The sequence below is a fragment of the Anolis sagrei genome, chromosome 4 (genome assembly GCF_037176765.1).
Source record: "Anolis sagrei isolate rAnoSag1 chromosome 4, rAnoSag1.mat, whole genome shotgun sequence".
In the NCBI taxonomy this organism is placed as follows: domain Eukaryota; kingdom Metazoa; phylum Chordata; class Lepidosauria; order Squamata; family Dactyloidae; genus Anolis; species Anolis sagrei.
Genome location: NC_090024.1, coordinates 137,828,906 through 137,891,259, shown reverse-complemented (window position 1 = coordinate 137,891,259; position 62,354 = coordinate 137,828,906). Strand labels below are relative to the sequence as shown.

General features: G+C 40.2%; 2 protein-coding genes and 1 long non-coding RNA gene across 4 annotated transcripts; 2 read left to right on the top strand and 1 right to left on the bottom strand.

Moving 5' to 3' along the window:
• Positions 1-2,224: 2,224 nt before the first annotated feature.
• Positions 2,225-10,511, top strand: LOC132774233 (uncharacterized). Its single transcript, XR_009631384.2, has 2 exons — positions 2,225-2,520; positions 8,293-10,511. It is a non-coding gene; the product is annotated as an uncharacterized lncRNA (long non-coding RNA).
• A 1,444-nt stretch (positions 10,512-11,955) lies between these two features.
• Positions 11,956-28,377, bottom strand: STING1 (stimulator of interferon response cGAMP interactor 1). Of its 2 annotated transcripts, XM_067467753.1 has the most exons (8): positions 28,173-28,377; positions 22,256-22,500; positions 20,967-21,150; positions 19,795-19,875; positions 17,916-18,024; positions 14,246-14,499; positions 13,536-13,722; positions 11,956-12,363 (listed from the first exon to the last, which is right to left on the bottom strand). In XM_067467753.1, exons 2-8 carry the CDS (start codon positions 22,498-22,500, stop codon positions 12,155-12,157), a joined length of 1,269 nt encoding a protein of 422 aa, XP_067323854.1. In that variant the 5' UTR covers positions 28,173-28,377; the 3' UTR covers positions 11,956-12,154. The 2 variants fall into 2 exon arrangements, with proteins under 2 accessions (XP_067323854.1, XP_060630107.2); XM_060774124.2 differs by lacking the exon at positions 19,795-19,875.
• A 13,986-nt stretch (positions 28,378-42,363) lies between these two features.
• On the top strand, positions 42,364-60,771 carry UBE2D2 (ubiquitin conjugating enzyme E2 D2). The gene is made up of 7 exons (XM_060774125.2): positions 42,364-42,585; positions 52,524-52,587; positions 53,813-53,844; positions 54,411-54,488; positions 54,586-54,691; positions 57,080-57,173; positions 59,884-60,771. The coding sequence occupies exons 1-7, from the start codon at positions 42,562-42,564 to the stop codon at positions 59,927-59,929; spliced, it is 444 nt and encodes a 147-aa protein (XP_060630108.1). The 5' UTR covers positions 42,364-42,561; the 3' UTR covers positions 59,930-60,771.
• The last annotated feature ends 1,583 nt before the right edge of the window (positions 60,772-62,354 follow it).

Here is a 62,354-nt window from a genome sequence, read left to right as displayed (position 1 = left end):
AGAAGTCCCAGAACTAGACACTCTGTGCCAGAGTTCTGTCGTTTTGACCTCCAGACCTCCAGCACAGGGTGTCTACACAACACTACAGCAAATGTTTCATCCTCGGCTACTGCACTTGGCCATCCAGGAGCCAAGGATGAAATGTCCTTCTCAGCATGCAGCCCCATACTTCTCTGTATGCAGGCGCGTGCGGCCACGTGTCATCAAAAATGGCTACATGTGTCAGTGCTGACACGTGTGTCATAGGTTCACCATCATGGGTCTAGGACTATGTGATGTATCGGCAAATAATGCCAGTAGGGTGGCCTTTTTCAGCTGACAGACAGCAGTTTTGTTAGCGCCGATTGTGTTTAAGTGCAGGCCAAGGTCTTTAGGCACTGCACCCAGTGTGCTGATCACCACTGGGGCCACCATGACTGGCTTGTGCCAGATACTTTGCAGTTCAGTCTTTAAATCTTTATATCATGTCAGCTTTTCCAGTTGTTTCTCTTCAATCCTGCTGTCACCTGGGATTGCAACGATAATCCACACTTTGATGATGATGATGATTATTATTATTTGAAACACAACAAGATGAGTCCACAGCAAACACTCTGCTGGCTGTTGTATTGGATCACACGTCGGACACTTCCCAAGTTTCTGGGACTGTGTGATGTGTCAGCGAAGAAGGCATGCAGATTCCAGTAAGGTGGCCTTCTGCAGCTGGCATATGGTAATTTTGTCTGCGCTGATTGTGTTTAAGTGCAGGCCAAGGTCTTTAGGCACTGCACCCAGTGTGCCGATCATCGCTGGGACCACCTTTACTAGCTTGTGCCAAAATCTTTGCAGTTTGATCTTTAAATCCTCATATTAAAGCCTGGGATTGCAACATTGACAACATTGACCAAGATTATGGCAACCAGACTGATCAATAACTGGCAAATAGAGGGAGAAAATGTAGAGGCAGTGACAGACTTTGTATTTCTAGGTGAAAAGATCACTGCAGACCCAGACTGCAGCCAGGAAATCAGAAGATGTTTACTTCTTGGGAGGAGAGCAATGACCAATCTCCATAAGATAGTGAAGAGTAGAGACATCACACTGGCAACAAATATCTGCATAGTTAAAGCAATGGTATTCCCCATAGTAACCTACAGATGTGAGAGCTGGACCTTAAGGAAGGCTGAGCGAAGGAAGATAGATGCTGTTGAACTGTGACGTTGGAGGAAAATTCTCAGAGTGCCTCAGTCCACAAGATCAAAAGATGATCAAACCAATCCATCCTCCAGGAAATAAAGCCCGATTGCTCATTGGAGGAAAGGCTATTAAAAGCAAAGATGAAGAACTTTGGCCACATCATGAGAAGACAGGAAAGCTTGGAAAAGACAATAATGCTGGGGGAAATGGAAGGAAAAAGGAAGAGGGGCCAACCAAGGGCAACATGGATGGATGGTATCCTTGAAGAGACTGGCTTGACTCTGAAGGAGCAGGGGGTGGCCACGGCCAATAGGAAGCTCTGGTGTGGGCTGGTTCATGAGGTCACGAAGAGTCGGAAGCAACTGAACAAATAAACAACAACATGAGACTGACTAGGCATAAAATGATATGGATGATTATACCATAGATGGAGCCACTGGTGGCGCAGTAGGTTAAAATACTGAGCTGCTGAGCTTGTTGATCGAAAGGTCGCAGGTTCGATTCCAGGGAGTGGCATGAGCTTCCGCTGTCAGCCCCAGCTTCTGCCAACCTAGCAGTTCAAAAACATGCAAATGTGAGTAGATAAATAGATACTGCTCTGGCGGGAAGGTAACGGCGCTTCATGTAGTCATGCTGGCCACATGACCTTGGAGGTGTCTACGGACAATGCTGGCTCCTTGGCTTAGAAATGGAGATGAGCACCACACCCCAGAGTTGGACACGACTGGACTTCATGTCAAGGGAAAACTTTTACCTTTTACCATGGAAGATAATATGGATGCTTCATTTGGAGACACCCTATTACTCAAACTGTAGAAAACAATTTTCTCTAATAAAACTGTGAAGTTCACTATGAATTCTATCAACAACTATTGTGTAGGATGCAAGGCTGTGTCCACCATATGCAATGAAGGATTAATCGTATCTTCCTCATCTGTAAAGCTGCTCAAAAATGTTACGTACAGAGTGCTTAATGTCTACTAATTAGACAATAGTGTAAATTTTAATTCAGAGTGTTGCATTGATAAGCCTGTCAGAATGTCCTGAACTGCAAGACCAGGACATTGCCACACATTCTGGAGTTTACAGATGGTATAATGTTGAGTTTTCCTCTACAGATGGAAAGTTAATCTCTAGCTTTCAAGATTAAGGTTTTACTCTGATTGAAAGAGAAATTTCCAGTCATTGCTGGACACAAATACAGCCAAATCTCTTCATTAAGCCTTTTGAGCGCAAGACGACCGGATATTCTTTGAACTGCAGCTTTCTCATATGTATGAAAATATCAGCGATATTTGCCAACAATCATTCGAACTGCCAATCACCTTGGAAGCCAACCTCAAGGTAAGGAATGAAGCACCTAAATGGAATGGATGTGACTGGCAGGCTGGGTGTTGTTGTATGCTATAGAATATATTGATTGTTGCTTTATACTCCAGAAGCAAATTCTCATTGATTTGTATTATATTTTATTTTAAAATCCGTTCTGATGTGCACAGAAACAAAGACACTATATGCATTTTAAAAAAATATTGCATCTGAGCATCAATTTTTTATATATATTTTAGATTCTTAGTTTAAACTCCAGGAAAATAAGGCAATCATTTTTAGATTTTTAAAGACAGCCAAGATTGGGAAAGTTTTGAGGGATACCTTCACATTTTAAGAGTTGTTTCTCAAGCAAGTCATGCTTTACAGGCTTCCATTATCTTCAGGATATGTCCTGGGATGCGTCTACACTGTAAAATTAATGCAGTTTGACATGACATTAACAGCCATGTCTCAATGCTATGGACTCATGGGAGTTATAGTTTTACAAGACCTTGAGCCTTACCTTCTAAAGGGTGCTGGTGCCTCACCAAACTACTAGGATTCCATAGCATCGATTCAATGTCAAACTACATTAATTCTATGGTAGTGTAGATGCACCCTTGGAGACCCACATAGTCCTGTGCATGACAACTTAAGGAAAGTCCCATTGTATCCATTTGGGATTATAATTAAACAATTATATTTAAGACTACATCTTGATCTATGGATTTGTGGACCCAAAGTAAACAAGATGCAAAGCAGAAAGTATTTTCAAATGTGAAGCCAACTGTGTCACCAGGTTCGGCACTTATTTTATGTGCCGAAAAATGGCAAGGGATCCAGTTGGGTGTGATGAGCACTGACAGGTTGGGATGTCTCAAAGTCACTTTCCTTTCAACACGTGTTGCTCATTTATATTTTTCACACCTGTTGCACGTAAGTTTGGACCAAGTCACAGCCCAACCTTCAGTGTGGAGCCAAAATAAAATCCGGTCTCAGGTATACTACACTGAGCCCCTTGGAGGCAACAACAGGTAGGAACCAATGGATTACTATCAGTTAAGGGTACTGTTCCATTATCTGGGTGGAGGCCACTAGAGGGTGCTAGAGAGAGAAGGCTAGTCCATTTTGGGGGGGGGGGGGGAGTTGAAGGAGGAGAACCATTTTCCCATTTTCACTGGTTATTTCCCCTCCCCACTTCCCATTTCATAAACTAGGGTTGTTTCCACAATGGGGACATGGATGGGAGGAATAACAGGAAAACACAGGGAAATAATTTTATTCTTTCAACCCACCCTCAACTCCCATAAGATGGATTATCCTTCTCTCTCTAGTGCTCCTCTAGTAACCTCTGCCCAGATAATGGAACAGCATCCAGTTAAGTAATGAATGAAATTAAGACGCAATTTGATTTGAATTATTTAACTGAAGCAACAAGCTTAAGGTAGAATTTGAGCATTAAACATTTTCCAGAGTTAACTTTTAATTGAATGCTTCATTAATCAGAAGGACCCATCATGGTGAAGATACGCCACTTAGAGTCTCTTTTGGGAGAGATAAATCAGGGTATTAAAAATAAATATAATAATAATAGTAATAATAAGTCACCAACTGCCGCTCTGGGCCAGAGTGAAGGCGGGGGGAGCAGGGGACAGTTCCACCTTGTCTCCTGTGCTATGCTAATAATGTACTATACTATAATATATTGTATATAATATAATATTTATAATATTATAATGTAATGCAATATGATACTAAGAATAATATGATATTATAATTATATATTTATATTACATGTAATATTACTAATAATATTACAATATAATGGTATAGTGCGATATAGTAACATTTAATACTGATATTGTACTATGCTAATAATATATTGTATGTGTGTGTGTATGTATGTGTGTGTGTGTGTATAGTAAGCTGCTCTGAGTCCCCTTCCGGGTGGGAAGGGTGGCATATAAATGACATAAAATAAATAAATAAATAAATAAATATTTTATATTACTTTTATCCAAATCCAGTTAGTCTGAATTTGTGCAAAACTAATTCTTGATTTTTGTTAGTTCTTCGGTGTTGTTAAATTAAAATGTTGAGGTCACAAGACCAAACAGGATAATACTCATGTTAGAGAAAACTACCCTAAAATATAGCAGAGCATCCAAAAACATAAACAGGATACAAAAGTTGAGTTAACTGCATGCAGAGCATGAAGTGCCATGTGATGTGGCTGCAAAGAATTCAGAGCTTAGGCAGGGAAAGGTGCAGTGTCCAATCTTAAAAATCACAAAAGGTTTATTTACAATAATAAGAAATAATTGCATTTCTTAATAATCAAGAACTGGGTGTGAGCTACTCTAACAACCATCTTGTACAAGGTTTCAAAGAGAGGGAAAAAACACGAATCACTACATCTCTTTGACACACGCAGAGAGAGAGATCTCAAAGCACACAGCACACACAAAGAAACAGAAGTCAAAGGCTTGAAGTAGAAAAGTGTCCATTCTACACAACCAATCAGAATGAGATCAGGAACAGAGAGGAGAGTAGAAATAGATACATTCCCAACTGTCATACAGGACATGCGGGGGAAGGGAAGCCCTTAGTCTATACTAAACTAACTTCTCCTCATTGAGGACTTGAGACTTGGGCAGTGTGAGGTTGAATTCCAACAGTTCCTTCTCAATTTCAGCTGAAGAAAACATGGAACTGCATGTATGTGGGTGTGTGTCTTTAAGTCACCTGTTGATTTATTTATTTATTTATGACATTTATATGTCGCCCTTCTCACCCCGAAGGAGACTCAGAGTGGCTTACAAGTTAAAAGTAAATACAATATATTATATTATTACCACAGCACAACATTAATATTATATATTACATTGTACAATAACATTATACTGCAATATTATTAGTAATATTACATTCAATATAAAATATATAATTATAATATCATATTATTAGTAGTAGTATTATAGTGTATTACATTACAATATTTACAATATTATATGCCTATACGTATAGTAATACCATTAATTTCATAGAGAATTTTCAACTAAAGTGGAAAAACTGGATCAAGTTTTGGATAGTAGGGACCTATCTGAATCCTGTGGGGGTTGTTAAATGTGAATAAACATAAGCAGAAGCTTTACCACAGCATTTAAACCAAGATATACCCTGCAATATAACAAAATGTCACTCAAACTTGTGAAACAAAGTAACTGTATCTTTACTTTAGTTCAAAAGTTCAAACAGGGCAACAATATATATACATCAGTCTCTTTGGATTCAGGCAGAGAACAGAGGGATGATAGTCCTTTTAAAATATGCCTCAAGCCTCAAAATGATCAGACTTCAAGATAGTTGGCAGCCAGCAATCTCTTCACTGTCCAAAGTGAGAATGGCAGTTAGAACTGTTGGTCTCAGCAGCAAGCCAGAAGCAGCAGCCAATCAGAACTCTGGCTCTTGGCACGCTCAGCCAATCAGCTGCTGCAACATGTCTCTCCAGTTAACCCACCATATCGTGGCGTCCTTTTTCAAATCTTCACAAATCCTACTGGTTCTGCTCTAGTTGTGAGATAGGATCTAAGCTATTGTATCTGAATGTAAATGCTTATGTAGGAAAAATAGGTGCCCCATACAAAACAGGAAGATAATTAGTCCTATCGCTTTTGGACGTACAAGTAACTTTAGCAAAATAAAACCCTGGGGTTGATGGTGGTATCGAAAGAGTCAGGAGAAGACTGATCATACTCAGTCGGCATGGTGTGAGATGGAAAACTAAAGTGGAAAGTATGGAATGGTTGGGAAGCTGAAGTGGAAATACTTCATGTGGCAAGACATAGTTGCAGGATTGATTATTTCTTGCAATATTTATTTTCATTCATTTTTAAACATACAAACCTGAACTGTACTTTTTTGAAATGTATGAAAAACTGATCTTATATATAAATACAAATGAACTGCTATAACTTGCCAGGTATTGATATCCATTTTTAGATTTGCATCCTGGTTTTGTAGCTCTACCTAAGATCCTAATACACAGTTGTAGAAACATTTGATTACTAAGAATTGTGTTACATTATCTGAAAACTTCCAGAAGATGTGCTTCAGGGCTAAGATTCCTTTCGGAGGAGAGATTTATGTTAACTTTTCCTTGTTGGCTTGTTTAAAAATTTATAGAGTGTAAGGGAAGCAAACAGGCACTCCTATAAGCAAATAGCTCATCTAGCAACCATCTGTCCGATTTCCAGGAAGCAACTACACTGTCATTCACTTCAAAGCAGGAAAGGTAGCAAGGAATTACATCAAAACTCTAGCAAACACTGTACATCAGTGACGTGAGATATTCAGCGCTTTCTCTGTGCTTTCCCGGTATTCACTTCTTGCTGGGGATTTCCTTGACCTGATGGAGGCTAGAGGTGCCAGCCAGGCACTGACATTCCCAGGCAGATATCAGTCTCCGACCTCTTAGATGCTATGAGAAAGACTATGTCCTACCTTTCACCTTTACTAAAGGCATGTCAAACAGACCTGTAGTACAAGAAATCAAGCTAAAGGAAATTCCTTCGACAACAGTGAGTGCAGACTTTGGTGGGGCTGGGAATAACCTCTTTTTCCAACCACTTCCAAAAACATTTGTTCATCTTCCTTATGGGCTATGATATTACCACTCAGGACTGTAGCCAGAAAATAATTTTGGTGTGTGTGTGTGTGCGTGAATATTTTAAGCGAATCATGAAAAGTAGTTCCATAACACAAAATTATTTAAATAGTACGGTTCATTCAATATTTTATATAGACTTAATTAAATCAATTTTCTCATCTCCATCATGAGGGACTTCAAGTCCCATCCATGCCTTAGGCTTTGCCTACCAGTTGTGGGTGGGCCAACTTGGTTGCTTCCACTATATCAGCTATTGCTGCAAGTAATGACTGTGAATAAATTGTCAAAATTTGCTTGAGATAGCGCTTGCAGTTCTGGAGATACTCGTTTAATTTTTGCTTCTCATAGACTTAGTTTGGGGATTTGGTTAACCAGTTTAAATTCATGAGTAAACCAGGTTTTTTTTTACCTGACAATTTGGGGAGGGGAGATGAACCCCTAACCCCCCCTCCCCCGCTACAGCCCTGTCACCACTATTTTCACAACATTCTGTATATCTGATTACACTATGTAACAACATTTGAAAAAGTTTATGCTCCTAATTTGAAAGTGTTATTTCCTGTTTAATTGTGCGGTACTTACTTCAAAAGTAGTTGTTATACACCAGAAACTTTGGAATGACTGGGGTGGGGCAAAAAGCCATTCCACAGATATATAAACCCATTTTCCTATTTCCAACAGACCTCACTACCTCTGAGGATGCTTGCCATAGATGCAGGCGAAACGTCAGGAGAAATGCCTCTAGAACATGGCCCTATAGCCCGAAAAAACCTACAAGAACGTAGTGATTCCAGCCATGAAAGCCTTCGACAATAGTATTTGACTAATTCTGCAGATCAGGGTTCAAATCGAACCTGTGACCTGTCAGTCTTCAGTCCTGCTGGCACAAGAGTTTAACCCACTGCACCACCGGGGGCTCCTATGCTAATAGCTATCTGCACTTTAAAAGTTCCCAAGGATACAAAAATATCATGGCACAAATATGGTCTCAATCTCTGCACAGTAGGGAAAAAAATCCTGTTTTATCATATCTGAGTCCCTCTGGGGAGATAAAGTGGAATATAAATAAAGTGTATGATGATGATGATGTCTTCACTATGATGAATACATTTTAAAACTATTTTAATTTTTCACAGGTGTATACTTTTCCAAGCTATGAATTCCTCTCTTGCAAGCAGCCACCTGAGACAATATGAAGTCCCGAGTTTGATTGATGTCACTCCAGGCTATGCCACAACAAAGAGAGGAGATGGTCTTGCCATGATCTTCATCATTGTAGCCATTTTTGTTCTCTTGGCTGTGATTATTATTGTGACAGTTCATTATGGTCCACAGCTACACAAAGCCCAGATCACTCTGTACCACGAACCTCTGCCCCAAGACATGGACAATGGGGTCCGTTTAACAAACTGGAAGAAACTTGGTTCCCAGAAATCATGCAGTGTGCAATCTGCTTTGACACTGGAGAATAATGCTACTGGACTTAATGTTAAATATGGGACTGCAAAGCCAACCATCATAGAAATCACTTCTTTGTGAAAAACCTTTGGAGAGCTTATAAGATTCCCATGGAAGCTTTTCTGATATGGCTGATGCGCATGTTAATACTCTACTTGACATCTGATACCCACAAATGGTTCAACATTTGATATGATCATTCATCTCTTTACCAAATTTGCGTCCAGTTGACTCCCTGATGACCCAGCAGCGACTGAAACTGTGTTATGAAAAATTCAAGAGTGAACATGATCAAATATGGACAACACTTCAGATCCAACTTGTTGCAGTGGTGACACTGAAGAAAAACTATTTCCATTAACACTGTGTCAATGCAATTTGTATTGATTGTCTTTTCCACCAGCATTCCCAATGTGCTTTCTAGAATATTTGATTAGTCTGCCAAGACTTATTTGTGAAGCATTTGAAAGATAAAATAATCTACATTGACTCCATGATGAACACGTATAACATGTTCTGTGAGCGAACAGGGTGTTTGTAAAGGTGTGGCCTAGCATGTATATGCCCAACTAGTAGCTAACTCAATCTAACTCATTGTACATGTGACCAATTGACTCCATAAAGTAGGTACTGCATCCTTGCCCTTGAGAGACAAGGGTCACAATGTTTTGTCAAACTGGAAGTTTTGAATAACACTTTGAATAGTGTTTTCTGCATCTAACTTGTTTTTCTCTAAGAACTGATCAACAATCTCCCCGTTTGAGGCATGATGTTCAAACCATGGTTATCCAGGTTTACTGAGAAAAAAATTATTGATCAGACTGATTGTATTATTTTTCACAATTGGTTTGTATTAGACTGGATGCAGATAACTAAAGTTCAATCCAGGGAGATAAAAAAAGGAAAGTTACAGTATTTTCTCAAAGGCAAAATTGACCAGGTAGATGAGGTCCAGACAGTTTTGGATGGGATTACATTATTTCAAATGAAGAGTTGTCAAATCCAACCCTGCAGTATGTGTTTCTACATGTCCATGACTCAAAGTGCCTTGTGCCAGCCTCTCTGTAAAAGTAGCAAGGCAAAGTTCCAGTGCAATAAAATGGATGTGTTCTTGGAAGTGCATTGTACAAACCTCAGTAGCCTGAGGTTTAGGGAATTTTAATGATTTACACTTTAATTTATTAATTGGCTTTATATATGGTGCGTTATTTGTTTATTTGGTTTATGATATTTTTGTAGTATTTAATGTTGTTTATTTTACTCTTTTAACTTCTACACCGCTTTGAATGCCACCCATGGAAGAAAAGCAGGATAAAATAATAATAATAGTAATAGCAATTTAAATGAAATTCCTTTTTGAACACTAATTCTGATAGCTTTTAGAGATTTATTAGATATGTCCCAAGAAACATCTATTATAATGTGTTTAACTATCAACCCAGGGATTTTCACAACCACCTGTCAAAACGTTTACAGGAAGTTGTTGTTGTTTATTCGTTCAGTTGCTTCCGACTCTTCATGGCCTTATGGAACAGCCCACGCCAGAGCTCCCTGTCGGCCATCGCCACCCCCAGCTCCTTCAAGGTCAAGCCAGTCACTTCAAGGATAGCATCCATCCATCTTGCTCTTGGTTGGCCCCTCTTCCTTTTTCCTTCCTTTCCCCCCAGCATCATTGTCTTCTCTAAGCTTTACAGGAGGTTACTCATAGTCAAATAAAATAATGAGATTCAAATAAGGATCCTAGAAAGGTGTCTGAGAACTGCATGTGTTTTGTTTTTTTCTCTCTCAGTAGACATAAAAGAAATCCTTCTTATTTGACCAATCTACCTGTTGTTGTAATATGATTTTTATCACTATGCATATTTAACTACCCAATATACGAGTTCAACATCCAGTACACTGATTGTCTTCTTGGTATTTGTTGTCATAGATCAGTAGTTCCCAACCTGTGGTCCATGGACCACCAGTGGTCCCCAATAACTAAAATATGGTCCATAGACTTATTGTTATTACACTGTTGCAACGAGAGCAGCTGGTCTTGTGAAACCCTCTTAAATTGCCGAGGCGACTGGGATGTCAAGAGGGGAGAGGCTGACTACCCACAAAAGGTGTGACAACATGCCTCCTGACTGCTGCTTCTCCTCCTCCTCCCTCCCCCCCCCTCCCCGCTCAAGTGGAGCCATTCCATGTGGCGCTTGGAAACGGGGGGGGGGGGGTGCCTTGGTATCTTCTTTTTTTTAGGCCTGTTCTTGGGGTTATTTGGGGTACTGACTCAGAAAATTGCATTGGATAGACCACATTTGCTCTAGATTATTAAATATGGTTTTCTGTGGACGAGCAGATGGCGATTACTGGATGGCATATGTTCTGTATCAGAAACTAGAGCTGATGTGGTCTATCCAATGCAATTTTCTGAATCAGCATCCCAAATAACAAACTAATTCTAAGATTGACAAAAAACTGATTTGTAACCCTTTTGGTACTAATGTTGGAGAGTGGTCCCTGGTCAAAGCGGTCCCTGGTAAAAAAATAAAAGGTTGGGAACAACTGTCATAGATGAGTAAGATAGAATAGCATCATGTTTAATGTTATTAAAAACCAGACGTATCTGGTTTCTTTTTACTGGTTTCCAGACTGAAACCGTTTTGCAGCTATTAGTATGCTAGTCAGTAGTGTATAACTTCTTGAGATCTATGAGAAAATTACCGAGTGGGATAAATTTTATTTATTTTGCTTTTTCTGTCCATTCTCCTCTACACCTGTGGTTCTCAACCTGTGGGTCCCCGGGTGTTTTGGCCTACAACTCCCAGAAATCCCAGCCAGTTTACCAGCTGTTAGAATTTCTGGGAGTTGAAGGCCAAAACATCTGGGGACTCACAGGTCGAGAACCATTGCTCTACACCATACATGTATGTACAGACCATGCTCTCTCTCCAAATGTTTATTTTTAAGAGTTTCTTTCCCTATAGATAGCACTTTTTGTTCACTCACTTTTAGGAAATCTGTGGGTGATGTCAGTGTTAGTCCTTTTTTTTTAAAGCATCTCTGTTCAGTTTCAGACTGGATTTGTATGTTTTTGGTGTAATAAAATACAGCAAGAATGCTAATGGAGTTTTATATCAAAGCCGTCTTCCTTATAAAGATGAGCCATTGTAGTACTTTTAATTGTACTCAGCCAAATATTAATTATGATTATTTGATTCTTGAATAGTTCTACTGAAATGTCTCAAATGAATTTCTACTCTCCTAGGATAAGAAAAGACTTAAAGGAACATTAAAAAAAAACCTATCTCCCCCCCCCCCCCCCCACAATTTGTTAAGAAAAGAAAAACTTGAGATAATTTTGCTGAATGAGATTTCCTTATGAAAAATAGTACAAATTGCTGGAAAAGTTACAAGGGGATATGAGAGGAGTGCAGAAAGACCTCACTTATTTATTTATTTATTTACTTTGCTTGTATACCGCTCTTCTCAGCCCTTAGGCGACTCAGAGCGGTTAACAACAATTCCAATATACACAGTACAAAATCACTGAACATCTCAGTAGCCACCACTATGCAAAGGCAGTGGCTGATCTGAACCACTTATCAGGAGCTCAGTCCCACCAGACGGAAAGGTTGGGGGCTGGGGGCAGTTTTGTTCTGTTTCACACACACTGCTGTTCTGTTTCACACACACCTCCTCACACTGCTGTCTTATATCTTGTATAATTGTCTTGGATAGAAAATGCTTGTCGCTTTCTTCTGAATCTGGAACAAGAAAACCAGATATGGATATATTAGTCTGCCAGAAGAGTCATAAACATTGCATCAAGACACAGATACTGGTGGCTGGAACATGTTTTCACCACTATCCTCATTTTAAGGTTTTCTGTGAAAAGGTTAGACAACATCCAAACTGAAGCAAATAGAAGCTTGGGAGTTTTGGATCTTTGTGGGATGTGGCAGAAATCATGTGGCTCTGTACATGAGTGTTGGACTATAGTTCCCACAGTAGCCCTTCAATAGTTGCCATATAATCCAGTTCAATGTGGATTTTATACTCCGGCGTTGAAGGAGCCTAAGTTTCTATTCAGGATACATCTTATATGGAATTCCCAATGGCAAAAATTGTGGGGAACTGCAATCCAACAACATCTGGAGAACTTCCCAATTCCAATCTCTGCCATCCTGTGATTTTATTATCACCATAAGACATTACAATTCATTTTTGTTCTAGATTACTTCTCTCCTCTCCTTGTTTCTTTATTTTAAAGTGTACATCGGTTGACTGTTTTTCCAGGGCCCCAGCTCACCCTGCGGAGATCCACTATACCCTGTGGGCACCTCTTCCAGATCTTTGAGCAGTCCTCCTTGAGGGAAGACATCTTTTCGAAAATTGGGTTAGTGCTCTATGGGTTTTGCTATCTGTCCGATCTTGATCCATCGAAGAGAGGGAACTATGCACTCTATTCAATCTCCTGGCAGGGCTGGCACCTCTGAGACCTCTCAGGGTGCCCTATCAGTCACCATAACACCACACCAGAAGTCTCCAAAGGAGGAACTTTAAATGTCAACACAAATGTAATTCCATTGCCATTCTTGGCTCCCAAACTAGTACAGGTATCTGAAATAGTCCAAAATTGTCCACATGCGTGACTGAGATAGTGACATATTTGCTTTTTGATGATTCAATGAATATAAATTTTGTTTCATGGACATTTTTGAAAGACATGTATGAAATTACATTCAGGCTATATCTATGAGGAGCACATGAAGTATAAATGAATTTTGTATTAAGACTTGTGTCCCATCTTCAAGATATTTCATAATGTACACATATGTAAATACAGATATTCCAAAATATAAAACCCCCAAACACCTCTGTTCCAAAGCATTTCTGACACTGGATATACAACCTCTTACTGAGCTCTATTTCTTACCATCGTACACAATGAGTCGGTAGCAGCCAGAACAGTCTTTACTTCTCTGTAGAATTTCTTCCAATGCTCTGCAGAAAAGTTTGGCTTGCTCGATACGATCTTGCCGGCTAAAGGCAGCATTTTCATCTTGGGACATGGCATAAAGGGATTGCAAAGGAGTGGCATACTCTAGGACACAATACTCAATCTAGAGGAGGGTGAAAAGGAGACAACATTGTCAGATTAACCCAGAGAATGGACTATAAAGCATCCAGAGGATCTAAAAAATCAAATATCTGAAAGATCACAACTTCCTATAAGAAGCTAACCAAGCTATATGATCCCGAGGGAAGGACTTCCTGTTGGTCCCACAACCATCAGAAGAACTTCTATGAAGACACAAGAGAGGGCCTGTATCTGCCCATCCATATTTTTCTAGCTTCCTCTCAACCAGGGATCTCCACAATATCTGCTTTGACCTGGAATATATGTCAGTGTGGACTCAGATAATCCAGTTCAAAGCAGATATTGTGGGATTTTCTGCCTTGATATTCTGGGATATATGGCTGTATGGAAGGGCCCTACGTTTCTATTCAGGATACATCTTATATGGAATCCTGAGAAATTCAGCTTTCATTTTCACAAAAGGAAGTATTTTAGGAATCTTGCTTAAGGTCGAAATGAATTTCAATAAACAGACTAAAGAAAGAGGATGATACGGAAAAACATACCTTTTGGTCTATTCCCTGTACCCCATAAACACTATTTTTAAAGCTTCTTTTTTTAATGCCAGCTCGATCCACTGTCATTTCCGGGAGGTTATTTATGAACTGAATACGGCTGTCAGCTTTGTGCAGGTCATCATACACATCAGAGTTTAGGGGAATCAGGATATGCAGTTTCCAAGTCTTCTCACATTTCAGCAATTCACTGCCAATTGTCTTTAACTGATTAGAGTTGAATTCTCTAACTGAATTTTCAAGATCTTTAAAGAAAAAAAATACACAAAGAAGAGACGACAAGGATGTCTTATCAGCATAAAACACCACCAGGGTACACATGTATGTGTAATCAGAATTAAAACAAAGCAAAGCTTGTTCTGGATGAGGTTGCACTCTCTCTCAAAGATCAGGTTATAGTTTCGGGGAGCTCTTGGATCCAGCACTGCTTCTGAAAGGCCAGCTTGCTGTGGTGGCCAGGAGTGTCTTTTCGCAGCCATGGCTGGTGCTCCACCTGTGTGCTTTCCTAGGGACGGTAAATCTGGCCAAAACCATTTATGCTGCAGTTACATCCTGATTAGATTACTGTCCTGTACTCTGTGTGGCTGCCCTTGAAACATGCTCAGAAGCTGCAGTTAGTATTTATTTATTGTATCAGAAGCAAACCAAGGATACAGTTGTAATGTGTTTAAAAACACCAAGTTTAAAAACCTGGCATTATATTAAATGTCCTTTGACCAGTAACAGGCCACTTGAAGTGCCTCTGGTATTGCTATAAGAAGGTCCTCCATTGTGCATGTGGCAGAACTCAGGCTGCATTGTAATAGGTGGTCTGTGGTTTGCTCTTCTCCACATTCACATGTTGTGCCAGAGCGCAGTTTGGGGGACATGAGAGAAGCCTCCCCATAGGACATCTCCTGGGCAATGTCTTTGTAGATGGCTGATTCTCTCACACCAGAAGCAACCAGAAGCAACTTGCAACAGGCTGCAGTTAGTGCATGTTAGAGATCATATATCACCAGTTTTTAAATAACTGCACTAGCTTCCAGTTCACATCTGGTCTCAATTCATGGTGCTGATATAAGTCTACAAATACCTAAAGGGCTTGGGGTCAGGGTATCTGAAAAATCGCTTCCTCGCATATGAGGGTGCCCAAAATTTGAGATCCTCTGAGGTGTTCCTGTTGTGCATTCCAACACCATGTGTAGTTAGATTGGTATGTACATGTAACAAGACCTTCTTTTTAAAAATATAAATAAAGTATCAAAGAAAGAGAGAGATTAACATGAAGTTTATTATTATTGCGGATATTATTATTATTATTATTATTATTATTATTATTATTATTATTATTTCAGAAGACAGCTGCACTTGGGCTTTGCTACTCTGCTGCTCAGTATGCATGGCCAGTGGGGAACACATCTCACCATGCTAAAATAGTGGACGTGACTCTTAATGAGACATGCCGCATTATCACAGGATGGAGCTCCCGGTGGCGCGGTGGGTTAAACCCCTGTGCTGGCAGGACTGAAGACCGACAGGTCACAGGTTCAAATCTGGGGAGAGGCGGATGAGCTCCCTCTATCAGCTCCAGCTCCTCATGCGGGGACATGAGAGAAGCCTCCCACAAGGATGATAAAAACATCAAATAATCCAGGCGTCCCCTGGGCAACGTCCTTGCAGATGTCCAATTCTCTCACACAAGAAGCGACTTGCAGTTTCTCAAGTCACTCCTGACATGACAATCACAGGATGTCTGTGCCCTACACCACTGGAGAAATTACATTGTTTAGCTGGGATTGCACCACCTGACAGCTGCTGGGAAGTAGCAGCCAATAATGAAAGGACCAAGGTAGTAACTTCTCCAGCCCATCCCCTGTTTGGATATCAGCCAGCAAGCTAACACCTTAAATCAAGAAAGAGCTTCCTAAGATCTATAGTGATACTTGCAGGAACACTTCAGCAAGCGAGAGTCCAAAAGTAGCAGACTAAAACCCAGAACCTCCACTCATGGCTCATACCCAAACCCTGGTTACACAGAAGACTGGACAACTTGGAAGGCGCTGAACAGACTGCGCTCTGGCACTATGAGATGCAAAGCCAACCTTTAAAAATGGGGCCACAAAGTGGAGTCCATGACATGCGAGTGTGAAAAAGAGCAAACCACAGACACCTAAAACAATATAGTCCAGGCCCTGCCATATGCACAATGGAGAACCTTCTTATAGCAACACCAGTGGCCAGCTACTGATTAAAGGACATATAATATAATTGCCAAGTTTTAAAACTTTGTGTTTTTTTTAAAAAACATTACAACTGTAGCCTTGGTTCACTTCTGATATGATAAAGAAATAAAATAAATTAATATTTATTTATACCTAACTTTAGGCATATAAGTCATGAAACATATATCCACATCACTAATTTTCTCCCATGCTATGGATAAATACGGGAAATACATCCATTACACTCTGTTGTATTGCTCAGGTGTAGCTAGGTACACCTGATCATTTAGCTCTGATCATTTAGCTCTGGAAAGTAAAGACTTTCTGTATATATTTCAATTTCAATATTAATGTCAAAAATACGTAGTATGATTTTACATAGGATTTGTGCTGCATTAGAACAGTAAAGACAAATATCACTTAAGTAAAATAAACATTAAATATTACCCATATATACTCGAATATAAGCCAACCCGAATATAAGCCGAGGCACTAATTTTACCATAAAAAACTGGGAAAACGTATTGACTCGAGTATAAGCCGAGGGTAGGAAATGCAGCAGCTACTGGTCAATTTCAAAATAAACACAGATACCAGTACAATTACATTAATTGAGGCATCAGTAGATTAAATGTTTTTGAATATTTACATAGAATTGTAATATAAGATAAGACTGTCCAAACCATTATTCTCATCATCTTCTTCAATGTAAATGTGCTTACATATCCTTCCAATAATAGAGTAAAATAATAAATGCAATAATAACAATAATAGAGTAAAACAATAAATGTAATAATAAAAACAATAATAATGTAAAATAATAAATGTAATAATAGTAATAGAGTAAAATGATAAATATAGTAATAATGAATGGAGTAAAATAATAAACGTAATGATAATAATAATAATAATAATAATAACAACAGCAGAATAAAATAATAAATAACCTTGACTCGAGTATAAGCTGAGGGGGACTTTTTCAGCCTAAAAAAAGGGCTGAAAAACTAGGCTTATACTCGAGTATATACAGTAAACAGCCAGAAAAATAAAATAAGGTGTAAAAAATAAACTAATCTGGGAATCTGCTATTGCAACACATCCAATGAAGTGGTTTAAAACCAGTATAAAAAAAAAGATTAGGACTAAGTACGTTCCAGTATGTTTGGAATACAATTGTGCAAACTAGATTAAAATATTCATGAAATTAGGGAATCTGGGAGAACGTTAGCACCAAGGCCAGCTTTTCTTTGCTATTTGTTTGTTTGTTTGTTTGCTGCTTTTCTCCCAAAGTGGGGACCAAGGCAGCTCACAAATGATGCTGCAACATTATTGGGGGAATCTCAATTGCTTTTCCTCCACAGTTGAAATACCACCTGGTACCCCCCCCCCCCCTACTGCCATCATCCCAATTTTATATTATTAGCTAATAAAGGACATTGCTACACAGTAATACTTACGTGGCAAAACTAGCTTCAAATACCCAATGTAGTATGACCAAGCAAGTCCTTGTGCTACATTGCAGTTGCTTTGCTCGTGTATTTGAGAAATCTCTGCAGCCGAGGGCCGCTGAAAATAGAAAGGGGAAAAAAGTCAAATTTCCTCTGGCTCCAGGCACACAAACTGAACCGGATTGTTGGAGTCTATGTTGCCGTATGGTCCAGCTCAGACAATCTGGATTCAGAAACTGGATTATAGGGCAGTGTAGATGGGACCAGTGAGAGTTGAATAGGCAAGTGGCTGGGTAGCACGTCAACATCTTTTGAGATTGTAGATTAACTGCGTTGGACTGGATTATATGGCAGTGTAGATGAGGCCTGAGTGTCCCTTTTTTTTTCTATCAAATACAGTTACCCTTTGCTTTGAGAAACAAAAACCCATTTCTTCTCATTTCCTTTCTTCTTCTGGCTTTGGGTTTTGGAAGGCGGGGTCGCCTTGCCCAAATCTCACTCCTGCTGTTTTCCGGTGTAGATAATCTGTGCTGATAATCATCAGGAAGCGCACACACAAACAAGCTGTTTCACAAACTCCTTCCGGAAGATGACTGAGTCTCTTTCACTAGAGATGTTTAGACAGCTTTCTTTTGGGAGCTAGACTCAAGGCGCATCCACACTGTGGATTTAAAGCAGTTTGACATTATTTTAATTTCCTTGGCTCAATGATCAGGGAACCTGGGAACTGCAATTTGGTAAGGCACCCGCACCCGTAAATTGAAAGACCTTGTCAAACTACAACTCCCAAGGTTCTACACCAATGAGCCAAGGCAATTAAATTGGCTTCAGGCCACTTCTATACTCCCATATAATGCAGATTGTCAAAGCAGAAAATTCACATTATCTGCTCTAAATGGGGCCCTCCTACACTGCCATATCAAATCTAGATTATCTGCTTTGATGATCTGGATTATATGGCAGGGTAGAAGCCCCCCCCCCCCCATAAAGTAATAGCCATATAACCATAATGGATAATAGTCAGAATTTTCAGGTTGGCTTGGGCAATTGATTATATGCGTTACAGCATTGGGAAGCTGGTCGTAGTATATTGTTGTTGTTGTTGTTGTTGTTGTTGTTATTCTGACACAAAAACACAGTATGTCACAGCAAAAAAGATATATATGCTGGGTTTCATATCGCAAAATCACAAGTCAAACACTTCTCAAGTGTTTTGATGTCTCTGGCACAAGCCAGTAAAGGTGGTACCCAGTGGTGATAGACACACTGGATGCAGTGCCTAAAGACCTTGGCCTGCACTTAAACACAATTGGCGCTGACAAAATTACCATCTACCAGCTGCAAAAGGCCACCTTATTGGGATCTGCATGCATTATTCACCGATACATCACACAGTCCTAGACACTTGGGAAGTGTCCGACGTGTGATCAAATACAACAACCAGCAGAGTGATCTTGTTTGCTGTGGATTCATCTTGTTGTGTTTCAAATGATGATGATGATGATGATAATAATAATAATAATAGTGTTCGACTTGTGATTTTGTGATACGAAATCCAACGTATAGATCTCGTTTGCTGTGACATATTGTGTTTTTGTGTCAGTAAAATAATAATAATAATAACTTATGTTAACTCCCTTCCCCTTTTCCTTTCACTTTTCCCCATTCTCTTTTTTAATGTATATAACTGCTAAAGCTTCAATAAAATATTAAATAATAATATAATATTATAATAATATTAATATTTAATGTATAATTTATTATTATTATTATTATTAGTAGTAGTAGTAGTATTGAGTTGTTCTGCCAGGACTTCACTCTAAAGAGCAAGGTGGGGGAGGAGGGTGCAGTAACAGAATTGGCCTGTAGGTGAAGCGACATCCCTTACTGGCCAGGGAGGGAGTGTGCTGGGTCCCGCGCATGTGTTGTCACTCCTGCGGGGCAGCCCGGCTCGGCTTCCCTGTAGGCCCTGCGAGGGAAGGAAAAAGCAAAAAAAGAACGAGATGGAGAGAGAGGGGGGGGGGAAGAAAACTCAATAAATCAGCGAGAGCGTAGAGAGAGGCCAGAAATGAAGAGAAGCAGGGAGACAAGAGAGGGGCATTCCTCCTTCCTCTTCTACTTCCCTTTCTTCCTCTTCCTGCTCCTCCACTTGGGGCCTCTCTCTCTCTCTCTTTCCAAAGTGGGAGCCAAATAAAAGCTGGCAAGCCTTCGATTTCGAATCATTCGCAGCCAAGGGTGCCTCAAGAGCGCCCCTCGGGGATTTGCGCTATACGCAAATGCGTATCTTGCCTATTGCTTCAGCTGCCCCTGGGGAGCAGGAAAATTTGAATGTGCTCTGTATAAAAATGCCTGTTTTTCACTATAATGTATCTCATCTTATTTTCGTGGATTACCACATTGCTGACATCACTTTCAGCTGATTGAATAAAGTACCTTGGTGGCTTCGCCTGCAACTTGATGAGATTTATTCTGAAACATTGGCTTCCTTGCTTGCCAAGGACATGGACTCTCAGACTGGCTGAGTACTTTTGCCGATTGCCGCTTAACGGACTAGGTATCCGCGCCTTGGATTCCAGTATCTGCAGCCTGGATCTCGCTGTCCCTGGCCACCCTAAATTGTTCCATTTCATTGTTGCCATATGGTTTCAAGGCACCACTGTATTAATGGTGAGGATATAATAATTTTTGAGGCAACGGTGTAGTAATGGAGCATATTTTTGTTCTTGCGGACCACTGATGATCCATGGACCACAGGTTGGGAACCACTGCTTTATACCATGGTATCATGTCTGGCCTAGATAGGAAAACTGTAGTAGTGGTGATAAGGGGCAACTGCCTTCCTAAGCTGGAGCTTGTGCTTTCCACTCTCTCTTCCCAACTTATCCACAAATCATATCAAAATCCATAATCCCAAACCCGTACTCGACTTACACATGAGGCTGACTTATACATGAGTACATATAGCATGTCTTGTTAAAGTATTTTCACAGTACTTTCCATAAAGCCTAAGCAGAAGGTTAGCAGTAGTCAAAACATTGTGTAATTTGTTGGCTACTTTACCCGAAAGCCAAAGATGATGGTCAAAAGCTGGCAAAGGCACATAAGGCTCAGGTTCAAACATGGTGGCAGCTGACTTTCCTTGAGAAGCCAAAGATAGACTGCCCCACACAACAGCAGAAAGAGGAGAGCATGCCGTTGCAAGTCCAGGCATGCACCGAGGGCCCTGAAATAGTTTCCATTATATCTATAGGAAAGAGAGAGTGGTGTCATGATAGAAGAAAATACTGAGTACCCTACCATCACACCATTGTGCTCAGCAGAGATTAGATCATCCACTTTGTCTACCATGACCAGATGCCAAACTCCTGGCTCTAAACACCTGTGTGCTTACTCACCACATCTGTGTCTGAACAAGCTACCACAATATGGCAAACAGTTTTGTTGCTGAGTTGTTGTGAGCTTTTTGGGCTGTATGGCCATGTACCAGCAGCATTCTCTTCTGATGTTTCACCTGCACCTGTGGCTGGCATCACCATCCTCTGAAGATGCCAGTCACAGATGCAGGTGAAACGTCAGGAGAGAATGCTATTGGTACATGGCCATACAGCCCAAAAAAACTCACAGTAACTTAGTGATTCTGGCCATGAAAGTCTTTGACAGTTTTGTAGCTGCATACCTTTAAACCATTTCGGACTTAAAGTGACCCTATTGTTGGGGGGGGGGGGGGGTTTGGGCAGAATTGGTTCAGAGAGGGATTGCTTGGTTCAGAATTGGTTCAGAGAGAGTCACACTTCCTCTGAGAAAATGTGACTTGCTAAGCATCATCCAGTGGATTTTTATGGCCAAGCAGAAATTTGAACCCTGGACTCTTGACATCCTAGTCAAATCATTATGCCAGATTCTGACAGTGTTCTGGTAATTCCAAGATATTTTATGCTTTCCTTCCTTCTTCCCTGAGTCTTTTTGTTTCTACCAGTAGACTGTAAAAGGGAAGGAAAAGGTCCATCTCTCCCTGTTGTTTTGCAAAATGGTTCTATATGTGGGGAGGAGACAATGTAAAGTGATTCGGGGGAAATAAATTGGCAGATGTCTCTGTTTAGTGTGCTGTGATCTCACTTGCACAATAATTAATAATGAAAAGTAAACTACAATTTTAAAAAAAGATTATGTAGACACGGAATAAGGAAGTGAAACTAAATGTAGCTGATCAAATTGGCCTCAGTTGCTGGTCTGAATTAATTCTAAATCCCTGGGCTATGATACTACTAATCAGCCAGCCTTATATATAGCAAAACACAATCTGTCGTCATCCATCAGTATTATTTCTTGCCTTCTGGCAGCCTGGTTACCTGGATGTCACATGCTGCATCTCTTCTGTGAAGTTGCAGATACCCTGCAAAAGTGTTCCAACTTGCAACGTTGTGAAATGAATGATAAGACACTGGAGAACAAGGTCAAGATTTTGTCCGGTGAGGTATAGGATGAAGGCACACAGAAGAAGCAAGAAGCAGCTCATCAGCTCAGCATAATTTTTCCGAGGCTTTGGGATAATAGACTGCCTGTTTTCATTTAACAGATTCTTCTTGAAAGACATCTGCAACAGATAAACAAAATCAAAAGATTTAAATGCACAGTGATACCTTAAGAGTTTACTTTGTTCCATGATAGCACTCTTAATTTAAAACACTCTTATCTCAAACACTCTTATCGCAAATTTCCCATTGAAATGCTATTAAATTATTCCTCCTTACATCCTTCTTTTTTGTTGAAATGCTATTAAATTTCCCATTGAGATGCTATTAAATTATTCCCGCCCCCTTACACCCCTCTTTTTTGTTGGAATGCTATTAAATTATTGATTTTAAATAAGAAAATGTATTTTATAAATAACAAATAATGTATAAATGCACATTTCCTTGGAACAACAAAAAAAGAAAGATTGACTTTTAAATGGTAGACGCACAACGTTGTGTCAAGGAAGCACATTTGAGGCAACAAATGATGTGTTGGCCAGTGTAACAGCAAGGCAAAGCCTGCACAGTCACATGGAACAGTAAAAAAGAAAGATCAACTTTAAAATGGTAGAAGCACAAAGTTGTGGTAAGGAAGCACAAAGCACAAAATGAAGAGGCAGAAATATTAATTTCTTAATACCATACACATTAATAATAATAATAATAATAATAATAATAATAACAACAACACTTTATTTATACCCCGCTACCATCTCCCCAGGGGACTCGATGTGGCTTACATGAGGCCGAGCCCGAATACAACAGTACAAGCAATAATAACAACAACAACAGTACAAGCAATTAAAACATAGACAATAAAATATACAACATTATCAATAAGACAACACACAGTTAAAACAGTGGGAAGGCCAAATGTAAAGTTAAAATTGGAAGTAATGCTGGGACATGGACGAAAAGGTGATAGTGGCGTTTGTGGAAGGGCATATGAGCAGATCTAAAAATGTAAAGTGCTTGGAGGACAAAGTGCTATGGGATCATTATTCCGGGAAGGCACACTGGAACGACCACGTCTTCAAGCTCCTCCTAAAGACTGCCAGAGTTGGGGCCTGTCTGATGTCTTTAGGGAGAGAGTTCCAAAGTCGAGGGGCCACCACCGAAAAGGCCCTCTCTCTCGTCCCCACCAATCGTGCCTGTGATGCTGGTGGGATCGAGAGCAGGGCCTCTCCGGATGATCGAGGGGATCGTGTGGGTTCGTATACAGAGATGCGGTCATGCAGGTAGGCGGGTCCCAAACTGTTCAGGGCTTTGTAGGTAAGAACCTGCACCTTGAATTGGGTCCGGTAAATGAATGGCAGCCAGTGGAGCTCCTTGAACATTGTAGCCTCCCTCCCTCTCTTGCTCTCTCCCCCTCTTCATGAAGCCAAACATACCAGGAATAAAAACCACACAAAATCAACTAACCCCAAATTCCTCAAAGTGGGAAGAGCAATCTCCCAAAGTGCAGACGAGCACAAAGCATGAAGACACAAGGTATAAAAGCTGCTCCCTTGAGGCCCTAAAGCCCTGCACTCTTGTGTTAGTGTTCCCTCTGGTGCTAGCCGCTAGTTCTTAACTCAAAATGCTGCTCTTACGTCAAAGTGAGAGTCTTAACTCAAAATGCTCTTAAGTTGGGGTGCTCTTAAGTAGAGGTTCCACTGTATATTCCTGCCCAGAAGGTGTTTTTCCTTACAATTTAGGATATATCAGAATAACATTCCCTACAATTTCAGGAGATATCAGAATAACATTTTCCCAGAGGAATATTTGGACTTTATAGTGGGTTCCTTAGCTCGTTGTGAACTCTGCACTGCTACCATGTACTGGGAGAGGGTGAGTGAGGTGGTTTTAGGTTACTTTCATTTTAAAAAAAGGCATAGCCACCAGCTCTGTGCTGCATCTCACAACATTCAAAACCTATAGTGAACAGAAGCACTGAAAGGATCTGCATGGTCATAGGCCAAATTGCTGACAATATCAGCACACTTTCTCTCACTTTCTTTAGTGGTTAACTAGGACCGTGGTTAAACACAATCCATGCCTGGCAAGCATATGCTAAACCAGGACAGAGAAACCAACTCGCCAGGTTGAAGACAGGTCACAAAGGTTTACAACAGTTTGGTAAAAAAGATGCAAGTACAGCAATTTGCTTCAAAGGTACAAGCATAAGCATACAGAGAAATACAAGACATCTTATACAGTTCTGACAGCTATTCAGACTTCCCGTTCCCTCCCCTAACTGGTCAGAAAAGAGGCTGGCTAGGATCCATGCTAGCATTAGCTGGGAGAATGGCAGCCAGAGATTGGTCAGAGCAAAGAATCAATCAGCTACTGGGACACCCCCCCCCCTACCCAGGAGGGCACAGTTTTAGGAAAACAAATGGTAAATATATGTTGATGGGCTTTGCCAAACAAAGATAGGAGCTTCAGAACACAAAGGCGTTCCTGGAACAAACAGTGATGATCTTGAGCTTGGCTGTCAATAAAGATGGTTAACAAATGCACTTTAAGTTTCTGTTTCTGTGGGCAGCAATCTCTCAGCTTCAAGTGAACCATATAATTAAACAAACAGGTTTGGGTTTATCTGTGCTGACAGGGAAGCCACATATCTTTGGATATACATGAAGAATGGCTTATGATGATTGCCTGTCTGGGGAACAGCCAAAGGGTTTGGCCAACTTTCTCGTTTTCAGGAAATTCTTCATCAGGGTTAGGAAGAGGTGACTGCCTCTGGGCTCATCTGGTTACATTTTGGTAAAAAAGTTTATACATATTATAGATAAGAAAAATACACAGTATACAGAAAGATATAAGTTATGAAGTCATGAAGAATAGATGCTATTTATTAAACCGTTAGATATGATTGAGTTTAGGGTTTACAGCTGCTGGTGGTCTGGTCTCGATCTTCTGATGTTTTGAACTTGTGCAAGTCTAGAAAGGGTCTTTTAAAAAAGGAAAAATCATATATTTCTTTCTGAGCCTTTGGTGAACTGTACATCTTGGGGGGGGGGGGGTGGTTACTGTGGCTCAATTACATTCTCACCCCTGCTACACTTTACAGGGCCCTTCAAAAAGTTGGAGATCTCTGAGTGGAGATGGAGGTGCTACTAAAAGGCACCAACCAGATCAGGCAAGGAGCCTTACTACAGCATCAGGTCTCACTTCTTTGCACTTCTTTCCTGCTCAACCCACCAGTATTCAAATTTGGGCGTATTGGGGATTTTTGCCAAATTTGGTCCAGTGAATGAAAATACATCCTGCATATCAGATATTTACATCACCATAACAGTAGCAAAATTACAGCTATAAAGTAGTAACGAAAATAATTTTATGTTTGTGGGTCACCACAACATAAGGAACTGTGTTAAGGGGTCATAACATTAAGAAGGTTGAGAAATACTGCTCTAGCAAATTATTTTCACAGAACAGTATCGTTTTTGTTTCTGTTTGCAATAGTATTTTCTCCTGTGAAAGTGCACACTTGTATGAATTTTCTTAACACATTCAAAGTGCATATATGTAGGCAGGGCACCACTTATAACTTGCTTGATCCTAACCAGGATCTCACACTAATTTCTCATCAACCACAATGGGTTTTTTTTGTTTGTTTTTAGAAATGTTCAGTTAGGTGCACTGATATTTGTTTTCATCCACTAAATTATTAATGGTCTTAATCTTTTATTTTTACAGTGTTGAAGTAGCTGTTCTTTCCTAGAAGGAAAAAAAAGCATATCCAAATACATATTTAAAGAAAGGCATAGGGGGAAAACATATGTTAAACATTGATGTCAAATAGAAGTCTTGGTTTCACAGAGGATTGCAGCTTGGATTACAGCACCAAAGCAAGAAATTAGTATTACAATTGTGTAAATACCAAACAATTTCTCTTCTGCACCCCAATAATGAGAAATGAGCAAAATAATGATATAGTTTTACAGACAACTCTTTGTAGACTTTTTTGCAATAGAAATTAAGGTTCCATTATCCGTATGGAGGACAAAAGGGGGTGATAGACAGAGAACGAAAGTCCATTTTACAGGGGGAGGAGGAGGAGGGGGGTGAGTGAGTAAAACCATTTCCCCATTTTCCTGTTATTCCCCCCACCCATGTCTCCATCGTGGAAACAACCCTTGTTTATGATATGGGAAAAGGGGAAGGAGGAATAACCCGCGAAAACTGGGGAAATGGTTTTCCTCCTTCAACTCCTGCCCCCTAAAATGGACTATTCTTCTCTGTCTAGTGCCCCCTTTTGGCCTCTGCCTGGATAAGGAAACAGTACCAAAATGAATCCAAAAGGTGATTCTATTACATGATTTTATTACAGACAGCTATAGTATGTATATACAGTATATCTTGTAAGCCGCTCTGACTCTCCTTCGGGGTGAAATGGGCAGCATATAAATGTCGTAAATAAATAAATAAATAAACAGGTGGTAACTCCTTTATAGAACAAATTTTTACTAAAAAAATTCTGTAACTATTGCTACCACCTGAATGTCCCGAGGAATTCTTTGGGGCTTACATTTCAGAAAGCAGGTATAGGATGTTACTATAGTTATGTCTATGCTATATTCTCCAAACCCTTTCTATCCTGATTTTATTCCACTTTGTGTCGCATTGGTTTGAGTAACCATTTACTTCTAGCCTTGACTTTTTTCTAATCTACATCACGTCTTTCCCTCTGTTTGTGTGAGGGTTCTGATTTTTTCATGCTACTCACTCTGCCCGCAATGTTCCTCTCATCATGCAAAACATTTATCTTACAAATAGCTTGGAAATTACAAACTCAGGTACATCCAACCACTAGTAACTCACATCAACCTGCTAATTTATATGTTATGATAATGTATAGTTTCTTTGACTGTGGATCTCTTTGAAAAGGAGGACATGGTCATAGTATGATAGCTGGGTCCAGAAGCTTGGAGCATTATGGAGATGCCATATCGCTCCTTCGGGAGCGCTGTTTGCGCGACACAGAATAGAACACCTGATCGAAACAGGGGTCCGGAGTGAGAGACGTAGCTAATGTAAGCCAGGCCAGAGACAGATAATATAGAAGAAATGTAAGAGTTCTTTAATGGTGAAACCCTAACCCTTACCCTAACCCTAAACGGTACCATAAGCCTATGCCTAACTCCTTACCCTAACCCTTACCCTAAACCTTGCCCTAACCCTTACCCTAAGCGTCCCCTCCTTTCTATCCTTCCTTCGCTCTCCTCACTCTCACTCTGCCCCCTCTCTTGACCACGCCATCCCTTCCTTTATTCACAACCATCTTTGTGGCATCTCCGTAACGCTCGGAGCTTCCGGATCCGGCTATTATACTATCACCGAGGACATCTCCAAGCAACCAGCAATTTCTATCCCAATTCTTCCTCCTTGCCCCAGCCTCTCAAAGTAGCTTCTGCTAAAATACTGAGGTATAGTTATCTTGGCTGTACAGCAAAATAAGGCAAAGCCCACAAAGATCAATACTTTTATTGGCCAACCAACATTCCCCAAATACTTCATGCGAGTTTTTGAAACTTTTTCCCCAGGCAAAAATCATATAGGGGAAAAAGAAAAGTTGGAGTCACAGCTCTACATTTTGCATCAGATCTTGTTTCTATTGTTTAGTAAGCCCCGAGTAATTTCTGGTTTGCTCAGTTTCACTTCTGAAGGAAATGCTGAGCCCAAAATGAACGAATCCTTAAAAATGATAATGGATGACCATTCTATCTTTATTTAAAAAGTGACAACATGATCCAACACTCACCTCAATCTGTTGACGGCAATGTGTTAAAGAATTCCCGCTTCTTGGAATTTTAATCTGTTTTCTTTCCTCTAGACTGAGCACAGCCTGCTAAAGAAAACTGAAATGGCTGGTTGTCTTTGAAACATAAACACAGCTCTGATTTGCCAGCTGAAAAGTGCAAGATTGAACAAAAAGATGGGTTGGGCTTATTTTAATACATAGTCTTGCAAGGCTTTGGATGTGATAATGAAAGTAAAACTAGCACGTTTCCTGTTCTATTTCCAGAAGACTCATCTATAAAAAATATGCCACACTTATATATTCATGAACTTAATTATTGTGCAGATCTTCACATGTCTATCAGCAACCTGGGCATCTGTGTCACTCAGTTCCAAGGGTTGAGTGAGCTCATGCTTTTATGATTCCTCCCTTGATTGGGATCAGTTCTAGCTTGCGAATGCACAAGACTTGACATCTTCACGAGTAACCAAGTGCAACTAGGATAATTTATTCACATTTAGCTCACTCCAGTCCATGAGTCTTCTAATTGCTGTCAAAGAAGATGTTTGCAATATATCTCCCTTGATGGTGATTGAAAGAACCAACCCTTTTCCCAGTAGGGATACAATGAAAAACAGAAAACACAGTGCAACATAAATAATCCCATCCAGGCAATCACCTCTTACCTCCACCTCTGGCTTGTCTGTCTCTTAGGACTTCTGATGGTCCTTTTTTTCTAACAAGACTTTTTCTTCCTTCTTTATATTATCTTCTCTCTTGCTTCCTGCTTGTATTTTGTGCCTTCATCATCCTTCCATCAGCTTTGTCTTCCCATCTCTTCTGTTGCATAGCCCAGATTTTTTTTTATAACACCCTACTCATAAAATTATGACTGATCTGTTACAAGCTCTTTGGGAAACCTACTCTTAAAAATTGTAATTATTCTTGTACTAGGTGAGTGGCATTTGTTGCTCTTAGATTAACTACATCTGGATACGGAGGGGCAGAATCCACTCCAAACAAAACATATGAATGTCCCATTGCAGTTGTCTTTAGAGGGCTGATGATGTACTTGAAAGGGTCAGTCATGTGGGCATGGGGATTAAGGGGCACCAGGGAGGTCACTGGCGTAGGGTTTCATTGGGAACACGAGGCACAATATTGCAATATTGTCTATGTATGTCTGACCAAAACCCTGTTGTCTTATGCATTCTAAAGTTTTGTCTACCACTAGGTAACCAGAGCAGAAATATCACGGGCAACACATACTTCCAGATACAAAGGCATGGATAAGGAACTATGATTTCTCCTTTCCTGAGAGAGGCTGGAGGCTGACTCTATACATCAGACCTTTTATCCTCTCAAAATAGCTCTACTGCTATGTTCTTCCATATCTTTTGCAATGTAAGGTACAGTGTTCCCTCACTTATTGCGGGTGTTACGTTCCAGGACCACCCGTGAAAAGTGAAAATCTGTGAAATAGGGACTCTATATTTATTTTAATATTTATACATTTTTTGAGTAGTTATACACAATTTTAAGTCTTTATAAACCCTTCCCACACACTTATACACTATATAACCCCCCTTGAATGTGTTGTTCACGTAATCTAGGCTCCGGCTTTATCCGAAGAGGTAGCCTCTCTATACAGACAAACGCTCTTAAGTCCATAGCGCTTCTGAAATTTATCAAACCAGCCCTTGCTGGCAGTGAATGTGCCTGATTTGGTGGGAGAACCAGTCGATGTCGATGGTTGTTCTTCATAATAGTTGTTTATTGAAAAACCGCAAAACAGCGAGTCCGCGAAAAGCGAATCGCAAAGTAGCGAGGGATTATTGTATATGATAGGCTATCCTCCTGCTACAAGACCACCTTTGATCTGATAATGTGTTGTAATTCAGCAGGGGACCATTTTTTGTTTTTCTCATTCAACACTAATTCATATGTCAATAATGACTTTAAATGGAAGCAACCCCTTCCTACCAGTGCTTTATGACAGGAGACTGTCATCCCTACCTATAAATTCTTTGTGTTCTATACTAATATGAATTTAGGTAGTTCCATGTGGCTTGATGTCCTATGAATGCACTGAACTAGTACCATATGTCAAGTAGGTTGGCCAAGGATTTCATTACTAGGGTTTACTGAGGTCATTACTTTCTTACTATTCACCTTAATGGGTAATACCCACCCCTCTTACCATAGCTGCTCCCCACACATTGGACCAAAAGCACTGCATAACAGGGCAGCCCTTCCACAAATGTTCTTCAAGGCCATGGATAAAACAGATCAAAGACATTTGTGATGTTGCTTTGGTCCTGGTGTTTAATTTCTGCTTGCTGTGTTGGGTGCCTGGGTTTTGGCACCATTGTTGTTTGTGCAGAGTGGACCATGAACATTTTAATTCCTTTGATCGATTTACATTGTGTCTGAATGTATTCCACCATTTGTTCTATAGTTACTCTCATAAACATGAGTTTAAGTCTACAGCTAATCATGTCTTCGGTTTACTACAAGAGCCAGTGTGGTATAACATTGTGAATGCTGGATAAGGAGTCTGGACACTGAGCCAAGGGAATCCGCTGGATTGCTGTTGGACAAGTTACATGAGCTCAGATTCATATGAAGATGATGGCAAACCTTTGAAGAAATATTGTCAGGGAAAGCATTTGGTTTGATAAACTGGAACCAACTTGAAAACACATAACAACAACCTTGGTTTGCCATTCCTTTTCATACAAACTCTGCAAGCAATCATAGTCATAGTATGTGTGGCAATTTCTACACGCACATGGGTTCTCTTGTGTACATAGAAACAAATCGGCTTATGAATGAAAACAAAAAGGTGTTTCGAAAAAGCCCGCAAAGGTTCATTGCACAAATTGGCAGAAATTACGTGTGCACCAGCTGCGCCCGTACCTTGGGAAGCCTGACTTGGCCACAGTAGTCCACGCTCTGGTTACAGCCCGCATAGACTACTGCAACGCGCTCTACGTGGGGTTGCCTTTGAAGATGGTTCGGAAGCTTCAACTACTCCAACGAACACCAGCCTGGTTGCTACCAGGAGCGACTCTCAGGGAGTATACAACCCCCTTGTTGCGCCATCTCCACTGGCGGCCGGTTTGCTACTGGGCCCAATTCAAAGTGCTGGCTTTGGCCTTTAAAGCCCTAAACGGTTCTGGCCTAACTTACCTGTCCGAACGCAACTCCTTCTACAAACCACCAAGGACCCTGAGATCATCTGGGGAGGCCCTCCTCTCGGTCTCACCTTCGACGCAAGTACTTCTAGCGGGGATGAGAGACAGGGCCTTCTCAGTGGTGGCCCCTTGGCTATGGAACACCCTCTCTAGGGAGATCAGATCGGCTCCCTCCCTACTAAAGTTTCAGAGGCAAGTTAAAACGTGGTTGTTTGAGCAAGTGTTCACAAATGCAGAGTAAACGACATAGGAAATTGAATAACTTGACGATGGCACTGGACAATGCTTGATAATAAGGAGACGCCAATGCTGTTGTTATCATTACTGTTGTTTTTACTGTTTTAATGTTTTAACTTGTTTTATGATATGTGTACTGTTTTGTTGGAAACCACATTGAGTCACCAATTGGCTGAGAAAGGTGGTATACAAATACAGTAAATAAATAAATAAATAAATAAATAACAGAATGTTGTTGTTAGTTGAGCCTAGACAGATAATTGAGCCTAAACAGATAACACACAGAATAGAAATTGGCAATTTGTGGCCCTTGAAATGATTTTGAACTGCAATTCTCATCGAAACAAGTGTTTTAGTTACATAATTTCAGCTGAAAGAGATTCTGTTTTTTTGAGGTTTCATGACTCATTTTCCTCATTTCAGGGAAAATTTGCTTATTCAGTGACTTGAAGTAAGGAAGATTTTTAGTTTGTATTTTCCTCGAAATGCTTCTTGCAGTACTCATCTTCAGTCACATGTTCTTCCCCTTTTTTTCTCACTTAACTTGGGTTGTTCTCCATTAGGATTTGAAAAGGGTCTTCTCAGAAATGATGCTTTAATACTCCTTTTTTTGGGAGCCCAATGCTAACACTGGCTTATTTTGAGCACCAATTAAAAACATGGCTTTTAGGAGGAGGAGGAGGAGGAGCAGAATCAAATTATTTAATGTAATTCATGCATGTATATTACTTTTCTTCTGCCAACCTAGCAGTTTGAAAACATGCAAAAGTGAGTAGATCAATAGGTACCGCTTTGGTGGGAAGGTAATGGTGCTCCATGCAGCCAAGCCGGCCACATGATGTTGGAGGTGTCTACGGACAACGCCGGCTCTTCGGCTTAGAAATGGAGATGAGCACCAACCCCGAGTCGGACACAATTAGACTTAGCATCAGGGGGAAATCTTTACCTTTATATTACTTTTACTTGTGTAAGTTAATGAGTTATAGACTGTAGTTTATTCTTTACTGTTTTGATTTTGAAATTGTTTTAAATTAATTTGATTGTTGTTGTTTTTTAATTCTCTTACCTGTCCGAGCGTATCTCTTCCTATGAACCAGCTAGGACATTAAGATCATCCCTGCTCTCAGTCCCGCCTGCATCACAGGCACGCCTGGTATGGACGAGAGACAGGGCCTTCTCAGTGGTGGCCCCTCAGTTGTGGAACGTCCTTCCTACAGATATAAGATCGGCCCCCTCCTTATTGGCATTTCGGAGGAAAGTGAAGACCTGGTTATTCGAACAGGCATTCGATTAAGCAGTATAATTGAACATAGGAACACGGAATAACGGATGATGAGATTGGATTCTGATTCTACTGATGAGACGTGAATGATTTGTTATATTGATGTTTACTTGTTATTATGCTATTGTTTAATTGCCCCAATTGTTTTGTAATGTTTAGCATTAAATTTTTCCTGTTGTTAACTGCTTTGAGTCGCCTAAGGGCTGAGAAAAGCGGTATATAAATGAAGTAAATAAATAAATAAATAAATGTTCCATTTAAATCCAAGGAAACTCAATAGATCCTGGACCAGTGCCTGGCAGCTGTGATGGACGGATGAGAGCTAACAAGCTGAACCTAAATCCAGACAAGACAGAGGTCCTCCTGGTTAGTTGTGAGACAGATAAGGCTATAAGGTGGCACCCTGTGCTTGACGGGGTTACACTCCCCCAGGGCACAGGTCCACAGTTTGTAAGTCCTCCTGGACTCAGCGTTGACCCTGGAGGCCCAGGTGTCGATGGTAGCCAGGAGGGCTTTTGCACAACTAAAACTTGTGTGCCAACTGTGATCGTGCCTTGAAAAACCGGATCTGGCCATGGTGATCCATGCTTTAGTTACATCTGTACTGCAATGCATTCTACATGGGGCTGCCTTTGAACACGGCCCAGAAATTGCAACTAGTACAACGAAAGGCAGCCAGGTTACTGACTGGGACCAGCTATAGGGAATACACCACGCCCCTATTAAAGTAGCCCCACTGGCTGCCTATAAGTTTCTGGTCCCAATTCTAAGTGGAGGTTAATTACCTACAAAGTCCCACACCAGTGGTTCTCAACCTGTGGGTCCCCAGGTGTTTTGGCTTACAATTTACCAGCGGTTGGGATTTCTGGGAGTTGAGGGCCAAAACATCTGGAGACCCACAGGCTGAGAACCAGTGCCCTACATGGTCCGGGTCCAACCTATCTACATGGTCACATCCCCCCCCCCCCCCAATGAACCTGTGCGGACTCCTATGAATCTGCTGGGGAGGCCCTCCTCTCGGTACCACCAGTCCCAAGCACAGGTGGTAGGGATGACGGAGACGACCTTCTCAGTTGTGGGCCCCGGCTTTGGAACGCCCTTCCCAAGGAAATCAGGTAATCCCCCACAATTAAATCCTTTCGAAGGAAGCTGAGGACATAGCTATTCAAGCAGGTCTTTGATAATGGCTAAAGTATCATCTAAATTGGCCTTAAATACAATAGAGTCTTGCTTATCTTAACATAAATGGGCCGGCAGAACGTTGGATAAGCGAAAATGTTGGATAATAAGGAAGGATTAAAGAAAGGCCTATTGAACACATCAAATTACAAATTAAGCACCAGAACATCATGTTTTACAACAAATCGACAAAAAAAGCAGTTCAATACAAGGTAACGTTATGTAGTATTTACTAATTTAGCACCAAAACATTGCAATGTATTGAAAAAGTTGTAGATCCAGGCCGAAGGCAGACTACGTTAGATAATACAGAACATTGGATGAGTGAAGGCTGGATAAACTAGACTCTACTGTAAAATGAAGTTGACCCTGACATTTTAATGCTGATATTTTAAATCTGTTTTGCGGCTGGGACGTTAAACTTGGTTTGTATAGCTCGTTAACTACAATTTTATTGTTGGGTTTCATTGGTAATTTTTTTTATCGAGGTGTTATTTGGTGTTTATTGATTTTGGTTAATTTCTGTTGTATTTGATATGTTCTATGTTGCACTATTGTTGCCTTTTAAGTCATCTCCCAAAAGGGACTCAGGACGGGGTATAAATAAAGTTGTTGTTGTTATTTTATGCTGCTCTGAGCTCTATGACTATAGGGGAAGCTGGAAATATTTTTTAAAATAGGCAAGAAATCAATGCTAGAGATGGTGACACAAAGCTTGAAATTAGTATCCCAAGACCTCCCTTGGGGAGATCTCTCCTTACACTGAGATTTCGTAAGGTATGTTTCAAAACCATTTAATTGTAGACTGTCATGTTCCCAGGTTTGTTGCTACTAGGGGTTTACAACAAGCTTTTTCTAAGTAACAGGGAGGATCAGAACCTTTTCTGTTACAGTTGCCACAAGTTAATTAGGTGTGTTATCAGTTCCTGCACATAACAAGGCACTAAGGCTTGCAAGCTTTGAGCTTTGCATTTTGGCTTAGCTTGATAGCTCGTTTTGAGGTGAAGAAACATTTGACTGTTGCTGGGAGAGGTTATGCAGTGTCCTGAAGCTGAAGCAGTTTGGAATGCCAGAGAAACTGCTTGTTTATGGCAAGATAAGGACATTCTACTGATAACTAAGTAGAGAGACTGTATTATTTTGCTATATGTTTGCATATTGTCGTGTAAAGAAGATGACTTACCGGATATATTGTTTGTTGTATATTGGTGAGAACAATTCTTCTGTTTTGCTTTGCGTTTTTGATCTACAGTGAATAGAACTGTATTTTTGTATTTTTAAAAAGTTTTTATCACACTGAAAGTAAAAGGGGCTGAGACATTCTGCAGGCTACTAATGCTACTCTGAGAGTCTCTTGTAGAAAGATTGTGTTATATCTTCCAATTAAATCAAAGAAAGGATGGTCAGCATTTTTACTGAGCCAGCTTGCAATGCTCCAGGATAATAGTGATAGCTGACAAGTGTGGTGTGAGTCAGCTGTGGAGATCTTCTAGTGCATGGCCTTGACTTCCCTTTTATACAAAACCTACTTGGTTAATAGAAAAAAAAGGGTCTTGAGAAGAGTTACTAGGTACTTGACTGACTGCTGCATTTTTTAAAGTGGTACTGCATTTTCCTTGGTGATACTCAATTTCTTTTGGCTTCTTCGTAGCATCGACTAGACATTCAGCAGACATTCAACAGTCTGCTCACATTGGAGATTACTGGATTGATGGTACTGCTTAAAGCTGTTGATGCAACAGTTTTATGTGGAGCATCGTTCCCACTCTTTTGAATTCTCTTATTTCATGCCAGACAAAAGTTGTAGTTATCACAATTTGATCCCAAACTCTTCTAGCATTGCTCTTCCCTTCTGTTCTGTTTATTTTAAATCAATGTTTAAAAGCTTTATTTCTCTCCTAACCTCCTCTGGTCCTTTCCCAATCAGAGGGCATAGATCCTCTTCTCACCTCTCCCCAACTTCTCTCTCAGCTTCTTTTGCTCACTCCGCACTACTTCCTGCCCCCAATCTGTAGGTACACACATATACTGGCTCTTTATTACTGCTCAAAGCTTGTGAAGCAGAAAATGTTATTGCCACTGCAGCCAGAAAATATAGCATCAGACCCTAATGTTCAGTTTATTTGTACATTTATTTTTAAAAATATGTGTATGCTGCCTTTGGGTAGCAGTTTACAATTTAAAAGCAATTGTACATAAAATATTACAAAATAGCAGTGAATATTTTGCCTCCCTTCTTGCTATTCTCTTCCTTCCTACCCTAGGAATCACCATTCAACCATTAGCATCCTCTTTCTGTTCTCTGTCCTTTTCTCCACTTTTACACACTAGAATTGTGCTTTTACTTGCTTTGGATGTAACCTTAGCACCCGCTTGTCCTGTATTATTTGTATATATTTCCATTTGTCCAGTCTGCAGATATGGACAAGATCTTTGGTAAGAGGAGATCCGCCACCACAGCAAAATAAATGATGTAAATTGAGAATAAAACAGAATATGGATCTCAACAGAATATGCTATGTCACCTATAGCCTGCACATTTAAGTCTCCCAATGCCCCACATCAGAGAGGTGCCCTGCTGTTATCTGGCTCTTCCATTTTTCATCCAGTAATAATTTTATTATTTGGTTTGTGCTTTTTCTCTCAACATAAGCAACAAATATTCAGAAGTTGCATATTTAAAAACAGAGAAAGAAAACAGTTTGCTTTCAAAATGATTGTTGCCATAGAACATATTATGCACGTCTCCCAGCACTGGAAGCCTAACACTGCAGCAGTGTTGTAAATGTTCATGGTTTATACTGCCATCTTGTGGATTTAAATCAAATATATGCAGTAGGTCCATGGGACCCATGGGGTTTGGTTCCTAGATCCCTCCTGGATACCAAAATACTCAATTAGAATGATCTAGTAAACTGACATCCCTTATACAAAATGTCAAAATCAAGGTTTCCTTTTTGGGCTTTCAAAATATATGTATTTTGGCTTTTAAAATGTATTTTCAAGCTGTGGCTTTTGGAATCAGTGAATGGTGATGTATGTAGATACAGAGGGCTAACCATATAACTCAAGAACGGAAAACGGAATGTTGGTGGACAGGAAGAGATTTAAAAATGGGCTCAAAGCCAACCTCAAAAACTCTGGTATAGACACTGAGAACTGGGAAGCCCTGGCCCTTGAGCGCTCCAGCTGGAGGTCAGCTGTGACCAGCAATGCTGCAGAATTTGAAGAGGCACGAATGGAGGGTGAAAGAGAGAAACGTGTCAAGAGGAAGGCGCGTCAAGCTAACCCTGACGGAGACCGCCTTCCACCTGGAAACCAATGCCCTCACTGCGGAAGAAGATGCAGATCAAGAATAGGGCTCCAGAGTCACCTACGGACCCACCACCAGGACACTGAACTTGGAGGACCATCATCCTTGGACTATGAGGGATCGCCTAAGTAAGTAAGTAACTAACCATATATTTTAAGTTATAAGGTGGGAATTGTGCAATCCTGTTTGTTGTTGATTACAACATTCTGCACTCCTACCCAGCTTAGCCAATAGCAGAATGCCTGGAGATACAGTCCAGCAACATCTGGAGAGCTGCACAATTCCCACCTGTTTGTAAGTCTATATTTTATAATTGATCACATTTTGTACATGAGTTTTGATTGATAAATATCTTAAATAAGCAACAATATAAATTAGTAAGACAGAGCCAGTGTGGTGTGTTGATCTGAGTGACTATGGCTCTTACATGAGGATTCAAATTCCAATTAAGCTATGGAAGCCCACTTGGTAATCTTGGCCAAATAGAGGAAAGCAAAGGCAAACCACCCTCTGAACAAATCTTGGCAAGAAAGCCCATGTTAAGATGACTTTGGGTAAACTTAAGTTAGAAACAACTTGAAGTATTACATGTTATGATGCTGAAACGTGCTTCAAAATGTCGGTAATTTTTGCTAAAAATGAAGAAATGTTATATAGGTGTTGTGCAACTTAACATTTAAACAAATAATAATTGGAATATTACAACTGCAATGTAATGTAGCTATTATTGTCAGTAGCTCCTACAGATAATTCTACATACAGGTATATTTAACAAAGTAAATGTGTTGCTGGGCTCTACTTTCACAAAAACCTTGGTATCAGAGGTTGAAACATAGAATCTGTTAGGGATAGGTTTGTATAACACACACAAAGAGCAACAGTTCAGCATGTTTCAGGAATGTTTTAATTCAAAATTGACATGCACATATGAAACGAAACAACCAGGTCAGGTAAAGCTAGAATATGTAAGCATAAACATTATGCGCCTTGAAAGTTTCTTCCAAAATGCATTCCAGGATAATTTTTTGTTTCATAGCTTACACTTTGCTTTTGGTTTCCATTTTGGTAGTGAACTTTTGAGAAATCCACACTTTTAAAAATATGCTTGGGTAGTTGGTGAGGTAGGCCAATCTGCTTCTCTAGTCCTACCTACACTGCCATATAATGCGTTGTCAGAATGCAGTTTAACTACATTGAACTGCATTATACGGCGATGCAGACTCATATAATCCAGTTCAATGCAGTTAAACTGCATTCTGGAATTGCCTTATATGACAGTGTGGGTGGGGCTTCTGTTTTGCTCCTCATACACACTCAGTGATTCTGGAGGAGTAAGTGCACATAACTGCGGGAGGATCACCTAGAGTGGAACACATTCTTTCCTAGGTCAAGCTTCAATATTTTTTACCCAACACTGACAAGGTTTTGTTTTCCAATCCTCCTTTATCGAAGTCTATACTACATCTCCTGCCCCTCAAATTAGAAGGAAGACTGCATAAAAGAGTTATTTTTCAGGGACTTGTTAACTTCGCGTGCCTGTGATGTAAAATTAAAAGTAGAGCTGAATTTATTTTAAAGAGAATAAGCATTTCAATGGCATTCAAACATAAACCGAACCAATATAATTATTACACAATTTGAAGATTTCTTAATATTTAACACAAAACCAGACCACCAATAGCATATGTAATTTATGCTATTTTTGTACCTCATTTGGCTGTTTTTTGTGCTTGTGTGTCATCTGAGCTAGTTTCATTATATCTATTAAAGTGAGCTGCAATCTATAAAAGTCTGCACCAGAATAAATTTGTTAGCATTTAAGGTGCCATGGAAGAATATATGTTGACCAGGTAACTAGAAAGCCTGCCTGTTTGACCTGTCTGGGATGACAGCAGGGACAGTATTATCTCCTGCATGGATTGCTATAGAAGCAACAAAACATCTACAATCCTGGCACCATATAGAATCCACCAAAATATTAAAACATAAATAAATATACATTGCAACCCCTCTGTGTTATCTACCTACTGACTGAGATATCAAATACACTGACCACTTAAGTATGTTTTAAACCAGTTCAGCAGAAACTGGTTTTTCTGTATGGATGGTAAGATTGCTATTTCTGGAACAGATTTCAGACCAGGATGGTGATTACATTAACCACAAAAGTGATCTGGAACTGGTTCCAAAATCCACAGTATCCATGGCTTGCACATTTACATTGTGGACGCAAGAGGTGGAAAAAAGAAGGGAAAGTGAGAACTAGCAGTAGAGATAATCAATTATCTATCCCAAGGGGTCAACTGACCACCTGTTCCCCAGTCATGCCCTCGGCATTTTCTCATCAGTCAGCCCCATTCTGAGTTTTACAATACACATCAGTGCATCGGATGTCCACAATGAACTTTGTATGCTATGGAGCTGATTTTGCCATGTTGTGTGATTTACTTTGGGACTGTCATGCATTCAGGGGCTTGTTTTGGACTTTCCCCAACTTATGTTAAAAACCCTTAAAGTGTGTGGTAGTGTTCTTCAGTGGTGTGTGTTATTTAGCCACTAAGAGAAGTCCAAAACAAGCTGCTGAATGCACAGCAGCAGTCAGTGTAAATAAGCACAATTATTACCCATTTTTACAGATTGTAAGTCATCCTGATACCTTAGGAATATAGAGTACATTTGGAATGGCATGTTTTGGAGGGAAAAAATCAAGTTGGATATATTAAAAGTTTCAGGTATCCAAATAGAAACTGACATGTGGATATACCACATCATTATACTTTTTTTAAAAAAAGTTTAAATTTGATTTTTACAAAAGAAAAAAGTGATGCACAGTGTAACCCAATAGCATCCACGAGTCCATTTCATTTGTTTTACATAGAAAGGAACATAGCTCTAAATACGACTAGAGTTACTGGGTCATCAAAAAACAAAAATGCAAGTCTCAAAATGGTTTTACCAAACAAAGGTATTGATTTCAGCTAATGTAGCTATGGATTTCTCTATATTTTTTCACATTAACATATACTGGCAAATAAAATGATACACATGTCCACTTCTAAGGAAGACTCAAATCCTCAAAAAAAAAAAAAAAAAAAAAAAGGGTTTTTGAGCCGAGCTGTTGAGCCTCTACATAAAAAGAAAAGCTTTCTAGTGCACAAATAAAGGACAGACTTTGGCCCCTTCCCCACAGTTGTATGGAAGGAAAGGAAGGAAATGGAAGAGGGGCTGACCAAGGGCAAGATGGATGGATAGTATCCTTGAAGTGACTGGCTTGAACTTGAAGGAACTGGAGTGGTGACGGCTGACAGGGAGCTCTGGCGTGGGCTGGTCCATAAGGTCATGAAGAGTCAGATGCAACTGAACAACACACAGTTGTATAAAATCCACATTGAAATGGATAATATGGTAGTGTGGACTCAGATCACACAGTTCAAAGCAGATACTGTGACTGTGGATTGTCTGCTTTGATATTCTGGATTATATGGCATTGTGGAAGGGCCCTTTATAATAATAAGGGGTTCATGGCAAACCTCGTCCTGACTATAGACCCACTGAGGCTCCTTCCACACATCTAAATAAAATCCCATATTATCTGCTTTGAATATATGGCAGGGTTATCTGAGGGCCCTTCCAGAAAGGCCCTATATCCCAGGAGCTGATCCCAGGTTTTCTGTTTATCCCAGTTTATCTGGCAGTGGGGACTTCTACAATCCAGGTTACAGCAGGAAAATATGGAATCAGATATGGGTTATAGGGCCTGTCCGGAAGGGCCCTCAGATAACCCAGTTCAAAGCAGATATTGTGGCTTACCTATCTTGAAATTATGTGGGCCCTTCCACACAGTCCAATATCCCAGAGTATCAAGGCAAAAATCCCACAATATCTGCTTTGGATTGGGATATATGGCAATATGGACTCAGGGCTCATCCACACAGCCCAATATCCTAGAGTATCAAGGCAAAAATCCCACAATATCTGCTTTGGACTGGGATATATGGCAATATGGACTCAGGGCTCATCCACACAGCCCTATATCCCAGAATATCAAGGCAAAACATCCCACAATATCTGCTTTGAACTGGGTTATCTGAGGGCCCTTCCACACAGCCCTATAGCCCAGATTAGCAAGGCAGAAAATCCTACAACATCTGCTTTGAACTGGGATATATGGCGGTATGGATTCAGGGTCCTTCCACACAGCCCTATAACCCAGAATATCAAGGCAAAAATTACACAATATCTGCTTTGAACTGGGATATATGGCAGTGTGGACTCGGGGCCCTTCACACAGCCCTATATCCCAAAATACCAACGCAAAAAATCCCACAATATCTGCTTTGAACTGGGATATATGGCAGTATGGACTCATGGCTCTTTCACACAGCCCTATATCCCAGAATATCAAGGCAAAAAATCCCACAATATCTCAGATAGTGTGGGATTTCCACCTTGATATTCTGGGATAAAGGGCTGTGTAGAAGGGCCCTGGTTTCCATTAAACCCCTTTGTTCCCAAGTGAAAAGTTTTTCCTGTCCTGTTCCTCCCTCTTCGAGTCTGACAGTTGTTGGGCCTTCATCCGCCATGTCTCTTCTCGCGAGAAGAGAGCGAACCCTCGCCTTGCGCGGCCCTCACCGATGAAGGGGACGCCTTCGTGCTCTGTCCTTTTCCGAGGGGTTCCCTGCCGCGGGCCACACTTGCTCGTTCAGCGCCTTCCTAAGCGTCCGCGTAAGGTCACGCAGCGCTTCCCCACTCAGTCCGCGAGCCTGCCGCGACGGCCGCGAGGCGCATGCGCCAACGCCGATGGCGGAGGAATCTCATTAACCTCGCGCCGCCGTCGCGTCATAAAAGAACTTCGCTGAAGGGTGATGCGGCTGGAGGAGCCGCAGCGCCGAGAACGTCAGTGAAGGGAGAGCCGGGGGAAATAGTAAGGAGGGAGAGAAGCAGGAGGAGGAGGAGGGGGCGGCGGAAGGGGACGACGGAGCGGCGTGCAGGGGCGGGGCGGGGGCGCCGACGAGGGACTTGAAAGGGGAGCGCCCAGGAGGCCCGCGCGCGCCCCCTCCCTCCCTTCCAGCCTGCCTCTTCCGCCGAGCAGCCCCCGCGCTCCCTCCGCCGCCGGAAAAGTAGTCCCGCTCCTTCCTCTTCGCCTCCTTCCTGCCTCCTCGCGCGCCGCCCTCCACAGGCTCCGCCGCCGCCGCCGCCGCGATGGCGCTGAAGAGAATCCACAAGGTAAGGAAGGCAGGCTGGGAAAGAGGGAGGGAGGCGCCGCTCCAGGGGATGCCCGGCCCTTCCCTCCCTCCCTCCCTCTCGTGGGGGTCTTAGCTGTGGAGGAGGAGGAGGGAGGAGGCCTCCTTGGTGGCCTTTCGCGCCGTGTCAGCTGGGCCTCCCCGCCCCGAAGCGAGGCCCCGCGCTTGGGCCCCAAACCCTCGGCAGGCGGCGCCTCTCCGGCCTAGGCCGCAAGGCGCCTCCTGCGGGGGCCCTTCCCGAGGCCTATTGTTCCAAGGCGGCCCTCGCCTTTCCCAGAAGGAGGCCCGTGCTTTTGGTTTCTCTTTCCTGCCCCTCTCCCCGCCCGGGAGGCCAGGGATGAAGGGCACGCCTTGAGCCTGGCGCTGGGCATCGCTTCAAGCAAAGGGAGGGCGCCTTGCCCGGAAGAGAGGCAGGTGTGCGGCCCCGTCTCCCGCCATCCAGGCCCCGTCTACATGGCACTGTGGACTCATATGTAGATAATGTGGATTCTGTGCTTTGTTCATCTGGATTATGTGTCAGTCTAGAAGGGGGCAGTTGTATAAAATTCAAATTGAACTAGATGGCAGTGTGGACTCAGGACCCTTCCACACAGCCATATAATCCAGAATATCAAGGCAGGAAATTCCACAATATCTACTTTGAACAATATGGCAGTGTGGACTCATATATAGATGATGTGAATTCTGTGCTTTGTTCATCTGGATTATGTGGCTAAGGCCTCTTCCACACAGTTGTATAAAATCCACATTGAACTGGATTATATTGCAGTGTGGACTCAGGACCATTCCACACAGCCATATAATCCAGAATATCAAGGCAGGAAATTCCACAATATCTGCTTTGAACTAGGATATATGGCACTGTGGACTCCTATATAGATGATGTGGATTCTGTGTTTTGTTCATCTGGATTATATGGCAGTGTAGAGGCCTTTTCCACACAGTTGTATAAAATCCACATTGAACTAGATGAGTGGTTCTCAACCTGTGGGTCCCCAGATGTTTTGGACTTCAACTCCCAGAAATCCTAACAGCTAGTAAACTGGCTGGGATTTCTGGGAGTTGGAAGCCAAAACACCTGGGGACCCACAGGTTGAGAACCACTGAACTAGATTATATGGCAGTGTGGACTCAAATAATCCAGTTCAAAGCAGATGTTTTGGGATTTTCTGCCTTGATATTCTGGGTTATATGACTCTGGAAGAGCCCTAGATTATGTGGCGGTGTAGAGAGGGCCTAAGGCCCTTTCCACACAGCTGTATAAAATCTACATTGAACTGGATTATATGGCAGTGTGGACTCAGGGCCCTTCCACACAGTCATATAACTCAGAATATCAAGGCAGATAATCCACAATATCTGCTTTGAACTGGTGGCCCTTCCACACACCCATATTAACCAGAACATCAAGGCAGAAAATCCCACAATATCTGCTTTGAATTGGAATATATGGCAGCGTGGACTCAGATAACCCAGTTCAAAGCAGATATTGTTGGTTTTTCTGTCTTGATACTCTGGTTTATATGGCAGTGTGGAAGGGCCCTGGGTTATCTGAGGGCCCTTCCAGACAGTTCCTATATCCCAGAATCTGATCCCAGGTTTTCTGTTTACCTCAGATTATCTGGCAATGCGGACTCAGGGCCCTTTCACACAGCCCTATATCCCAGAATATCAAGGCAGAAAATCCCATGTTTTCTGCTTTGAAGTGGGATATGTGGCAGTGTGGACTCAGATGACTCAGTTCAAAGCAGATATTGTGGGATTTTCTGCCTTGAGATTCTGGGATATAGGGCTGTGTGGAAGGGCCCTCAAAGAATTCAATTGAAAGCAGAAAATCTGGGATCAGATCTTGGGAAGCCCACAATATCTGCTTTGAACTATCTGCGAGGGCCCTGGGTCCATACTTCCAGATAATCCAGTTCAATGTGGATTTTATACAGCTGTGTGGAAGGGGCTTCAGATAACCCAGTTCAAAGCAGATTTTGTGGGTTATCTGCCTTGATAGTATATGTCAGTGGTTCTCAAACTGGGGTCCCCAGATGTTTTTGGACTTCAACTCCCAGAAATCCTAACAGCTGGTAAACAGGCTGGGATTTCTGGGAGTTGTAGGCCAAAAACATCTGGGGACCCCAGGTTGAGAACCACTGGTCTAGGTTATATGGCTGTGTGGAAGGGCCCACAATCTTTTCCTCTAGAATTTAGTGGAGGTAATCCTTCCATGAATTTAGGACCCTTCCACACAGCCATATAATCCAGAATATCAAGGCAGTAAAGCCCACAATATCTGCTTTGAACTGGGTTATCTTAGTCCACACTGCCATATATCCCTGGGCCCTTCCACGCAGCCCTCTATCCCAGAATATCAAGGCAGGACATCCCACATTATTATATAGGGCCTGAGTGTGGACTCAGATAAGCCAGTTAAAAGCAGAAAATGTGGGATTTTATTTAGCGGTGTGTGTGTGTGTGTGTGTGTGGGGGGGGGTCTTACATAAAACAAAAGGAACACACCTGCAGCCCAGGAGGGAAAGGTGTCAGGCATGCCTCTGCCTCCTTTGTGTGCCCGCCTGGTGCTTCCTCTGCCACCTCTGCCCTCAGTCATCTCCCCTGCTACTTCCTGCCTCGGGTGTGTCTCCGGCACATCTTTAATGACACCTTTGGATTTATGCTTTAAGCATCTTGCAGTTCTCTCAAGGGAACAACATCCAGGCTACTGCAGTTGGAAAGCAAGCCTTACATATCTTTCTTCTTGGCAAACAGACCCAATGTGGAGTTTGTGCCTAAAAGGCACCAATATGGCAGCACATTGTTGGATAGGGGTGGGCTATTATGTAGAGATCAAAGGGATGAAAATGTATCAAATCACTCTTCTACAGGGCTGGGGAAATTGCATTTTGTAGCTAAAACACATCCCCAGTAACCCCCCCCCCCCCCCCCCCCCGTTTCCAGTATAATTTGTTCAGCTGGAATTTTTACCTTTTGGAAATCACAATAATATAGTGACTATTCCTTTTTTATTCTTTTTTATTCTTTTTTTATTTTCATTGATTAATACTAGTTGGCACCCTCATTAGAAAAACCTGGCCAAAGAAATATATGCTATGGACGTTTACCTATGAAAATACATTTGGAATTGGTGTATAGCCAAATCGGTAAGCCATATGACCAGGGTCTTAGTCAAAGGCCCCTTCCACACAGCCATATAAAATCCACATTAAACTGAATTATATGGCAGTGTGGACTCAGATAATCCAGTTCAAAGTTCAAATGGATTATCTGTCTTGATATTCTGGGTTATGGTTGTGTGGAAGAGCTCTAAGACAGGGTTTAGGGCACATTTGACCCTAGAGATTTCAGAGTCTTGCCCAATGGTGGAAATTGCAGTTCGGGAACATCTCAGAGCTGCAGGTCCCTAACATCGCTGGAAGAGTTAAACTGAAACATACAAGTAATATAAAGGCTGTGTTCTGATGTGTAGCAGTTCTAATAACTTAAGTATAGTTGTATCATTCTTCTTCATTTATTTGAAGTAAAGCGTTTGGAATATGGACGTAAAGATACTGATCTTAATTAATTAGATTTGATAGTTACTTCTGTAACTGACTTTTAAAAATATATATTCTAACCATTTTGAGATACACAATTATCAAGCTCCAAATTCTCAGAGTTAAATAACTAAAAAGTCCCACAAAATTTGTTCATAGCAGGTAGCAACTAAGGCACAGTATCACCCTTTTCTGAAATGTTTATCCTGAGAAGGTTGCCAGATTGTCTTTTAAAACATTGGGCATAGTTCCGATCTATTTGGACTTCTGTTTAAATACTTGGAATTTAATAGCCTACTTATGAAACTCAGACTATTCTAACTAATACTTTGGCTATGTTCAAATATTTCATGAAATCAAGAATGTGTCTTCAAACAGCGAAGATGTTGATCACCAGCATTGACTATACCAGGGAATTGTTCCACATTTTAATAGATTGCTTTGAGGTTTTGTTTTTTTTGTTCCAAACAGTTTATTTGCTCTGTGCCTTCTTCATAGATCTCAAGGTGTCTTTCAATCTTACAAGAAACCATATTGGAATCTTTGGAAAGAGAAAACTAGTATAGGCACTTAAAAGTCTTCCAAACAATCTAGGATTTTTTAAAACTTTTTTTCTTTTACAGTGGGGGATGATTAATAGCAAATATTTTCTTGGAATATTTTATGTCCATTGCTTTTTCTGCTCATAGGGAAAAAATGAATGGCAAAAATTTAGGAGTACAGGTTGAAAATCCCTTATCCAAAATGTTTTGGACCAGAAGAGTTTGGAATATCAGATTTTTTGTTTGTTTTTGGCATTTGGGACCTTTGTATTTGCATATACTTTCATAACAAGCTGTCTTGTTATGAAAGAGAACCCAAACCTAAACGCAAGGTCATTAATTTTAATATACCTTATATACATAGCCTGAAGGTAATTTTATACACAGTATTTATAATAGGTTTGTATATGGAACAATTTTTTTGTGCATTGATCCCTCAAAAAGAAAAGGTGTCACTGTCTCGGGCAGCCTTGTGGACAATTTTGAATTTTGGAGTATTTTGGAATTCCAAGAAAAGGTTCTTCATCCTGTACTGTGAACGTTTATTAGGAGTTCTTTGGGTCTGTTCATAAATTCTGCAGGGAAAAGTGCCCCGGTTTTCCATTTTTGACTGCTTGTTGGGCATGAAATTAAATAGTTACACTTAGAAAGGTGTTACATTCTTCTCTGTTTGTGGGAAAGAAACATTTAAGTAATGTGACATAATCACTATAGGAACATGAACATTGTCCAAAAATATTCGGGTTTGCATATATCACAAATTACTAGCCCAAGCTCTTCACTGAGGAGGACATTTAATATCATATAGTTGTGTTTCCTGGAGCTTACTTGTGGTATTGCTTTTTGGGTAAAGCAAGACGATTAAAGCAGTATATCTGCACATTATAACACTTTTATTACAGGTTTTTAAATAGGTGATATGTAACATTCCTAGATTCTTCACAGAGGAGACTACTCCTACTTCCTATGGTGTGTGCATACTGTTTTCTCTCCCTGGTTCTAAGTAATACCTTAGGTTAGATTATTTCTTCTCCTCCCTCCCTTTCATTCCTCTGTATCCCCCAGAAAAGCATTACCTGGGTCTTGAGAGAGCCTTAGGAAAGCTATACTCTAATAATAATAATAATAATAATAATAATAATAATAATCTTTATATTCCACTATCATCTCCCTGAAGGTAGATGTGGTGGCTCACATAAAGCACACTGTAGTGCTGCAACAAACAGCATACATTTACATAAACATACTTTTGTATAAAGACAATATACATTTGTCTAACTAAATGCATTTTGTGTCTTTGGTTTTATTCAAGAAAAATAGTCACATACTATATACCCAATGTAACAAAAAGCAGCGCAGATTGTTGCTTTGTGAAATGCAAATATAGAGCTCATAGGCTTCTTTTGGGGGGGGGGGGGGGGGAGAAATGGAAATGAGGGTAAAACCATCAATATAGTAGTAGATGAAAGCATGATTTTACCTTGGCTTTAGTAATACTTTTCTGTGCCTGGGCACTAAGGTATAGACATGGCATAAATTTATGTTTTGGAGAAAAAGCTTCAAGTTCCTATAATGTAATCAAGGAACAGCATTTAATTTGAGGATTATATCATTGAAGATTTCTGATTTATCATTGGTACTCAGCAGATGTTAGAATTTCTGTAGACAGAAAAATTAGCCATCCTTATTGATTTGTCTTTTTAAAATAGTATCGTACTTGTATGTTTGATTAAAATTACTGCAAAAATCTATAGGTGCCTATTTTGAACTTTAACTTCAGCTGCAAGGACTTCAAAAAATAGAAGAATTGCAACAAGCTGCTTGACTCTTTCTAATGTTAATTCATTCTTTTATTGCGTGTATGTATTTTGAAATACTCATCAGCGTTTCCTTTTATGTGGAAGATGGAAGAACCTGAGACAAGTATAAAGCAAGAGGAGTCAGACTGTTCAGTTCAAAGGCTTTTTCACCATTTTGCAGGCGTAATATCCTGGGTGCACTCCTACATCAAGTATTCCTTCTTTGAGTACTTCAGAATATACACATTACAGAATGTGGAAGTTTGCCAAAATAGAATCACAAGATTATTATTTTGAAGTGAGAGCCCAGTTGAAAGGAATATCATTGCTAACATTACTACTCTAGAATCTTGGGTTTTAAAGTTGCAGCTTTAGCAACACAGTTTTCCAATAATATGTCGAAAGGTGTTTCACCATCACATTGAGAGGGGGGGGGACACCAAGTCTGCCCCCCTCCTCCCACCACATTGTCTTCAAACTTTGTCCATTTAAGCCAGAGAGACCAAAGTCATTCACTCTTGCTAACAGTCAAGAAGGATTGAGTCTGGAAAACAGAGCCAGGGTGGTCTTGATTTTTTCAGATCCAGGTTTTCTAAACAGATTTCATATATTACTTTGACTAGATCTGCATGAAAAATACACTGATAGAATTGTGTAATCATAACAATATTACTTATGGTTTTTGTTTAATATATTTTTGTGGTATTGTGTTCTTTCTATTTTTGAGCACTCTTTAAGGCTGCTCATAATGCCTCAATTTCATTTAATAGTCCCAGCTTGATTGTAGAGTCATTCAGTAAGTAGAACCTAAGTGTTGACTTAAAATTTCCATTGGTTCAGAGAGTCTGATGTGGTAGGGAGTTTGGAATTAGACTCACATTTCAAAACAAAAGACAAAGTATCTTTATGGGTACAGCAGTTGAAAATCAAAAGATCAATGTAAACATTTCCAAACAGGTAAATTTAAATAATCAATTATCATGTATTATTATATAATGTAATTATTATACTCATGTATAAGTTAACCTCATGTATAGATTGAGAGCAGGTTTTGAGGTCAAAATTATAGATTTTGATATGACCTGTGGATAAATTGAGGGTCATTCTGCAGCAAGGGGAAAGCATCAGTGCTGCCTCAGGGAGCCAGTTGCCCCTGGACACCACCATCATTTCTCCATCCAAGCAGTCAAAAAAAAAGCAGAAGTGGTGCTGCAGCAGAGGAAATAATAGGGTTTGGTGTTTAGAGTTTCCTAGGTGGAGTAAGCTCTTGCTTTTCCCACTCTACTTAGAGAAGGGGATGGCTCTTTTTATGTAGTAAGAATCAAGGTGCAGTCTTTACAGTGGTCTTGGATAAGTGAACTCAGGTTTTTTAGGTTGATTTTTTTAAACTAAAATTTCTAGACTTTTACCGAAACACAATTTTTTTTTCTTGTTTTGTGTTTTAGTTCAAAAAATACATTTTTCCCTTATGTAGAACACAATGGACTCAAAACAGCAGTTCCTTTTGGGTTTTCTGTGCACCAGTACACAGATCCTCTAATGCAGGAGTGGGCAACACTGAAAGGTTAGAGGGGGGCACACGATCCTTTCAGGAGATCTTGGTGAGATGTACCTGCTCCTGCAGAAAATAAAATGAAATGAATAAATTGCACCGAAACACTATCTGTGTTACTTGAAGGAATATTTTGGGGCCTTCCAGGGGACCCTAGAGATGTTATAAGGGTGATTTCTTTTTTCTGAACTCAAGCTGGTAACTCCAAAGCATATGGAAATGTCCTCACTAGAATGTAATTGAGGGCATTTTGAAGCAAGATTATTATTATTATTATTATTTTGGAAAAAATTATTTTGCCTTCTTTTGGATTCTGGGGGCCACAATAATGACAGTGAACCCACATGCAGCGCAAAGGCTACGTTTTGCCCAGTACTGTTCTAATAGGCTATAAACTAATTTTAAAACTTCAGCTCAAATTGTTTGGCATGCTGCTGAAAGATTACATCTTCAGTGCCGTAGTGTGCATAGAACTACTGTAATTCCAGAATTTGGTTGATTGATAAAGGCCATAAAAAGACATGAATGAACAAGTTGGGCATTTGACAGAACACTTTTTCCTTTATTGCAAAGGGAGACATCTGTATCAAAGTAACTCCTGATGCTTCCAAGTAGAATGCCACACTTTTTGCTTCTTTGCTCTTGATGGCAGTGGAATGGATAGGGCTATAACAAGACTGGTATAGATTTATCCATGCATCTATTGCAGGGAAAATAAAGGGTTGAAGATGTTAGGTGTCTGCCTTTGACATGCAGCAACCAACACTTTCCTTCTATCTGTCACCTGGAGACTACAGAGGCACAAGTGTCACTTTACCAATTTAACTCTGTTTTTGGTAGCAGAGGAACACGCATGCTGCTTCTTGAGGCCCTTACACTGTTAGGTGAAGTTAGGATTTGAGGCTGAATGGAGGTGATACTAGTGAAGTTAAGAATCATAATACATTTCTAGGTTGTTTTTAAGAGCACAGATTGTGAAGCATTTTGAAATAGAACAGTGTTTAGTTTTCCTTTAAAATTGTGTAAAATATACATGTTATTCAGTTGCCATGTCTTTTAAAGTATAACAGGCCTGCTGTATCTGTAGGGTTTGGGTCTAGGACAGTGGTTCTCAACCTGGGGTCCCCAGATGTTTTTGACCTTCAACTCCCAGAAATCCTAACAGCTGGTAAATTGGCTGGGATTTCTGGGAGTTGTAGGCCAAAAACATCTGGGGACCCCAGGTTGAGAACCACTGGTCTAGGACCTACTGGAGATATTAAAAAATATAGTTGCTCGCACCCCATATTATTAAAAGTGGTGACATAAATGTGCACTCTGTGGCATGTTTGCATTCATGTTGCTATTAAGTAATATGGGGTAACTGTCCAGGTTTCTTGAAAATCACTGATCCAGATACCATTGATTCAGTGGGCTAACTGTATTTAAAGTGACAATTCTGTTCAAATCTCCCTTACTTGTCTCAGCCTGACAAGTCTTTTACCCAAAAGGAAGTGACTAAATGATCATTGTCAGGGAAAACTTCCTATCTGGACGAATATAAAAAAAGATTAGGAGAGGTCCCAATGTCATTTGAGGGCAAGCAAAAGGTTTGGGGGGAGTAGGAGGAGCAGGCACCTGTGATCAATGACAAACTCAGGCTTGGAGCTCACATTCTACCATTGGCAACTCTGGGTGGCCAAAAATACATATTCAGAACAGCTATGACCAGTCTTCTGGACATAATGCAACCCACTGGTATGTTTTGCTTTATTTTAAATTTCACAGAACAGAGTACCATTGAGTGGTCACCTAAAGCATCCTCTTGTGTATTTAAACTAATCCTTCACCCACCCTCCAAGCCTTGCAAGTCAAAAGGGATTTCATAGTTCCCTTCATGTAAAATATTTTCAAAATTGCATTGCATTTAACAATAAAATAGAGCAAAATCTTATATGTGGTACTGTTTTATTCTGGAGAAGTTGATTGGTTTCTAGTTGCTGGGTTGTTTGTGAGTTCAGACAGGACTGTAGTCAGTTTAACTTGATATGAACATGTGAGTATTAGGAAAGGGGATATGTAGCTTGCTGAACTTAGCAGCTAGCTAGTTGTAAAGCCCAGTTTTTCCTCCATAGTTTATGGTAAAAATGAGATTGGTTAAGAAATTAATCCTTTTCCACAAAACAGCTCAGGGAAATAGGAAATACATGTATGGTGGGAAGCCTAGTGAAATATTGGAAACAAGATAGAACTGGTGGCTCTAAGAAGGTTTAACAAACTGTGATGCAGTGTTGAAACTTAACAAACCTCTGTTTGCATCTCCACAAGTGTATATATTTCACCTTTAATGCTGTTGTTACTTTTAGTAATGGGAACCAACTGGAGTACCTAACTATTAGAAACCTACAGTCCTAAATAATATTTTCAGATTTTTTAAAATCTTGAGTTTTAATGTAACTTGATATAATGAATATATTCTGAATCAACTGTGGATTTGTTTTTAGGAACTGAATGACCTGGCGCGTGACCCTCCTGCACAATGTTCAGCAGGGCCTGTTGGAGATGACAGTAAGTACAGTGTAAAGTTTGGGCATGGAGAAGACACGTGCTAATATGTATACTTGAGAATGTTTTTAAAATGCAGAGCATTTCATGTAGGCAGCTGTCAATTTAAATTGAAATAGCATAATCTTAGTATACTTTTGTAATGTGGTAATGCACAAAAAGACCCCAGGTATGTTTCAAAAACTCTGTTGGTCTTGAGCAGTGGTTCTCAACCTGTGGGTCCCCAGATGTTTTGGCCTTCAACTCTCAGAAATCCTAACAGCTGGAAAAATGGCTGGGATTTCTGGGAGTTGTAGACCAAAACACTTGGGGACACACAGGTTGAGAACCACTGGTCTTGAGGAAGTACAACTTTATTTGCAGGACTAGCTAATAAGGTTGCAGTTTCACTAAAAACAATCCTGGGAAATAAATGTTTGATAAATGACATCGAGTAATTTGAGTTTGTGTTGATAAAATATCAAATGTGTCTTTCAGAAAATAGCGTTTTGTTTGAAGGGTCAAGAAAAACCCTCAGCTGCTTTTGCTAAATTATCTCTATTATAGTGTAGAAACTTGCAAGTGCATGCAGTCCTTGGGGTGCACGTGCCTCCAGAGAGGTTTTTGTGTCCCCCTGCCCGCCACCTCTCAATTTTTTGTTTTGTTTTATTCCAGAATACCCTCAAATGCACTCTATGGGGCTTAATCCCTCAGGGTTAAAATTATTTTTGCAAAATCCTTTAAAATTGTCCCAAAATGCTCCAAAATCTCCACTAAAGGCACAAGGTGCATTTCCATTTCATTTTAAAACTTCTTGGGCTATTTCTAATACAGGAGAGGTCTTTTTAATTACCCTGATACCTAGAGGCATTTGGGACCAAACAATTGTTTTGCTTTTATTTAGTTTTTACAGGAGTAATTGTGGTTGTCTAATGTGGAGCTAATGTGGCCCTCTCAGTTTCCACACTTGTCTGCCCTTGTTATAGATGTAATTTGAATGGTGTATTGAGGTCCCCTTCTGTTGTTAATATTGTGCTTATAACATACACTGAAATGCTGAATAATGCTAAAGAGGAAATGCTAGTATTTGGGATCCACATTAGCTACACTATATTCAAAGCACAGTATAGTCATGATGGCTGGAGATGTTAGTTTTCTTAATAAGACTTTAAGACTTTATTTGTATTCTACCCTATCTCCCCTAGGGGACACAGGTTTAATATCAGTCTCAATTTCTTTCCTCCTGTAGTGTTCCATTGGCAAGCAACAATAATGGGACCAGTAAGTAGCCCTCTAATCTTACATAATTTTAATATAAATATAACCTTATCTTAAGTTGGGTTGCTGTGGATTTTCTGGGCTGTATGGCCATGTTCCAGAAGAATTCTCTCCTGACATTTCGCCCACATCTATGGCAGGCAACCTCTGAGGTTGGGTGGTCTGTTGGAAACTAAGCAAGTGAGGTTTATATATCTGGGGAATATCTAGGCTGGGAGAAATAACTCTTGTCTGTTTAAGGCAGGTGTGAATGCTGGAATTGGCGACCTTGATTAGCATATAATGGCTTTGCAGCTTCAAAGCTTGGCTGCTACCTGCCTGGGGGAATCCTTTGTTGGGAGGTGTTAACTGCACCTGATTGTTTCATGTCTGGAATTCCCCAGTTTTCTGAGTGTTGTTCTTTATTTACTGTCCTGATTTTAGAGTGTTTCTAAATACAGGTAGCCACATTTTGTTCATTTTCATGGTTTTCTCCTTTCTGTTGAAATTGTCCACATGCTTGTGGATTTCAGTGCTTCTCTGTGTAGTCTGACAGGGTGGTTGTTATTTTAACATGCTTCTCTTTTCAGAATGACAGTCCCTATCAAGGTGGGGTGTTCTTTTTGACAATTCACTTCCCAACAGATTATCCCTTCAAACCACCTAAGGTAGTTGCATACTTTAGTGTTTACATCTCACTACTATTGATGTATCTGTTGTTTGTAGTAAACAAATCTACATGAGAGAACCTTCTTCTTTTAACAGGTTGCATTTACAACAAGAATTTACCATCCAAATATTAACAGTAATGGCAGTATTTGTCTTGATATTCTACGGTCACAGTGGTCTCCAGCGTTAACTATTTCAAAAGGTATGCGAGCTGTCTGGTGTAAATATAAAATGTATTATACATTCCCATCAATAGAAAGCATCCTATTTTTAGCTTTAAGTTCTGAATTATCATATATACTTTTGTATAAGTCAACCGTATATAAAGGTATTATCAAGGGTAGGTTTTGGGGCCCAAATAATGGATTTTTGTATGAAATATGGATAAGTTGAAGGTTATTCTTCAGAGAGGAAAGCACCAATGCCACCTTGGGGCTGGCCAGCACCATTGTCCCACCCAGGCATTCAAAATGACCAGAAGTGGTGCTGCAACGGAGAGAACAGAGGGCATAGGTACTACTTTTGGGTCCCACAGGATGGATTAAGCTCTTTCCTTTTGCCATTCAAAGGCATAGTTTTTTTATAATAAGAGTTTAGTAATTACATTGATCAGTGGATAAATCAAGCCAGGTTCTTGGGTTGATTGCTTGACTAAAATTTCTAGGTTTCTTGTTGAATATATAAAGTAAGTGTATGTAACAGTTTTGGAAAAACCTCCCTCTGCCCTGCAAGGCTGCTGAATTTAAATTCTGCACCCTGAATAGATTTGGCTCAGGTTTACCGTATTTGATTTGTATGTGATAAATAAAGCTTTAAAATGAACTATAATATTGTTATATGCTATCTAAATATTTTAGAAATTTCCCCAGTACTTGAAGGATTTTCTAAGGGAGGGGGAGCAATAAAGTTATATTGTGTAAACATTTTGTTCAGATTCAGAGTTCTGACTGGGAATTATTTATTGGGATGTTTTAAATCCCTTTAAAAAAGACAATAAAATTTTGTCTGAAAGATAGGGAGGTACAGGTCCATGTCTGAGGTTTAGATAATAATCAGTGGTGTCTATGTGTAGGAACATTCCAGTGAAAGCACGGATTTATATTAAAATATCATAATATCAAAACCTACTTTGTAGAAGCAATATATGTATATTTGAAACACCCAAGTAGTATTGATGAAATATTTTATAGCGTCATGACTTTATTATCTAGTATTTTAATGAGAGTGTCATCCAGATTTTTATTCCTTTTTAAGAATGCATGACTTTACATCTTATGGGGAATCTATGGGATGTTTAATCAAACAGTGATGATCATTTTGCCTCTAGTTTGTGTTTATATTATGGGACTAGGAAGTCTTGGTTTGCATTTTAAAGAACACTCCCACTATTTTATTCTGTTTAACACTGCTTTCTCTTATTAATTCAATTGTAGCAGTAATCTAGTTGTGTTCTTAGTATCCAAGCTTCTTTAGTCACAAAAACTAGCTTAATTACCTCTTTGTTCTATGTCCTAAACTGTTCTGGAATTGAAGATCTTTTGTGTTTCTTAGTTTGCCAACAACTTAAACTTCAGTTAGTAATATACTGTTATTTCCCTAAATTAGTTGTATCAAACTTGAGGTCCTCCAGGTGTTTTGGACTTGAGCTCACAGAATTCCTTGCCATTGGACAAGCTGGCTAGGCCTTCTGGGAGTTATAGGCCCAAATATCTGGAGGGCCACACGTTTGATACTTCCCTGAACGGTTATGCAAACACATGGTTCCTATCTCTGTGTCTAGTTGCATTATGCCAAAGGGAAGAATTGTTGTAGAGAGGTATTTTCTTCCTTCCCTGCCCCCTTTTGTTGTTTTTCTTTAAGTACTTCAGCAGCTAGATTTTTGAGTCTTGGAGAAGGAAACCACCTTGGGGGAGGAGTTTCAGAAGATTAGTGATAGTAGAAAGGTTTCCCTTTCACTTCTATTTGACATGCCAGAGAGACATGAAATGTTTTTATACACTTCAGTTAATAATAAAAGCTGTATTGGTATTCCGCCCTATCTCCCTGAAGGGACTCAGGGCAGATTCCAATGATTCCAGTTGTTTTCCAGATGTTTAAAGCCATTTTTATTGTTACAATTGCATCCAAAGGAATCCTTAAAATTATACCTCTATCCCACTGCTTCTCAAAATGTGGGTCTTGACCCCAAATGGGGTCCCCTTAGCTCCATGTTGAGGATCACAAAAATTGCAACAGTAAAAGTTTTCTGAATGCCATTTATTTACACAACTCTGTTAGCAAGTATGTACAATCCTTTGATTTTCAAATCTATTTTATCTACCTATATATTTTGAGCCATGTAAACATTTTTCAAGCAGAAAGACATCATGAGTGGAAAGAGCTTAAGCCAACTTGCCTGAACTACAATGGGCTAGCAGACAACTCTGTCATCAGCATGAAGCTGTGATTGTATGTGGATTTGACTGAAATATAGACATATCCAAGGTTGCACCTTGGTGATAGCTTATAAAATCAAGGGAAGAGGTAGACTAAATAGAAAAAAGTATTGTTTTGTTCATAACCTGATAATAATGCATTTTCTTTCCTCCAGTACTTTTGTCCATCTGTTCTCTGTTGTGTGATCCCAATCCAGATGATCCCTTAGTGCCTGAGATTGCACGGATCTACAAAACAGATAGAGAAAAGTGAGTATCGAAGCTAAACTAAGAATGGATGAGTAGTTTAAAGACTTGATTCTAAAAGATGTGTACTATATATATTGGCAGACTCTGTGTACATGGCACAGGAGTCATTCATTCTTGTGAAAAGGTACCTGTCTTCTGTTGGCAGCCTGCATTAATTTTTCCAGATTTTTTAAAATGATATTTATCAGTGAGTAACAAGGTTTCCTTCTCAACTGGACTGGGTAATTCAATAAAAGTCTAGTTAATGTCATCTATACCTTTCCACATTACTATTTTGCAATTGCCTCTCTTAGGCCCTTCAGTTTCTGCTTTTGGGCTGCAGAGGGAGGAACAACTTTAAGCTTCTGCCACAAGAGAACCTGATTCGGGTGGTGGTAGGTGACAAGAAATATACATGAGTTTGACTTCCTGTGCAGCAGCCAGCAGGACTAATAATGGGCAGATGCCCATGTTGATTGTAATGAGAAATTCTTCAGTTTCAGCTTGTTCCATTGTTTAAAAATTACTTTCTAGCAAACACTGCTCTAAATTAATCACTGAGAACACTGAAACACCAAAGAGTGGCTTCTTTAAAAGAATGGCATGGGCACCATTTCAGCTGTCTGAAGAGTGGGAAGTGTGATTTGAGCAGCATGAATGGCAGACAAGCTAGTGTTGAAAATGTAAAGTTGAAAGTCATCTTAACCTCTATGCTATTTAAGAAATACACACATCTAAATCAGCAGGTGACTGCTGTATAAAAACATTTGTTAAATGCATCAGTCCATCAAAGGAAATTATTACTACCCATGTTTCTTCAATTATAAGACACCATTGATTGCAAGACACCATCTAATTGCAGCACCACCACCACCAGAAATAAGTGATACACCTGCAATTCTAAGACACACCCCATTTTTAGAGATGTTTTAATAGGGAAAAACTGCATCTTACAATGGAAGAAATACAGTAGATGACTGGGTTGCTGTGAGATTTCCAGGCTGTATGGCCATGTTCCAGTAGCATTCTCTCTTGACTTTTTACCCACATCTATGGCAGGCATCCTCAGAGGTTGAGACATCTGTTGGAAACTAGGCAGGTAAGGTTTATATATCTGTGAATGTTCAGGGTAGGAGAAAGAACTCTTGTCTGCTTGAGTCAAGTGTGAATGTTGCAATTGGCCACCTTGATTAGCATTTAATGACCTTACAGCTTCAAAGCCTGCCTGGTTGCTACTTTGGGGAATCCTTTGCTGGGAGGTGTTAGCTGGCTCTGATTGATTATTGTCTGGAATTCCCCTGTTTCCTGAGTGTTCTTTATTTACTGTCCTGATTTTAGAGTTTTTTTTAATACTGTTAGACAAATTTTGTTCATTTTTATGGTTTCCTCCTTTCTGCTGAAATTGTCCACATTCTTGTGGATTTCAATGGCTTCTCTGTGTAGTCTGACGTGGTGGTTGTGAGAGTGGTCCAGTATTTCTGTGTTCTCAAATAATATTCTGTGTCCAAGTTGGTTCATCAAGTGCTCTGCTATGGCTGACTTCTCTGGTTGAAGTAGTCTGCAGTGCCTTTCATGTTCCTTGATTCGTCATTTGGTGGTCCCTATGTAGATTTGTCCACAGCTGCATGGTATATGGTAGACTCCTGCAGAGGTGAGAGGATCCCTCTTGTCCTTTGCTGAACGTAGCATCCTCTCACGTCTGCAGGAGTCTGCCGTATACCATACAGCTGTAGACAAGTCTGTCACCCAACACAGCATTGCCCAAACATGAATAAACGTGGAAGGCACTGCAGACTGATTCAACCAGAGAAGTCAGCCATAGCAGAGCAATTGATGAATCAACCTGGACACATAATATTATTTGAGAACACAGAAATGCTGGGCCACTCTTAACAACTTCCATGTCAGACATCACAGAAAAGTCATTCAAATCCACAAGCATGTGGACAATTTCAACAGAAAGGAGGAAACCATGAAAATGAACAAAATCTGGCAACCAGTACAAATACAACTCTATAATCAGAACAGTAAATAAAGAGCAACACTAAAAAAATAGCAGAATTCCAGACAAGAATCAATTAGGGCCAGCTAACACCTCCCAACAAAGGATTCTCCCCAGGCAGCAACCAGCCAGGCTTTGAAACTGCAGTGCCATTAAATGCTAATCAGGGTGGCCAATTGCAACATTTACACTTGCCTCAAGCAGACAAGAGTTCTTTCTTCCACCTTGAACATTTCACAGATATATAAACCTTACTTGCCTGGTTTCTAAAGGCCTCTCAACCTCTGAGAATCCCTGCCATAGAGGTGGGCGAAATGTTAGGAGAGAATGCTTCTGCAATATGCCCAGAAAACTCACAGCAACCCAGTGATTCTGGCTATGGAAGCCTTTGACAACACAGTAGATGATATTGTTCATGCTTTTCAGCCTATGAAAACTATGTAGTTGAAGTTCATGTGTCAAGAAGTAAACACAAAAAGCTTTAAAAAAACAAACATCTGTGGCAGCATTAATGTTCTTAAAACATTCTTTTCTGTTGTGTCAGAGACCTGAACAGTATTGTTACAGTGCCTTTTGTTTTTGTTAGTTAATTGATCTAGCGCTTTAATATTGTGTACCTGTAATTTGATTCAGTGTTAGAAATACCTTGTGATCCATTCCACTGTAACAAAGTGCTTGTCCTTATTGGTGAGGTGTACTCCTTGCTAATTGTCTTTTTTGTATATGCAGGTACAACAGAATAGCTCGAGAATGGACTCAGAAGTATGCGATGTAATTAAAGAAATTATTGGATAACCTCTACAAATAAAGATAGGGGAACTCTAAAAGAGAAAGTCCTTTTGATTTCCATTTGACTGCTTTCTATGAGCCCACGCCTCATCTTCCCCCGTGCACATGTTTACCTGATACAGCAGTGCTGCGTGTTGTACATACTTGGAACAATGAATACTGTATTCCATACCAACATTGACTCCTAGCAAAGAAATGTGTGTGAAAAGCCAGTTCTTCAGTCAAAGTGTAGTTGTGAGCATAAAAGCATTCCTGCAAAATTTAAAATTGGGCAGTAAAACCAAAATGGGGGGAGACAATAAAGAGTAAATGTGTTCATGTGCTTTGGAGGGCTTTCCGTGATTAAAAACACCCTTTTTATAAATATAAAAAAAGAGTGGAATCCTTTTAATCTCATAACTCTTATGGAAAACCAGGTGGTAAGAACTTAAATCGGTGTCTGTATTTTATTCTGAAGGACCTTCTAAGGGAAATGTATGACCAACAAGATCAAATAATGCCCACATCCTCTGTTTAAAGGTCTAAGTTTAACTGGTCAGCATTTAAGTGCATTGGAGCTATTAGTGCATCAAGTGACGTTGATTTTGTTTCAACTCTTCCCCTTCCTTCCCCTTCATGATTTTGGTTTGTATGTGTTTTCTCAGTTAACATAGCTAATAGCTCTTATTTTCTTAAGTTTTTAACTGCTTAGGTCTTTCTGGATGTAAGGGTAAAAATTCATTTGACAGACTTGTGTATATTTAAAGACCCAGCTGCTCCCTTGGAGCTTGTACGTTCAAGAATGATTAATCTGTGTAATAAACTGATTACTACAGTCATTACATATAACTGTGTGAATAGGCTTAATTCTTTGTGGGCTCGGGTTGAAGGACTTCTCAGGTTCTTGCCTTGGAATAATAACATTTTAGAATTGTAAATCTTCAGGGCTTCGTGATAAAAAGCAGGACCTCAAGGGGGAAAACTCAACTGGTCAGTGGGACAATTCCAAACAGTACTGTTAGTCTACCAACTTCCATGTTTAGTTTACATATCGTAAATATACATGTTCATGTGACAGAACTTTACTGTTAAACCAGATGAACAACTTGCAAATTCAGCTCTTCTTTACCTGGGAATAATTCTGATGTCTATGTCAATAAAACATGTAGTTTTAAACATGGATTTAAAACAGTAGATTTTACCAGATGCAGCAGCACAAACATCCATGAATGGCACACTTTGAAGACTCACGTTAAATATTTTGAAATGGTCATGGTACATACATATCTTTGAACAGCCTTCATTTGAAATCTAGTGAAAATGTCGTTCGAAGTTGTTTAAAACGGGTGTCCCCCGCAAACTTTAATGTTAATAAGCTGAGTCAAGTGTACAAAACATTCTGGGTTTAGTCTCTGTCAGAGTTGGTCTCTGCCCCATCTATTTTCAAACTCATCTATACGTTTTTGTGCAAACAAAAGAATAAATGTCCACTAATTTGATTTTATATTGGTTCCATTTATGTGCTCGTAGTATATGGATCGCATGTGGATCTGACATACTTCCGGAGTATCCTACTTAGGCAGTTTCTGTGGAAAATGTGACAGATCTAAACTACTTTTGTTGCCAGGGATAAGTCAGGCAGATTTCTATGTCAACAACTTAGTGGTGCTATTTCAGTTGCTACAACTTGTACATCCCTACACCCACAAGGGCCCTTTATACATTGTAGTTATATAACACCTTTAAAGGTGTTTGTGGAGTTTTATGTAATTATCTCAATGCGCACCTCAGCCCACTTATATTCCAGTGCTTACCTATACTTTGGTCAGGCTTAGACATTGCTTGCTTGAGGCATCCAGTGAGTTAATGCTTTGCTTCAGATTTATATTAGAGTTCACAGTTTGTGACTAGTATGTTGGAATGCTGTTGGCTCAGACTCTGAGTATTGTTGACAAGGTTTAAGACCGACAAGTTTTGAAATCTTTGACCTTAGGCTAGAGGAAAATGGAGCATGTAAAGGGGAGAACACATATAGTTTGTATGTCTGTCTTCATCTCCTTTTTAGCAAAATGTCATAGGATACTAGAAATGCAGTAAAGAATATGTGGGATACTGGTAATTAATGTTTAAAATTGAAATGTCTTGCTTCTAAAGTTTAGCCAAGCACAAACCCATCTGTGTAATCAAGAGGTGGGTATTGACATTCAAAATGGAGATTAAGGAGCACTCTTCCATGCTTCTTTCAAAGTCATGGTACAAAGGCAGCAGGATAGTATTTTACTATTCATACTACATACTACACTCAGACTTTGTATTTCTAGGTGTGAAAATTACTGCAGATGCAGACTGCAGTCAGGAAATCAGAAGATGTTTATTTCTTAGAAGGAGAGCAATGACCAATCTTGATAAAATAGTAAGAATAGAGACATCAC

Bases quoted from the DNA above. Each gene is read 5' to 3' on its own strand.
- STING1 (XM_067467753.1), bottom strand. From the start codon at position 22,500: ATGTCTTTCAAGAAGAATCTGTTAAATGAAAACAGGCAGTCTATTATC. The intron at 21,151-22,255 runs GTAACCAGGCTG...TCTTTCCTATAG, and splicing joins ATGCAGCATGTGACATCCAG to ATATAATGGAAACTATTTCA. The intron at 18,025-19,794 runs GTAAGGGATGTC...TTCTATTTTCAG, and splicing joins GCACACTCCCTCCCTGGCCA to CGGCCCTCGGCTGCAGAGAT.
- UBE2D2 (XM_060774125.2), top strand. From the start codon at position 42,562: ATGGCGCTGAAGAGAATCCACAAG. The intron at 54,489-54,585 runs GTAGTTGCATAC...TTCTTTTAACAG, and splicing joins ATCCCTTCAAACCACCTAAG to GTTGCATTTACAACAAGAAT. The intron at 57,174-59,883 runs GTGAGTATCGAA...TTGTATATGCAG, and splicing joins TACAAAACAGATAGAGAAAA to GTACAACAGAATAGCTCGAG.